Genomic DNA, 68689 nt, shown 5'->3' with positions numbered 1-68689 from the left:
TGCGTACGCTATCGCCGACGGAGCAACATGGTGTTGCTCTGGGGTTCATCATGAAGGAGCAGCGTGACGCTGCTTCCTCAGTGACGGCGTCGTCAGGGACGACACCGCGTGCTCAACCATTAAAGTTGAGCGTAAGCAATTACGTGGGCAGAGAGGGCGAGCCTCTCCTCCGGTGGCTTGTCGAGCTCGACACAGCCATAGCGGCTCGACGCATCGTCGACCCGCTGTCGAAGGTCGCGTTCGCCATGTCCTGCCTTGGCGGACGCGCAAGGAGTTGGGCGTATGGACGCCGACTCTCCGATCCTACGTGCTTCCGCACGTACGAAGTGTTCAAAGAGGAGCTCAAACAAGCGTTTGAGCCCCCGCAAAACGAGTTCCGGTCGAGGGCGGAGTTCCTCGACCTTCAGCAGGGTAAGCATGACGTTCATGCTTACGCGCAGCGCGCACGATATTTGGGCTCAAATATCGTGACCAATCCAATTGGCGAGGCGACTAAGGTCGTCACGTTCATGAAGGGACTTAGAGATGGGCCCGTGAAGACCTATCTCTTCCGAGAGTACCCGAGTACTCTCGAAGCTGCAATCACCCTTGCCATGCAAGAAGAGTTTAGCCTGCGGCAGGCTAAACTGCATGTAAATGTACCGAGGCCGCAACCGCGCCCGGTAGCGAGAACGGGAGGTCCAGAACCAATGGACCTCTCGAACGCAACAACTGCTGGTTACCAGCAGCAGGGAGGTAACGTGCGATGCTTCCGTTGCGGAAGGATCGGTCACTTTGCACGGGAGTGCACAGCTCCCATGCCCCCTGGAGGTGGCCGTCGTGGCGATGCTAGGCATCGCCGCGGACCAGCAAAAAACGCGAACGTCCAGTAGGCGCGGGGCGCCCTACCAGTAATGCAGTCACGCGTGCCGACATCGGGCACGCGACACTGAGGACTGCAACCCCCAGTGAGACCAGCTCCCACTGCAAGAAGCAAGATGACAGGCCGAACCTGGTCACCTTGAAGGTTTACTCGAAAAGAGCGAGTGACTTTCTTCGAGCCTTGGTAGATTCAGGCGCGTCGAGCAACTTGTTCGACTACGGAGCCTGTCGAGACTTGACTTCGAGGAGGTAAATGTACCTCGAAGTCTTCTGGAGGTACGACTGGCAACAGGTGCCATCGTGAAGACCGAGAAGCGCGTCGTGAACGTGCGCTTCTCGTACAAACAACGCGTGTTTGTCGAACACTTTATCGTCCTGGATCTGGACGATAAGTTCGACGTGGTAATGGGCATGCCGTGGCTTGCACGGCATGATCCGGTAATAGACTGGAAGAAGCGCATGCTCGTGCGCTTTGGCCGCGACAGCGGAACAGAGAGCGATGGCCCTGTTACCACAGCGCACGCACCAGCAGGTGCGCGCGGCTCACCAGTCGAGACAGCGCTCAATGCTGCTGTCCCGGAGTGCTCAAGGAGTGCGCGAGGATGCGCACAAGTGAGACCAACGTCGGCAATGCTGCCGACGTCAGAAGAAAAAGATGTACTGGTTCCAGGAACCAATACCCACGTTCAAGCGTGTAAGGGACAGTCCCTGACCCGAAGTGGTCAGGTCGACAACGACGCGTCGGCTCCGGGAGCCGACGAACCCTCGGTCATGAGGGGCTCCGCTAATGAATGGTGTCGAGGTGACGAAGGCGTGTCAACTCCGGGAGTTGACGCTGCAAACAGTGCGGACGGTTGTAAACGTACCGCACTGACGCAATTTGCATGCTGTCGTGCAGCCGGGCTGCACGACGAAGCGCCATGCGGTCTGGTACCGCGCGCCCGCGGACAGGGTCCGCCGGCGAACAACAAGAAGACGGCGCACGCGGAGAACGCTGCGCAAGTCTCGGTCCGGGACCGAGACGCAACAAGAACAGTCTGCTGGGCAGACTGAGGCGGTGACGCCGGACGTCGAGACGCTAAGCGTCTTGACGCGCACCGATACTGGATTCCAGTATCGTGAAATGAAACTCGCTAATCCTCCGACGACGGCGTCGGAGTTGAATTCGCTTCCAGGCATGAGCTGGAAGCGCTTCACGCGCGACTTGCACGATGGACGCATCGAGCAGGTCTGCGTTCTTTCGAACAGCGAAAGAACGGAGAGCGAGAGCGAAGAGCTGAGACAGCTCTTCATGGGAAGTACCACTGAGAGTGGATACATTCTCAGTGCGAAGACGAAGCGAGAGCGCTTCGAGGAACAAGGCTGGTACTCGCTGAAGTCGAGTCCCTATTACGAATTGTTGAGGGAGTACAAAGACGTACTCCCGGAAGATATTCCTGCGGAAGTTCCGCAGGATTAGGGCATCCAACACGAGATTGATCTCGTGCCGGCACGAAGTACTGTGTCACGCAGCAGTAGCCACTGCCGCGAGAGCAAGTAAAAGCGATCGACGACTTCTTTGAAAGTCGTCGCAAAGCAGGACAAGTGCGGGAATCAAAGTCCCCGCACAGTGCTCCGACGTTGTTCTGTGTCAAAAAGCCACAGGGCGGACGGCGCATCGTTCATTAGTATAATAAGCCGAACGATGCGACGGTACCGGCGCAGACGCCGATACCGCGAAAAGATGTTATCATCGATTCGATGGCCGGGAGCACCGTTTACAGTGCTCTCGACTTGCGAGATGGATTCTATCAGATCCTAATGCGTGAGAGCGATATCCCTCTCACGGCAGTGAGCACGCCAAGCGGCATGCTCTGGGAATGGCTAGTAATGCCACAGGGGCTTAAGAACGCCCCTGCGACCTTCAACAAGTGCGTGACGCACTTGTTGCGCTCGGTGCGCGACTTCGCACCGAGCTACTACTTCGATGATGTATTCATCCACAGCCGAGCTGTGGACGGGAAAACCCACATTGAGATTCACCCGGTGCATCTCCGGAAGCTACTTGAGCTTATGCGAAAGCATAAGCTCTACGCGAACCTGAAGAAGTGTATCTTCGGGGCGAGCGAGATACCCGTCCTCGGGTGTCTCGTAGGGAAAAATGGTGTTCGCCCTGACCCGGAACAGGTCAGAGTGATTAACGAATGGCCAACGCCTTCAAGTGTCAAGGAACTGAGGCAGTTCCTTGGCTTGGCCACGTACTTGTGCAAGTACGTGGAGGATTACGCGGGCAAAATCCGCCCGCTGTCGCAACTTCTTAAGAAAGAAGCTGTGTGGAAGTGGACAACCGATTGCCAAAAGGCATTCGATGCAGTCAAGCAGGGCTGCTTGACTGAGGCGCCGATCTTGGCAGTGGCTGACCAAGATCGCACATTTCACGTAGTGTGCGACGCATCCGACTTCGCGATCGGATGCGCGTTGATGCAGCACGATCACGAGGGCCGTGATCGTGTCGTCTACTACCAATCGCGCCAGCTAAAGCCAGCTGAGCGCAACTATCCGGTGCATGACAAGGAACTCCTTGCCATGAAATACGCACTCGCAAAGTTCCGAGTGCATTTGCTTGGAAGTAGACCGTTTGTGGTCTACACCGACCATGCATCACTGCGCACTGCAGTGAAGTCACCACACTTATCACAAAGAATGGCGAGATGGCTCTCATTCTTTGCGGAGTATAACTTCCGGGTCGAATACAAACCCGGAAGATTGAACGTGGTGGCCGACGCGTTATCACGTCGGCCGGACTATGCAGAAGCTGTTGACGCCAATGCCATTGACGCCATGCAATCGAGCAAACCCACATCATCTCTGTTGGATGATGTGAAGGCCGCGTACGCGCACGACGCGGATGCGAAACTCTTGCTGGCCTATGGCACAGCGCCTTCTGACAAGTCCCGTCAGCAGCTGCCCAAGCACCTTCGTGCGCGTGCACACCGCTTTCGAGTGCACGACGGAATACTGCTTTATAATGCAGTTGACGACAACGCGATCCGCGTTGTCGTGCCGAATGACCATGACCTGCGACTCAGGATCATGTACGAGTATCATGATGCCCCGACTGCGGGACATCTCGGACGTGAGAAGACATACGTCCTTCTCACGCGCGACTTCTACTGGCACCACCAGTATAAGTGGGTGCGCAAGTACATCCGTGCTTGCGAGGTATGCCAACGCGTAAAGTCTGCGTCATTCGCGCAGGCTCCTTTACAATCACTACCGACTCCGTCGGAGTGTTGGAAGTTCATGTCTTTGGACTTCATCTTTGGTCTTCCCCCGGACTGCGGAGGGAATACCGGTGTTGTGGTCTTTGTAGACCGTTTCAGCAAGATGGTACATCTTGCTGCGGTGCCGGCAGAGGTGACCGCGAAGCAGACGGCCCGTCTGCTCGTCGACATGGTGTTCAAATACCATGGCATGCCGACCAACATCGTGTCGGACAGAGACCCGCGCTTCACAGCGCACCTGTGGCAAGAAGTGTTTACACTTCTTGGGAGCCAACTTTCAATGTCGACTGCGGATCATCCGCAGACGGACGGTCAAACCGAGCGCGTGAATCGCGTGCTCATCGATATGTTGAAGAGCTACGCTCACTCGTTCCAATACTGGAGCGAGTGCTTATCGATGGCAGAGTTTGCCATCAATAACTCAGTGCATGCCTCGACTGGGCATACACCGTTCTACGTGAATGCCATGCGGCATCCACGTCTACCGAGTTTACTCGGAGTGATGGCTCCCACTTTAAGTGGGGGAGGATCTACGACTGCAACACAGCAGCCACAGAAAACCGCTGACACTTGCACAGTGTCAGCTGCAACATTGGACAAACCACATGAGTCTGCGCAGGGCGCAGACTCCCCCAACAACAAGGCCAACGGCCACGGGTCTGCGCAGGGCGCAGACACCGCGAAGAACCACGCAGAGGCCGGGCCTCTAGCGGAGAGCGAGCTGGATGACTTCAGCTCGGATGCAACCAACTTCATTACCAAAAGACAAGCCGTAATTCGGTTTGTCCAGGATGCAATAGCAGCTTCTGTTGATCAACAGAAGCTGAACGCAGACAATGTGGGCAGAGGCAACACAAATGAATTCAAAGTTAGTTCATTGGTTTTGTTAGCTACTTAAAACCTGCCCAAACATGCAGTTTCAGACTTCGGAGCAAGCAAGCTTGCTCCGCGCTTCATCGGGCCGTTCACTGTGTTGGCACGGCACGGCAACGCTTACACGCTAGACATACCGTCTAGCATGCGCCTCCATCCGACCTTTTACGTCGGACGGCTGAAGCCATACCTGCAGCACGAGCCATCTAGCTCGACTGACCCGAAGCCTCGGCGACGAGCAGTCTCTCCTCCAGCGCGCGGACGCGCTGGAGCAACCCCTTCATCTGGGTCCCCAACTCGACCTGGATATTCGAGGCGGTCTGCGAGACCGCCGCGACTTGGGCCTTCTGGTTCGCCAGCTCCTGCTTCAGGGCAGCGAACTCAGCGCCCTGCAGACGCTCCACGGCGGTCACCCGTCGTGGAGAGGCGCATACTGATCAGCCCGAGGCTGATCATACCCGGGGCGTGTTCCCACCCCCGCCACCGCCGATCTGTGACGCCCGCGGCTCAACCCGCTGGATTGTTGAGCGGATTGTTGACCATAGTATCCCGAAAACGAATCCTCAAGGAGCTCGTTTTCGTATTCGTTGGAGAGGATTTCCTCCCCATCAAGATACATGGGAGCCGCGGAACATCTTGCTGGAGGACGTTCCGGAAATGGTGAGGGCGTACGAGGAGCAGTACGCGCTGGTGCAGCGGAAGTAGTGCGAGCGCTGCGATCATCGCTAGCGCCCGAACCCTCACGTGCTAAGAATTTAGCACGGAGCTCTTTGAGACTCTCGGGCACACGGAATGACGTGAACCCGTTCAAGTCGCGGTCGCTCAAGCGGACCGCGCCTGGGAAGCATTTCGCGCACTGAAAGCCCTCGGGCACAGCGCACGGCACATTAGCCTCCTCCGCAGCAACGTGGAGTTGCTTCAACTTTCCACGCTTCGAGTACGTCTCGAAGCGATCACGCGCTTGCTTTATCCGATCACGGTAAGCACTCGGTTTCTTGTTGAAGTTTTCAACAAAAGCATTCCAACTTTGACTAAGTGCCTGCCACTCGGGCACTTTGCTGCGAGAAGATGTCTTCTTGCTTTGAAACCATCGGAGCTCATGAAAGAGTCCGATGTAGTAATGGCGCCTTTGATGCGTTTCCACATGAAAGTGCAGCTCGGCAGCCACAGCGTCATCTTTGATGGCGCTGAATACGTACAACGGCACCTCATTCGGAGGTACCGAGTTCCCATACCGGTCCGAGATCTCGGACGCGGACGGCATCCACGGATCGCGCGCTGCCGGCGCAGCGCGCGGAGAGCCTTGAGCTTTGGAATCACGCGCTGCAGCTGCAGCGCGCGGAGAACTGAGAGCCCCAGCGGAAGCGAGTGGGGTATCACTCTCAGTTCGCGAACGCTTCGAACTCGAAGCGTCCGATTCGTCCCCTTCACGCGGGCGAATGTTCTTAGCGTGGGGGTCGAGCGATTCGCTTAACACTGAGTCTCTGCGCTTTGAGGACGAGTCCTTCTCGTCCTCCATGTCTTCGTCGTCGTCGTCGAAGTCGACGACGTCACCGTACTTCGCCTTCTGGCGTTCGAAGTAGTCGTCGATGGAGAGATGACTCCCCATCGACTTTGCCGACTTCTTCTGAGGCGCGCTCATCGTTGAATGAGCGCGGATTTCTTCTCCAAACGCGGAGAATTGACGAATGGTCAATTCCAAAGATTGACGTGCGGGGACCCCGCGCGTCTAACCTTAAGGGGGGGATGGTGTAACGGGGTTACACGTACAAGTGGCTGCAAGCCACTTGTGAATTTAACAGATAGGTTATCTGTTAAACGTTTTGGATACTTCCTCACATTGGTGTAAGACACACCGATGGATACATTGAAGTGGACCACCACAGTGAGTGGTCCACACATACCCCAAAGATCCTATTGGTAGAAAGCAGCATCTTTCTACCAATTAGAGACGTGCATATTGGCGGGGCTCTGACAGCCAGCCGCTGTCAACCCCTTCATAGATGATAAACAGTTTTAGCAGATTTAGGAGGAAGATCAATCCACAAACATACAGGTAGGTTTCCACGCGAAGTGAGCGCAGTGTTGAAGCAAGGCGGAATGAGCAAGCGGACGAAGCTGGGGAAAAATGTTTTGAAGCAGAATGAAGACATTACGACCAAAACCTCAAATTGAAGACCCAACATCTAGTTGTGCAGAAAATGGGTAGGTGGGCTGGCCAATACCGATCCTGGACCAGGAATCTTGGCCCCCCTTCCTGTCGTGGTTCATTTGGAGTTACGTCGACGCGGGAATCAAGCCCTCACGACCGCGCCGCCGTACAAGTGCTGTGGGCGTTTCACCAGCGTTGCGTCCAGCACCACGCCTGCCGTATCGGCGTAGTTGTTGAAATCCAACCCACCAACCATCCCTGATAGGGGTTGCCACTCGGCACCTCGCCTCTCAAGCAAGGCAAGGCATCTTCATGCCTTTGACCTTAACCAAATGAACCACATTGACCCCTAATCTGATTGAATGCTGCAAAGTCTCATTTTACCTTAAACTAGCTACTTGGTGTTTTATTTGATTTATATTATACTTGTGGACTCAAGTATAATTAATTCAAATTATTAATAAACTCCTACGCTTCCTCATACACGTAGCGCGACGTGTAAGCTAAAGTAGTGAGCCAAAGTAGGCCCGCTACATTGTCGTTGCCGCCAAACCTTACAGCCTGTATGACAGCACCATCACGGCCGTCGAAATCTAATTCGTTAACACAAGTAGCCTCTGAGTATGTACGCTAGAAACAACATATTCAAGTAGCAGTCCCTAATTCGTAGTAGAAGCCGAGATATCGGTTATAACGTGCCCCGAAATGGGGTCCTTATGATTTGGTGGGCACGGTAGGTGAAGAAAATATCGGACGTTCTCCCTCTCTAGATCCCGTGCAGAAATGGACAATTAGTAGGCGCGCACGAGCTGTACCAGGGTAAACTCAAAGTAGTACCTGATTGATTGTTTATCTACCAATAGTATTGTGGATTTCGGCAACGTTTCCAAAAGTCGGCCTTTGCGACCCTTGGGCGAATCGATCCCTCAATCGACCTGCCACCACAGCGATCGCGATCTTCATTGGCCGCCCGCTTGCTCCTCCAGCTAGGCATCTTTCCGCCGACAATGGACGCTCGTGTATGTCGCGATCGGGTCAACGCGTGATAGAGGCTGTGGTGACAACACAGCATGCACACCCCAATACTGTTCTGCACTTCCTATCATTATCGGCGTTACAATGAGCCACTATAACTGACAATCGGCTGGTGGCCCGCCTTCGCTTGATGGTAAGCTGCCATCGTCACTAACTCGTTGTGGTACCAACTGGCGAATAGGCAGTGCACCGTCGGAAATTGGTGCGATTCGTGACGACGAAGTCGCACCTGGTGTAGCGCTACTACATTGACCTATCCGATGTGATCACCGCCAGTGCGGCGTTCGCTCAGGACTTGGCGAGGAGGACCTGCTTGCAGACGGCCGCGTAGAATAAGGTTGAGATCGTTGCATAATACGTCTTTACGGGCTTGACTTAGTCGAAATGACGAACTTGGAACGTCCTCGCTGCTGGGGTCGCCATCTTCACCCTCCATGGTGTGAAGCAACACTGAGATGCACTCACAAAAACCATCAAATCTATTCTATACGATAGGTGCGGCGATTCGGGGGTCGGTTCGCCAGGTCAATCGCCCATGGGAATTTAGAGTAAAACCCACAATATCTACAGCCTAACGCTTCCCGCACACCGTCATCGATCCTCTCCCCACAGCAAGAGATGACCAACATTATAGCACTAGAACAGCACGCCCTGGAAGATGACTACGGCCCAAGCATTACAAACTTGGATGGATCGAAGCGAATCTCCTCGTAACAGTAGAGACCGCTAAATTTACAGCTTTTTTTTGTTAGGGCGCGTATGACAAGGTTCCCGTCAATTTTAGACCGGAACCGTCAGTGAGATCCCCAAGCCCTAACTCGCACCACGCACATGGATTTGAACTGTGCGTATTTGTTGACCCAAGTCTGATTTCTGTACTGACTTCAAGTTGGACTGGATCGATCTGGAACTTGACTCGGTGGACTCCAGGATGCAGCGATCTCAAACCCGAGTCTGAGATTTGAGTTTAGCCTGGAACCTGATATCTGGGATCCAATCTAGGGTTCACCGATCTGGGACTTTGGGTCCATAATCTGGTTTACGGTTCGGCTCCGAGCTTCGACCTTCCGAGTCTGTGGTTTGGAGTCGATTGGTCGCCTAAGGCTGAGATCTCAAGTCTGGGATCAAAAGTATGCAGTGCCTGTGGTTCTGGAACCTGAGCATGGTGGTCAAAGCCAGAAACTTTGAGATATGGAGCTCAGTCTGGGGTTCGCCTTCGCTTTAGGCTCTGGAATGTTACGTCTGCAGTCTGGGATTTGAGGCTGGCGTCTCGAATTCGACTCTCTTGAGGTATCAGTTGGGATCTGAAACCAGGACCTGAGATTTGACTTAACCCCTCAAACTCGAGGCCTCCGGCTTCCGCCCATTTGACGAAACCCCATAGATGATACCATTTATCTGTAAGATGCGTATCATTATTCAACTCAAGATAATTGTTATCGTGTCCTGCGCAAAGTCGGACCACAGCCGACCCCTAGCTTCTTGTCATCTTGGATTACGTGTATACACCAGATAACGCGTCCCTGATGTACCCGATAATGAACTAAACGAGTCTGAGAAACACATATCAAAACAAAGGGGGAGCATTCCCTTGTTGATATTTAGACATGTGAATCAGATGGAGATCGGCCAGCCCGGCTCTCAATTCGCTTATATTTAATGCAAGTCATTTCCTCCTGCCTCCGAGCCATCAATGGTTTGTGCCTGACGTTTCTGCGACGGACGCGCGCCAGTCGAATCGCCACTTGACTGCTCGCCCAAATAGGCTTCATCACTCCCTTCGCAGCCAGGCAGGCGAACCGGCTTTCGTGCACACATTTTGGACTTCAGACGCGCTTGTGGGATCATGGTTCCATCCTTCCAGTGTTTGTGCCATATCTCCAAGCACGATGTGGCTGCTCCGTTGCTCCCATGTTTGACATTGTTACACAGGAACGCGCGAGAGGCGAGGGCGTGCTTCGACGAAGTCTTCAGCTTGCAAACCGAGCAGTAGAAGGTCGTCTCACCGCCGCACGCCTGGTCAGGACGCTTCAGAACCGGATTGACTTTACAAGTCGTTTGCCCCGCTTCCGGGTCTCGCCACCGTTGTATTTTCTCCACTCATCCGTTTTCACTAGCACATGAGCGAGTGCAGCTCGGCTGGCCTTCATTGGTGTGGGATGAAGATCTTGGTAGCACAGTAGTTGAACTCAGTCACTTGGTTGGAGTTGGCACAGCTCCAGGTGTAGTTGTTTCAAGATGCTGACGTGTGATACCTTATTTTTGCCGTCGACTGTGCGGAGGGCATTGTAAATGATAAATGCATCAATGATCGCAAAGTCCATGATCACCAGAAACAACGACTTGTAGTACGTTTGTAGCGTCTGGCCAGTTGCAGCGAGTACCTGTAGTATTATACACGTTATGCTTAGTATGAAAAATGTATATAGACGATAAGATCACTTCCCGTTGAAGGCGAAGCTGGTCGTGCACGTCGACCCCGCCCATGAACGTCTGATAGTCTTTCACGAATTCCGGGTACATCATTTCTACTTGTTCACCAGTGGTAGGGTCACGGCGAACGATCATGTCCAGCACAGCGCTTCCACCTGCCGCAAGGACGTAGACGCCTCGATTATTCCACCACCGCGTAAACTTGATGGTTGGAAGCTGCGTCAGCCCCACCAGGTGAAACACACATTTTGCAATCCAATTGGGACGTTTGTTCAACTCTTTTCGTCCATGCTTCTTCTTCTTGGGCATTATAGGTTTTCATAAGCCCTTATTATTGGCCATGACGGTGCCCACGCTGTAAAATTTCATAGTCAATAACTGTATGGCGAGCACTACAGAAGTGTAAACTCGATCCTTCAAAACAAGACGGTATTGTGACGGACCGGTTGGTCCAAAAACTTGACGTAGGTTCCGTATGACCGCAGCAGGCCCAGACTTTTCGTCAGGCGGAGTGCTACCATCGTGTTTCTGTCGTTTTCCACAAAAAACTTCCAAGCTGTAACATACACAGTAAACAGATTTTATTAGTATGTTCTGTTCACGAGAAGCAATTTTTGAGCCAAAAAATCAAAGCGAACATGCCATTGGGCACGCTCGCTTTGCTTACCGGAAGCAATATGCTGACTCAGAGCAGCACATCGTGAATAGCTTGATACCCAAGCGACGAGGTTTCCTTCATGAAAATGCGCATTTTGTTGAAGGGAGAAGTCGATGGAAGCATTGCCTCATCAAACGCCATTACTGTGGGCGGCACAAAATTTCTTTGGATATTATCTTGTAGTGCGTCAATCACGAGGCGAACTTTCCATGGATGGTCCTGTACCAGCTTGTACATCAGAGTTGCTTCTGAAATGTTGATTGCAAGAAATATGGTCAAACCAATCTGGCTTCATGAACTGATCGAAACCGCCGGGTGGAAGCGCCCCCTCGTCCGTGGTGGGCAAACTTCTCCTTGTTAGGGACAATTGTCCGTGCAATAAGAAGCCCAATAAGAGTACACAGCGCTCGGCCCGAAACAGCTGGTGCTTTTTTGCAACTTTGACTTGATTTGTTGCGGTTTTTGTTGAGGTTGCACTTCGCTGTCTGATCGACTGGATCCCTACCGCGAGGCAGACGGACTGCGCGTGCTGGCACGTGCCACCGGGGTCTGTGATTGAAGATGGGAAGATCTCGCAACCTGATTGGCTGGACTATCTCTGATACTGGAATGTGATTGGACGACAACTTCAATTTGGGTGCTTATGATTTGCATGTGTTGAGTCAACTATTTTGAGCCGCAGCCGTGACTAGGCGGATCAGTCTTACGACTGGCAACTTCGTTTGGACCGCAGCCGAGATCGTTTGGACCACATCTACAAGCCTCACCTACTAGGGAACATTGCATACAGTAGGGACTGTTAGCTGGCAAACACACTAACCTAAATCGAGCTCACTTTCGGATTTCCTTCCAACTACTCACTCGACTACCAAGCCTCATTTGCACACTCTCAATTGGTTATGAGCCCAAGCTACGCGGACACCGTCAAGCTCGTGGAAGATAACTACTTCCACTGGGAGTTCAACATGCGGATGAAGCTCTCGCGCAAGGGACTGCTGCCCCACATCATCAAGGCAGAGTTCGACCCGGTGAGCAACCGCACCACGGATGCATGGAAGACCGACGATCTGAAAGCCCTTGGAGTGATCGCTGGCGACGTCAGCCTCACATTTCAAGTCTACATCCGTGGTGCGATGACTGCGATGGATGCATGGACCATGCTCCAGGAGCAGTTCAACCGGAGCACGCTCAAGAACCGACTCCTCGTCACCAAGAAGCTGCATAACTTCAAGATGGAGCCCGGTACGCGGTTCACGACGCACGTGGACCGATTCAAGGAAATCGTGCTCCAAATGGAGACGATTGGTGAGCCTCTCGACAAGACCCGCCAACTCGTGCTGCTGCTCGGCAGTTTGACCGATGAGTACCGGATGATCAGTACCGTGCTCGAGAACACGCCGAACATGACGCTCTCGTACGCAATCCAAGCGCTAGCTGGTGTTGAAGCCTCGGATGAATCGTCATCGGCTCAAGAGAAGGCGTTTGCTACGAAGAAGAAGGAGAATTTCAAGCATCGGTTCAACGGCAAGTGCTTCTACTGCAAGAAGACTGGCCACAAGGAATTCGAGTGCCGCGAGAAGAAGGTCGACAACGAATGTGGGCAAGTCGCGCAAGCTGCGTCCGACTTCGCGTTTACGGCAACGGGTGCGATGGACAAGTCGGAGTGGCTCGTGGACTCCGGTGCCAGCTCGCACATGACCAGCGTCCGGGACAAGTTCGTGTCCATGAAGGAGCTGAAGACGCCAGTCCGCATCACGATCGCGGATGGCACGAAAATCGACGCAGTTGCAAAGGGCACCGTCGGAATGAAGCTGATGGACGGAACGTCTGTCACGCTGTCGGATGTGCTATACATCCCTGAAGTTGATGGAAGCCTCATCTCGGTTGCGAAGCTGGCCGAGAAGGACGTCGTCGCGCAGTTCAGCAAGGACAAGTGTGTCTTTCGCTATGGCGATGCTACCGTCATGGAGGCCAAGCGTTTTGGAAACGTCTACAAGTTGAAGACAGTAGGGTCGAGGTGTGTCGTGCGGCGACGGCATCTCGTAAGGAGCCATGGGCCGTTGTGCACGCCCGTCTCGGCCACATCCCGTTCAAACGTTACGAACAGCTGTTGACCATGGCAGACGGAGTGCCTTGCGTTTCGGATGGTGTCACAAGTGGTACCGTCTGCGCAGGCTGCTGCATGGGCAAGATGAGAGCGGACGACTATCCGCGCCACCCGGAGAAGCTCGTCAAGAGTGCAGGCGTACTGGATCTGGTTCACACGGACGTGATGGGTCCGATGCAGACCAAGACACCCGGTGGCTGCACGTATGTGGTAACCTTTATTGATGACTACTCACGTCACGTGACCATCTACTTCATGAAGGCCAAATCGGAAGTGCTGTCGAAGTTCAAGATCTTCAAGGCGGCAATGGAGAATGCAACAGGCAAGGCGATCAAGCGCCTGCGTTCTGACAATGGTGGCGAGTACACGGGCAAGCAGTTCAAGGCCTACCTCGACCGCAGTGGCATCAAGCATGAAAAGACGGTGCCATACACGCCTCAGCAGAATGGACTGGCTGAGCGCATGAACCGAAGTTTGGTGGAGATGGCGCACTGTATGCTCTACCACGAAGCCATCGAGAAAGGTGGTGGGCCGAAGCCGTAAACACGGCTGCGTGGATCATCAACCGGCTCCCCAACTCGGTGAACGTCAAGACACCCTACGAGATTGTACATGGAACCAAGCCGCAGTTCAAGAATACAAAGGTATTTAGTTCAGTCGGCTACGCGCACATTCCCGACGAGAAGCGCCGCAAGTTGGATGCTAAGGCCTTCAAGTGTCGATTCGTGGGCTACGAGGATGGTGTCAAGGGATACCGAGTTCTCAACGTGGTGACAGGAAAGGTGTAAATTGTGCGCACCGTGAAGTTCGTGGAAACAACAAGTCTGGATGACATGGTGGAGGAAATGGAGCTGAATGACGATGAAATTAAGGTGGATCAGCCCAGCCATGGTGGGTATCAACCGGACGAGTCAGGACAAGTCGTGCCAATGGATTCTGAAGTTGGGGACGTTATCCCACTTCAACGTGACATGGGCGTAAACGATGCGATCGTGCCATACGGATCGACACATCATATGATTACCCGATCGCGTGCTCGCCACATTGACGAGACAACGGATCGCGAAGAGGCGGGCGCTCGCAAGAAGCAAGTCGTGGCACCCTCGACTACTGGCACGAAGCGCCAGAAGATGATTCAAGGCAGAGTTCAGGTTAACGAGGACCAATATGCAATTGAAGGTGGCCAAGCAATGGCTGCAACGGAAGAGGTCCCGACGTCATATGAAGAAGCTATGGCGAGTGCGGACCAAGTGGAATGGAAGAGGGCTATGCAGAGCGAGTTGAAGTCGCTCGTAGCAAACAAGACATGGAAGCTGGTGCCGAGACCAGCTCACCAACGACCGATCGGCTGTCGTTGGGTATTCGCATTGAAACGCAACGAGAAGGGACAAGTCATTCGTCACAAGGCCCGTCTCGTAGCCAAGGGTTACTCGCAACGTCACGGCGTGGACTACGAAGAGACGTACGCCCCGGTGGCTTATCTCAACTCGATTCGCGCCAAACTGGCGAAGTGTGTCGCAGATGGATACGACATCGAGCAATGCGACGTCGACACCGCGTTCCTGTACGGCAAGCTGGAAGAAGAGATCTACATGGACTTGCCAGAGGGACTCCGAGATCTCTTGACACTTGCCGAAGAAGATGGTGAAGAGGACGTCGTTTGCATGTTGCTGCAAAGTTTGTACGGACTCAAGCAGGCGTCACGAATATGGAACGAAACGATTGACGCGCACCTCAAGGTGATGGGATTCAAGCCTGCTGACGCCGACCCGTGTGTGTACACAAGAGGGGATGGAGACGGCCACTGCATTGTGTGTCTCTACGTGGACGACATGCTGATCGCATCGCGGGACAATGCGGTGATTACATCGGTGAAGGCTGGAATCGCGGAGAAGCTTCGAATCAAGGACCTCGGGCGCGCACGTTTCATTCTTGGAATTGAGATCGACTACAACATGGATCACAAGACACTGAGGATCTCTCAACAAGCGTACACCGAGTCGATCATCAAGAAGTTTGGGCAAGAGAACGCGAAGCCGTGCACATCGCCTATGGAAGCTGGAGTTCATCTGACCAAGGCCGACGAACCGCAGGCGGAAGAAGAGAAGACCAAGATGAAGTCGAAGCCCTACCGATCGCTGGTGGGCAGCCTGATGTACCTGGCATGTGGAACACGACCTGACATTTCGGTCGTGGTTGCCAAGTTGAGTCGTTTCCTGGAGAACCCTGGCCAGAAGCACTGGGACGCCGGAATCAAGGTAGTGCGCTACCTACTGAAGACCAAGGACGTGGGCATCACGTACGATGGGTTATGTGGAACCGAGCTCGTCGCCTACTCGGATGCGGACTGGGCCGGCAGCCGCGACGACCGTCGTTCCGTAAGCGGGACGATGTTAATGATGTGCGGTGCTCCTGTGGTGTGGCGTTCGACGTATCAGAAGACTATCGCGTTAAGTTCTACAGAGGCCGAGTATATGGCGCTGAGCGAATGCGTGAAGGAGTGCGTCTGGATGCGCCGTCTATTGAAGGACATTGGCACTGAACAAGTGGGGGCTACGGTGATCTATGAAGACAACCAAGGCGCGATGGCATTGGCGAAGAATGTTGGATACCAAGCTCGCACGAAACACATCGACATACGCTACCACTTCATTCGCGAGAAGGTGGTGAGCAACGAAGTCGCGCTGGAGTATGTGGAGACCAAGAACCAGCTCGCTGACTTCATGACAAAGGGTCTATCGTCGAAGACGCTCCGCTACTTGATGATGTGTAGCAACGTTGGACCCAAGCTCGAGACATCGAATTGAGTGGGGGTGTTGAGGTTGCACTTCGCTGTCTGATCGACTGGATCCCTACCGCGAGGCAGACGGACTGCGCGTGCTGGCACGTGCCACCGGGGTCTGTGATTGAAGATGGGAAGATCTCGCAACCTGATTGGCTGGACTATCTCTGATACTGGAATGTGATTGGACGACAACTTCAATTTGGGTGCTTATGATTTGCATGTGTTGAGTCAACTATTTTGAGCCGCAGCCGTGACTAGGCGGATCAGTCTTACGACTGGCAACTTCGTTTGGACCGCAGCCGAGATCGTTTGGACCACATCTACAAGCCTCACCTACTAGGGAACATTGCATACAGTAGGGACTGTTAGCTGGCAAACACACTAACCTAAATCGAGCTCACTTTCGGATTTCCTTCCAACTACTCACTCGACTACCAAGCCTCATTTGCACACTCTCAATTGTTTTTGCTCATGAAATGTTGGTCGTCTTAGTTGGCGGGCTTCTTGCTTCGTATGTTGAGCTTCTACTCGTGCACTCAAGTTCTCGTTGAAGTAGTCGTTGCTCTCCCCAGCTCTCCACTAGACGAGGTGTCGGAAGACACAGGAACGTCCCAAGAGCCGTACTCGCCGCAATTAGGGCGCCCGCAGTAGGTCCGTGGTCACCACCAAAGATACCATGATAGTCTTCCTGTATCCACCCCTCAGGTCGCGGTTCATAAGGTTCGTCCATGTAGGGGAACGATGCCACCAGCTTCGCTACGGTCCACCCGTTCTCGTGCATATCGTCCAGCACTGAAGCACGAATCACACCGCGAGCCACTCCATCCACACCGCCCACTGCACCGAGCAATGCAGAATCAAAGAGAAGATCCGGCGCAGCCGTCACTTCGTCTTCGGAGCCTGGGTCGGGTTCAACCCAGTCCACATTGTCGTCGTCATCGTCGTAGACAGAATCCCCTTTGCACTCGCCGTCTGAATCCAGGGTTACGTAGGGGTTCATGTCACTGGTCTGGCAATATTAGGATCTTCGTCGAAAACTTCTGACACAGCGTCAAATTACACAATAAACTCTTATAATGTGTCCTTAACATGTACTTATACATGATATACAGACTTGAAGCTGGGAGAAATGTAGAATCGTCGCTTTCTTTCGTTTCTTCGTCGGCTTCAGGCGTACAAGAGGAAACACTCTAATTTGCTTCCTCAGCGTCGCCGCTGCATCAGCAACAGCGCCAATGAACGCATTGTTCAGGTTGCGTTGGGGCGGTGACGTAAGATATAGGATGTCAGAAGCACAAGCTTAGGTTCATCATAAAACATAGCATAACTACCGGAAAATTCGTATAGGTTGCGGAATGACTCTCTCTCGGGGTGGCAGCGTGCGTGCTTAAGCCAGATGCGTCATCCCTCATAACGTGTGGAGACGTACCAATCAGGTCATGGCTTGATTCAGGAGCTGCCACATCGTTCCGAAGTTTGCCAACCTCAATTTGGAAAACATCATCGTCTACACGATCAAACCTGTAGGTGGTGTCTTGTTACGTTCGCCAGAAGCTTTCATCCCCACTGATGACTCAGCAGTCGCTGTATGATACACGATAACATTAGCAGTGTAATGCGTATAATACAAGCCATGAATTCATATCTCCCGGCGTCTGCGTGTTAACGTCTGGATTGTATTGTGCTTCAATGGCTTGCGAGTACGCTTCGCTTTCCTTCTGCTTTTGCCGCTTTAGCTTCTCTATCACCATAAAACACACGGTAGACCAAGATGTAATGAACGCACGTTCATGGTAGACCGCACCAATGTCCAGCCGATCCAGATAATTCATCGACTCCAGTTCGCCGATGAAGAAATCATCACCACGCACGCCTTTCTTCGACTTGCCGGGTCTGATGTAAAATAAGTCATTTGATAGACCAGCAGGGGGTTTGGAGGTCCATCCATCGCGTTTCAGCTCTCCCCAACGATCCTGGAAGGCCATACTTGTTGTCGGGTCTAGTACTTGGTAGTAGCGGGGGGGGGATTCACGAATGAGCCACGAATTAGTGGCCCAGAGTAACACCTGCAAGTTTCGATAGGAAAATGTGTCCCACACAAAATCATATAATATTTTATATGCCGAGAAAAGCTAAAGTCGAGATGATGCACACCTTTGCACTGCCGTGCCGGCAGGATGGGATGGAACCTAACCACATTTGACGTGAAAACTGTATGGAACAATACAAACACGAAGTATAAAATTCTTTAACATGTCTGATACAACATTACGGATTTCGGTAATGTGTCTGATACAGCGTCTCGGTTTGGGGAGCTCATCTAAGACTCCGATACTCGGAATTTGGGAAGCTGAGCTAAAGCTGAGCGGAGACGGTCTGTGACCCCAGTCTGGGATGTGAACTCGGAGTCTGGAGTCTGGGAAGCTGGGTTGAAGCTGAGCGGAAGATATCTGTGACTCCGAGTCTGGGATGTGATATACGAAGATCAAGATAAAAGATATCCAAAGTTCAAGATAATGTTCAAGGCGTATTCTATGCAAAATGAAAAGTATAGGGTACAAAGGAAGTTCAAGATGGTGTATATTTGGTGTGGCGCGGTTATTCCACTACCACTAATTGTTCTGTTCCAACTACATGCGGCTAAGTACCAAGCGTCACACGAACTGAACACCGGGGGGCCAGGAATGCAGAAGTCGACGAGCGGCTGACGGTACACCTCCTCGTCGGACGCAAACCCACCCGTCTGCGTCACCTCTATAATGAACGGGTGCGACCGACACAGAAGAGGCGGGTAATACCCAGTTCACAGGTACTCCCTAGGTACCTGCAGCAGGTGACTCAGTCCAAAACCCGCCTTCGAACCCGTCACATTGACCTGACGTTGATTCACGTTAACATGTCCACGCACAGCTCAACACCCCCGACCACATGTGCAGCCCGATTTCGTTGGCGAATGAATTTCATCAATGTGGTCCACACGAAACCGTCGGTAAGTATCGACCGACCACCAGCAACACGTTCCTAATTGAACGTATTGACAGCGGTCCAAGAAAACCTATCTTCAATGTGCAATGAAATCACAGCGTGTAGATGTGTATGGAAGGTGCACTGGCCGTCGCCAGAGTCGCCGGTAGCGAGGGCGAACGGATCACATCGCCCTGCAACAAATGACTGCGGACCACCATTGCCTTTGTAGTCATTTACGAGAGCGACATACGCTTCGAACCCGTCTTGGAGTAGGGTCCTGCGCGGCGTGAATCCAACTTTAACTTGCCCTAAGCCGACAATGTCCCCCACGCGGCATCTCATCACGTCGGTACCGCGAGTCGCAGCGGTACCGACCCTGTCGGTAACAAGCCAAACGCGCCAGCGCTCAGTCTTATTGCTGGCTTTGAGGGTAACACTAACTCGTCGCGTGCGTCGTCCCGTCGACATGCTGGCTGTTTGCTTGGTTCACATGACCGTAAGGCCCTAGGTTACCGAGTATCGGTTCAAACGAGCACGAGGAGTGGTAGCCGTAGGACGAGAGCAGGGACAGGACAGCAACGAACTTCAGTGACCGCACAGCGAGGCACTTGGCAGCAGGAGCAGGAGCTGAGCGGGCTTGGGCGATAAAGCGAAAATGCATAGCGCGCAGGACGAAGTGCAGCACAGACCGCAACCAACAGAAGCTTCAAAGTACCCAAATAAGACCTGAGGACGTTGAATACACGGGGTGGTGCAATTTTTTCAGACGGAAAAGGCAACTGTCTCATATGAGGGGGTGAATGTGTCAAATTATGTAGCGGTTCCAGATTAGTAGTGTAATCGGATTATCAAGGATGTAACCCAACACCGGTGTCCCCAAGCCACGTGAATGGTTGAGCGCAGTTGGCCAGGGAGAGACCACGTCGCAATCTCCCAACCCGCCCTGAATATCTCTACATCCTCCTTCGCCCACTGCAGGGACAGTTTGGATTTTTAGCAGCATCGGCGGCAATAGCGCTAACGTTCGAAAGCCAAGCTATAAGTCCTGCTGGAGTTAAAACAGTAATTAACGCTATAGGGCTTGCTCGAGTCGCTACTTTTAAGATACTGGAGAGTTGGGCTAATAACGCGTGTTAATCACACAAAGGCCACAGTGCCTAAATGGGCAATAACCCGCGCTTGTCCCCACTATTGATGCCCAAGTCGCCACCGTGGTCGATTGCGACGTTGGGACTAACCTAATCCAGTCTGCCTCCACGCCCCCCCCCCAGTAGGAGAATAGCAAATCGACAACTGGCAACACGAGGCGCAGTTTCACTGGTCGGAGGGCTAGGGACAGGCGTGATGGTAGCAACAGCTGGTCATCTCATTGGTGGAGAACAACACCCGATGACGCTACACAAGTCCAAATGGAAATCACCAGAGCTCGCGATGGCGCTCACGGTGGTCGTCGAACTCGACGACGCGCAGCCGGTAGGAGGACGAGAGGTTGATCACCATGCCGCTGCAATGACGCCAACCACAAAAGCACTATTGCTACGTGGCCTAAAATGCAGACAGCGTCGGTTAATTACCAAACATATTGCCTCATCTCATGCGCCTGCTTCTAAGTCGTAGTATCTGCGGCCAGCACATACCTAGATCAAAATGGAAAAGAACAACGATGGAAATATTACCAGCCTCCGATTATGATCGCGGATTTGCTCTTTCAGCTTTTAGGGCTTAAAGCTACCGCTCTCTCCGGACTATAATTTCCAAAACTTGCGTGTCTAAAACATATTTCACAAAAAAATGGATACAACGGCGTATTTACGTATGGGCGCATTTGCTATCTTGCTCTTTGAAAGGACGTCACGTACGTAAGCTTGCAAGGGACGTGCGTCGTGTTGGTGAATGTGGTCAAATCTTGTTCCCGATTTACACAGTTAATTCCCAACCTGAACAAACTAACCTTTTCAGCAAACCACGGCATTCCTCTCGGCTAAGTTTATAGTAGATCTGCCTTGGTACCGTAATCGTTTTAGAAATGTAGTTACGCTCGAAAAAAACGGTGCCACGTTGTCAGCAATGTGCGCCACGTTTTTCGCGAAGGGCCGCGAAGTATCCACCGTGGGTCTGCGTAAGTTGCCAAATGATCCACGTTTGGACACATGCGAACAGACGTCTAAATACGGGTTCTTGCACCTTGAGCTTGCTGAGAGGTCACGTTAGCCTATCACTCCGGTTTAGTATGAGTGATGTTTCAACTTCAAGTTGATCCCCAAGTTCAACCGAAACGTTTCTAAGCCATTTCTGTAGAATTTAATGTTTTTATGGACTGAAACACATTTTATGTAGTTTACATGAGCATAGCGATGTATTCTATTGGCTATGAATACAAATCGTGTGTTGGTAAAGATCTGCGATCATCTTTCAGCTGCCGTGAAGCTGTTACTATAAGTATCTCGCTTTGCGCCCGCTGACGATGCGTGACCCTCGAGTATTCACGTATATTTGCTTCGCAGCTACGTCCACTATGCGCAAGATGCTCAGGTGTTCGAGGCCACTTTCGATTACAACTAGACAGTCGGCTTGCCGCCCAAGTCATGGGCCCCTGGGCAGTGTATACTAGGCAACATAAAAGAGAGCAATGTGTGGTTGAATCCGGATGTCGAACTTGATGTTGGCATGCCTAGAATGTGAAGAGTAATGGGCAGGCTCCGACCCCCTCTTCGCGAACACATCTTCACGTGTAAGTACGTTTAAACGCCCCGATGCATTCATCGCTGAATAAAACCCACGTGTAAGTATGTTAATACACCCCAATGTATTCGTTGATTAATAGAAATATCCCTAACTGATCAACTCGAGTATTCTTACACCGACAGAGTTGCTAAGCGATTAAACCAGTTCATCGATCGATCAAGAATTGCACCTACAACACAAAACTTTGTGATCAACAGAATGCACCACCTTTGAGCGCATAATTTGCGCAATACCTAGAAGATGATGGAATGAGGTATTTTCGACAGTCCGCTGGGTGGTATGTTCCTTCTCATCCCTAAACAAGTTTTGACCTATAGAGGACGCTTGCCATTCTATCTAGCGAGTGACTGGGATATCCGCATTCACTGAAGGACAGTACACAGCGTAGGTGATGTGGCTACACTATTTACGAATCGTACATAAGAAACCGCAGCTTTTAATGATCGACATATTCCAGGGTGGGGCTCAGTGAGCGTAGCTCCACTCACGACAGCGACAATGCGTGATGTCTGTTACTGCAGATCAATTTTCTATAGTTCCCGCTTTTGCGTGCGCCACGAAAACAACCCTCCCAGGGCAAACTTGCCAAGACGGCGTCGTGGTCACGCCACTGAACCGCCGTGATGGGGTTCCAAAACAAGCGTTCTACGTCGCCTTGTCCATGGCTAAGAGCTTAGCCGGGCTGAAACAAAAGCAATACGAGAAATTATCTAGAGAATTTCAGCCAAACGAAGCAACGGTGAACGAAATGTTGCGTCTTATTGGAATGGTACGCTTGGCGCCATATGTATCCTCGGCAGATGTCGTGGAACTTAGAGGCTGGAAGGCTAGACAGCATGTTTAATTGCGCCATTTCGTATCATTCACTTTATCCCCACATATTGCACGGTGTTTGATCTAGTTAAGCTTTTCGCTCACACGTATCTGACATTCTCTATTTGATATTAACATAGACAATCCGCCCAGGTTGGGTTAGCAGCAGGATATTATTATCCATGAATATGTGAAGTCATAATGGCTTTGCAAAATCGTTGCTAGGGATGATTGACGGCGAGAGCACCCCGAAGTTAACAAGTGATTAACTACAATAGTCCGTAGTTACTGATCAAGTGTTCCAAATTAATCTTAACAAAAACGTAATCACCATGTATAACGATTTTGTCGACCTTTCTTAATATAATGCACATCCTTGCTGTCGCCGATACCACCTTCAACCGGTCGGCCTAAATGGTTGGATCAATGGTGAAGCAATTCGGAATATTCTTCACATGGATTTCCAACTCTACAAAGGAATCGTAAAGCTGGTGTATCGCTTGATCTGACAGCGAGGGCCATGTCCGGCGATTTAACGCCACCGCGTGATCCTCGTCGGGGCAAGTGAGATTCACTATGTATACCTTGCCGTGAATACTCTTCTCGCACCAAAATTCATTGGCAACTTTGCTGGTCATTCCCACTCTTCCATGACGATTCTCGTTTCATCCACTATGACCACATTAACCACAGGTAACGAAGATTTTTGACGGAAGCTTGAGCCGACGTATCCTCTCGCCCTTAATACACTTGATACATTGCCTTGGCACAAATGCGCACAGCTCAACGGTTCCCGTCAGGGTTCGGCCCAAGCGCAAACTCCTCTCGCACTTCCGCAGCGAGGATGTCAGCAAACGTGCTCTTACTGGATTCTGGTAAGCCGCGTAATACAACGGGGCTTGCATCGAGGTCCCACGATCCACCAATGAAGTCATCAACGATGCTCAACGCCACTTGGCGCCACTGCATAGCGCGCTCGTAGCTCATCCGCTTGAATTCCATCAACACCAGCCCTACAAAAGATACGAATACGCAGTAAAACAAATCTGAGTGCCGCCGTTTTTTACATTTCTACAAAATTCTTTCAGATTTGGTGAAGCCATTTCTTATCTATTTTGCCTTTTACGTGGTCTGCATATTCTTACGGATACGATCATCCCATATCCTATCGTTTTTGCTATTTTGACCATCCGTCTTTTCAGTCACCTTTTGATTGAAGAAAAGCCTGTAAGTCACAGAGGTGACCTCGAAGCTCTATCATGGCGGGACGAAAGCACTAAGTGCATTCAGCCGCAACAGACACGCGCGCAAGCTCAACCACCTCCACGGCGATGCGGCGCAAGATATTGGAACCTTGCGGAGCCAGCGCGCGTACCCACTTGGTGGCCACGGAATGCACATGCGCTTCTGTGCCAGCACCAGCTCCAGCACCGCGATGACGACACCGGAGGTGAGGGAAGCAGACGATGCGCTGGAAAAGATGTTTAGCTCGGGACAGAAAAGGACGGTGACAGAACGTAAGACGCTTCCAGTCAGAGAAGTTCTGCGTAGCAGACATTCATAAAGTTTTATTTCGCTAAATCTTTCAAAGGTGCTCACAATTCAGTGAAGACGGTCGACTACGTTACCCTACCCAACAGCTGCCACTACGTTACGGTCAGAGGGCATCCGCGTGTGCTGGCTACCACGGAAACCTCTACCATTGCAGAAATGAAGGCGGTGCTTGATGGATGCCGCGCACTTGATGCCAAGGCCCGATCTTATCGAAGTCCCGTGTGGAAGGAGGAGTCGGTTCGGGTCCATGTCGCACATCAGCACCAATATGAAGAGATGGATCAGAGCGTGGAGACGCTGCTGGTGTGAGTAGCGAGCTCTGAGACGCTTGCGGAGCTTTCATGCGCAACTGACGCGCGCATAGCAAGAATATCATCGCATCGCCCCAGGGGATGGCGATCCCGTGATGTCTCCAAATGCAACTCCGTAACTGTTGACTTACATAGCACAGCTCGCAGTGAACAGGGCGTAGCTGCTCTCATGGATCGCTTACGAGAACAAAATATGATGCTTCGGCGCAAGGAGACCGATCTCAGGGCATTTGCTGCCTCGCTGAACGGAAAGCAAGTTGCGCTGCAAGATCAAGGTCGTCTTCACGAGGAAGAACGGCACCGGATCAATGGTCGGTTAGCTCTTAATGAGAGATTGGAGCAGCGTTACCGTACGTCACTCGCTACAGGCCAAGAAGACAAGAAAGCTTGGAAGCGAGATCGAGCCGCAATTCAGAAGAAAACGTTCCGGCTGATTTCCATGCTCAAAAGCAGAAAGCGTTCCACGAGTACACCCCCCGCAATTGAGGAATGAAAGCGTAAATGTGATATCGAGCAAGAAGTGAACCGTGCTGCGCAGGTAGCTCAAGCGAATGGGCTACACGACGCCAAAGAGCTGCAAAGCGTTATCGATGATATGGTTGCGACTAGCTTCCTACACTGCGTGTAGAGCGACCGAATATCACATCGAGCAGTTTGCGAAGCAGTTTGCTGAGCCCTCACTAGGTAAGTTTAGCATCCTTTCCTCTTTAATTTACTCCCTATTACTAAACTACGTTTTGTCTTCTGTACCTTTAGATGCTATCTCGACAAGAAAAAAGAGCGCACGTTCGCCGTCAAAATGATGAAGATATTACACCAGGCCAAAGGCGTCGAGCTCGGCGAAAACTAGTTCAACTTCTCGGAGACTCGGAACAATCTATGACACGACAGCAATGGCGCGACAGTGTGACAGCTGTCCCACACGGTCATTTCCAATCGCTCTACCGAAAGATTTAGGCTGCCATGCGTGACTTAAACTCGGCGTATTCGCTGTTACGTTTATGGCTTCATTTTCTTTCACTCTTAAGCAGATCATTATGCGAGACCGAAGTCAGATAACCCGTAAAAAATCGTTTACCAATACGCTATTTAACCGAAATGCATTCTTCTCTTGTCGGCAGACTGAAAGAGCTCACGTGCGATGCGTACTCGACAGAGGACTCGAGACGCGGTACTGTTTAGGAGCCATGCGCATATGAATTCCAACCGCGTTACAGTTGAAGTAAATTGAATTGTAACGTAGTGGTAGCTTGGGCTCGTACAGGGCAAAATGAAAAGTGATATTGTAACATAAAGTCCGCAATCTCTTGTATTCTAGACCAGCTACTCACTTCACTCGTTGTTCAATGCAATTGTTAATTGACGGTTCTCCCCGTTAATTTCACCTTGAAGCCGTCCCGTAAGTCGTCCCATAATACGTACCACGAAAATATAAATTACGTGCTCCGTAATAGATTACAAAAACAGTATTATATAACGCAGTGCGTTACATAAATAGTGCTATCGGATTGGTCGATGGGTACATCGTGTAATTTGATTCGGAATTATCCATAGGGCTGAGCAAAATCCTTTCACCTAGCACTAGCAATCAATCGGAAAAGCAATACACCAGGAAAACACCTCTGCTGGATATGCTCTACCAAGTTAATTCAATACTGTGGATGCTATCAGATCTGGATGCGTAGAACTAATACGAACAATGAATAACCGAACGGGTACGTATATGAAATGGTGGCGAAAAGCTTCAAACTGACAGCTCTCGATCGTCCCAAGCCCCAACCGAGACATTCAACGGCGACGGCGTACATTGCAGGACGGCTCGACGGCCTCTCCTTCAACGCTACCCGAAGTAGTTGTGAGCGTGGTATCAGTGGCATCTGTAGTCGCTGTTTGGATACTTTCACCAGACCCAGACGAAGGAATCGCAGCGCTTCCCTCAGACCCGCCAACAGACCCGCCAAAGCCGCCCATGCCCGAGCCTCCACCAAAGCCGCCCATACCCGAGCCACCGCCCATGCCCGAGCCGCCGCCCATACCACCAGCACCGCCGGTCGTCGTGCTCGTGGAGTCGGCCATGACGCCGCCGTCCGCCGTGAGCGTGCCCGCGGCCGTGATGGTCTGCGCGCGCGTCATGTCCACGCCGACGGAGATCCAGGCCAGAACGCCGTCCGACACCGAGCCACCCAGCAACACGTACTCGAACACGGGGTCGAAGTCCTCGGCCGCCTCCTCCGACAGGATCGAGTCGTCGGCGTTCGTGGTGAGCTCCTGCGTGTTGGTGCTGTAGGGCGCCGTGAGCTCCACCTCGCTGATGAGGTCCTGGTCGAAGAAGAGCTGGCCCACGTGCGACGCGTAGCCGCCCGAGTACGTGTTGTTCTCCAGCAGCGTGCCGTTGTACGTGCCGATGATGTGGATGTGCGTGGCGCGCGACGTGTAGTGGCCCGGGAAGATGGACGTGTAGGACGCGACGCCGTCCTCGTCGGTGGGCGTGAGTCCGCGCAGGAAGGTCTTGTCGAGGTTGGTGGTGTCGGAGCTGTCGCCGTTGCCGCTGGCCACGATGCCCGAGTACACACCCGTGGCGTTGCAGTGCCAGAAGTCGAGGTACAGGCCCTCCACGGGCTCACACGTGTTCACGTCCACGATCTGGATCTCCGCGTACAGGTCGACGCCCTCCTGGTCCTCGCGGATGTCGGAGCGCACGAGCTCGCCGTTGACGTAGTACGGGCCCTGCGTGACCTCCGGCTCGAGGATGCACTTGACGTCGTCACCGAAGAGCTCGCTGGAGTTCGTGTCGGCGGTGAGACCCGTGAGGTTGGACTTGTGACTCGTGGCCAGCACGGTGTCGAGGTCGAGGCGGCGTTGGCGTTGGCGGCGCTCAGCACGGATGCTGTCGGCCTTGGCTGCGCGGCGAGCCACGGCGCGCTCCTGCAATCGGCGCGAGGCGTCCGAGTTGGCGCAGTCCTTGAGCGAGCGCTTGCCCTCGGCCATGAAGAGTCGGCGCTGCTGTAGGCGCTCGGGTGTGCGAGCGTGCGCAGGCTGGCCGCCGTGGGCGGAGGCAGCGTCGGGTAGTGTGATGGCTGCGAGGGCAGCAGTGGCGGCGACGAGTGCAGCGGAGATGCGGACCATGGTAGAAGGGCTGGACAGGAAGGCCGGTTGGGTCGGTGGTTGGTGTTGCCGTGGGCTTGCAGGTGGTGGTGAAGTTGCTGCGCTGGTCGCGAAATTGGAAGTGGGGATGAGGTTAATGATCAAGCAGTGCAGTCGATGGTATCGGTTGCCCAGGTTTGAGCAATTTGCGTCGCTGGATGAATGTGGCTCACGTCATGTCCAGTACTTGTAGCCAAATCTCGAGGTTGCGGGCATTTCTCTGGTCGTGGCAGCGCAAGTGCACGACACATCGCGCCAGTCGAGGCGAGCCCACTCTTTGTGTGTTTGTATTGGAGAAATTAATGACGTGGTGCCTGGTTGAGTGCATTCAACGATATGTCAGGAAGCCCAAACTTGGTCAATTCGGCCCGGTGGTCTGCAGCACGAGGGCAAATCCTGAGAAACATCCAGTCACGCGAGCTCGTTTATAGAGGCCGGACTGGGGAGGGCCGTCCACACGCTGGTTTAACATGACCTGCACTAGGATTTATGCAACAAGGCAACGGCTGGATCTCACTGCAAGTCGGAGCGGTCCAGACCAGACAACCCTGTGTCCAACCCGCATAGTAAAGTCCCGGTGATCCAGCCACTCCCGTCGAATGCTCAACGTACGTAGGCTAAGGAGACCGAGTCAGGGCGGTAACTAGTACATGTAAGATCAGACGGCCACCGCCACCGTCACGTGCGCGCGAGTCATGAGTTGGTGCATGAGTTGAGACTGGATCAAGCGAGCAAGTCCCGGGCGTCCAGCGCGCAGTCGTCGTAGCTGAAGGTGCCTGCCTCCCCTTGACTATTTGCGACACAATCTAGCAACACACAACGAAATACTGTTCGATGATACCCAGTTGGCTAAGATTTGAAAAGAGTCATCGGAGTCGCGTCATGGTCAGCTGGGTCGGTTTTCGGGAGCTCAACTTTGCGCGTAGGACTCACCAATTCACGACTACGGTCCATGTTGACTCAAAGGAGCCCAGACGTATGAGAATTTTCAAGCTCTGACTTGGCTACTTGCACCCTGTTGATAAGTTGCGCAGTGTGCACACGGCTCGGGTATCAAACTCAATTTCGCCAGCATTGGGAATTTGACATTATAGTTGTTGAGCAACATAGACTCGACCTGAGTTGGAGGCTCCCGTGCATCACCAAGGAGATTGGTCGAAATTCCCTCCATTGCCAACGCGACGGTCTCCACATCGTCGGAGTCTCATCTCAACAAATCAACCACCGAACCGAGATCGCGAGCAAATCGCGACACCCACCATCTGATCGTTATCAATTACCTGGTAAATGCGTCAATGGCGAGCGTCTGCGATTGGCGAGATGTGTCGAGCATATCGGACAATAGCGTAGACAGACCTTAGCCGTTTTTGTAGCCTTCACAACTACGCTATGCCAGAATGGGATCACACCAATCTGCGTCATTCATCTGCACCAGCTTGAATCTCAGTGAATCCTTGCGTTGGAAAGCCACATCGAGCTCAACCCGCAATACGACCGTAGCGCACAAGGGATCCTGGTACTTCCTCGGTCGTGCTCGTGCTGGTGGTCCAGCGAAACGCGGCAACGAACACGACCATTATATTCATTTCCGATTTTGCGACCAGTGTAACAACTCCAGCAGCACCTCCCGACAACACCAAACACCAACCACCGACCCAACCGGCCTTCCTGTCCAGCCCTTCTACCATGGTCCGCATCTCCGCTGCACTCGTCGCCGCCACTGCTGCCCTCGCAGCCATCACACTACCCGACGCTGCCTCCGCCCACGGCGGCCAGCCTGCGCACGCTCGCACACCCGAGCGCCTACAGCAGCGCCGACTCTTCATGGCCGAGGGCAAGCGCTCGCTCAAGGACTGCGCCAACTCGGACGCCTCGCGCCGATTGCAGGAGCGCGCCGTGGCTCGCCGCGCAGCCAAGGCCGACAGCATCCGTGCTGAGCGCCGCCAACGCCAACGCCGCCTCGACCTCGACACCGTGCTGGCCACGAGTCACAAGTCCAACCTCACGGGTCTCACCGCCGACACGAACTCCAGCGAGCTCTTCGGTGACGACGTCAAGTGCATCCTCGAGCCGGAGGTCACGCAGGGCCCGTACTACGTCAACGGCGAGCTCGTGCGCTCCGACATCCGCGAGGACCAGGAGGGCGTCGACCTGTACGCGGAGATCCAGATCGTGGACGTGAACACGTGTGAGCCCGTGGAGGGCCTGTACCTCGACTTCTGGCACTGCAACGCCACGGGTGTGTACTCGGGCATCGTGGCCAGCGGCAACGGCGACAGCTCCGACACCACCAACCTCGACAAGACCTTCCTGCGCGGACTCACGCCCACCGACGAGGACGGCGTCGCGTCCTACACGTCCATCTTCCCGGGCCACTACACGTCGCGCGCCACGCACATCCACATCATCGGCACGTACAACGGCACGCTGCTGGAGAACAACACGTACTCGGGCGGCTACGCGTCGCACGTGGGCCAGCTCTTCTTCGACCAGGACCTCATCAGCGAGGTGGAGCTCACGGCGCCCTACAGCACCAACACGCAGGAGCTCACCACGAACGCCGACGACTCGATCCTGTCGGAGGAGGCGGCCGAGGACTTCGACCCCGTGTTCGAGTACGTGTTGCTGGGTGACTCGGTGTCGGACGGTGTGCTGGCCTGGATCTCCGTCGGCGTGGACATGACGCGCGCGCAGACCATCACGGCCGCGGGCACGCTCACGGCGGACGGCGGCGTCATGGCCGACTCCACGAGCACGACGACCGGCGGTGCTGGTGGTATGGGCGGCGGCTCCGGCGTGGGTGGCTTTGGCGGGTCGGTTGGCGGACCTGGGAGCGGTCCCGCCAATGGTTTTGCGGGATCTGCGGCTACCTTGAGCGGCTCCAGTGCATGAAGCACGCAAGCAGAGCGCCTGGCTGTCGGGCGCTGTTGAGTTATACATGTATCCTGGCACCGGGTAGGCCCCCACATTGCACAATGAATGGAAACGCAGCGCAATAAACAAATGAGTTGGCTTATGTTCTCATGTTGCTGTGCCAGTGAGATTGTGGGTCATTGTTATCGGCTAAGCTTGTCAATTGGATGCTCCAAGTTGAAGTTGCTCTTATTTTGTCGGTCATGTCGCCAATCACCTTGACACCTTTACGTTTGTATGCCGCAAGTTGAAGCTGCTCTTATTAACGACAATAGACTCAACAGTAGCAGAGCAACAGTTTGCTCAGCAAGCATCGACTGTTGCAACACGCATTAGCTTTCGGCTGCCATACGCGTGAGGAAAACAACTGCGGCTGTTGACCCGCTACAGATACCTACTAAGGAACCGTGACGACGACAGGAGCATGGACAATGACCATGATGTGACGGAAGGACGGTCACTCACGCGACACTTCGTGAAGATGAGTGTATTTATTCCATACATCTCGTACACAGCTTCAGAAAGCCAGCTATGCACTACTATACTACAACTAACATTACTACCACCGCCACTCCTACATAACCCATTAAACTTGCTTACACATCGGACGTCTGGGCCGGCGACGCCTCCGACTCCGCCTTTGCGTCTATCTTCGAGGTCGGCACCGTACTCGGCGAGGACTTGTGGCCTTCCGCACTGCCATCTGCAGCCTCAGACGAGTAGGCGGGGTTGGTGTTGTCGGTGCCGGTGGAGGCGGACTTGGGTGCGGATGGCAGACCCAGACCGCCCGTGATCCCCGAGAGGCTGTGTGTGATTTCCGACAGACCCTTGGTTGCGTCCACGCCACTGCTGCCCCCGATCGGAAGACCTGGTAGCGACGGTAATTTTCCGCCGTCGGCGAGGCCGCTTGTGATGGAGTCCAGGCCACCGCCGCCGTTGGTAAGGTGGTTGGTAATAGCACCTAGGCCCCCGTTGCTTAGTGATGACAGGGCGCCGCCACCAGAGAGTGCGCTCAGGTCCGTGGGGACGACGCTCTTGCCTCCTGTGGCGCCGTTGGTGAGCGCCGACAACGCACCCGGGCTAGACAAGCTTGACGGCAGCAACTTCGACAGACCTGCAACGCCGCCGGCGTTGCCCGACAGACTTTTGGCGAGCGGGTCAACGCCGGTTAGACCAGGAAGCGCCGCACCGGTGCTCATGTCTGCGCTGTGTCCTTGCAGCTGCTGGGGCGTCGTGGTGCTGGCGCCACCCGTCAGAGTGGAAAAGCCGATGGGCGAATCGTAGCCGGCTCGCAGCAATTTTCGCTCGGACGAGGCGAGCACTGCGAGAGAGAGGAACACAAGCGTGGACAGTAGCTGCATTATTGACGCGTGGGTGGGAGATACTGCTGCGGGAGCTGGTAGTGGTGGAGTTGGTTGTTTGATGCGAGAGTGATTTGGAAATGAGATGATAGCCGAGGTTCTCCTGCCTTTTCACCACCAGCGTGGAGATTCGGGGCGCCAGTGAATAGGACTAAGGAATGTCGTGTGGTGCGCACAGCGAGTGATTGAGGAACAATGACTTTGCGTTGATAAGATTTGGTTCGTGTCTCCCTCCACAAGTGGACAGGACCCCTCCGGTACGAATCGTTCTACAGTCTCAGTGGTTGGGTAGCTGTCGTCTCAGTGCGACCGTGCACATGCTGGGTATGTGTCCCCGCCCATGGGTGCCAAATGGACTCGCCGCATGGTTCTAGGCGCCGCGCAAAAACCATGAGGAAACAAACTCCTGAGTTGAGTCGATTGCCCTGGCGGTTGTGTCCTCAAACGAAGTCAGTCATACAAGCTAAAAACACGAATCTTGTGCCAAAAGGTATTACATGTAGCGACGGGTGGCACGATCTGTAAACTCAGATGCGGCATCGGAGACACCTACGATGCCTTCCTCTTTACTTCATTTTGTGTGCTCCAGTAAACCTAGTTTCTTACCTATGCTCGACTACGGAGAAGCAAGAGATTGTGAACGTTCTTGTGCATGTATTTCCGCGATACTGGCGCGAAACCAACAACGGCCGATCTAATTAGGAGCCACACGAGAAGGACTCCATCGGCACAGCTGCAACACTTCTTATCCACGATCGATACAACCCGCATCTGGGGTCAAACCGCATGGGGATCAACTGCCCACACTGCCGGCAACGGTGTTAATGCCCATGGTGTGCGTTGGCGCTCCTTTCGATACTACCGCCTGCAAAAGTCGACAGAATGCTTACTCAACCACCATACCCAAAGTTACGAACTCGTGCCAGACGGGGGAGTTGGGGACTAGCATCACCTCCGCATTCATTTCCAAATCACTCTCGCATCAAACAACCAACTCCACCACTACCAGCTCCCGCAGCAGTATCTCCCACCCACGCGTCAATAATGCAGCTACTGTCCACGCTTGTGTTCCTCTCTCTCGCAGTGCTCGCCTCGTCCGAGCGAAAATTGCTGCGAGCCGGCTACGATTCGCCCATCGGCTTTTCCACTCTGACGGGTGGCGCCAGCACCACGACGCCCCAGCAGCTGCAAGGACACAGCGCAGACATGAGCACCGGTGCGGCGCTTCCTGGTCTAACCGGCGTTGACCCGCTCGCCAAAAGTCTGTCGGGCAACGCCGGCGGCGTTGCAGGTCTGTCGAAGTTGCTGCCGTCAAGCTTGTCTAGCCCGGGTGCGTTGTCGGCGCTCACCAACGGCGCCACAGGAGGCAAGAGCGTCGTCCCCACGGACCTGAGCGCACTCTCTGGTGGCGGCGCCCTGTCATCACTAAGCAACGGGGGCCTAGGTGCTATTACCAACCACCTTACCAACGGCGGCGGTGGCCTGGACTCCATCACAAGCGGCCTCGCCGACGGCGGAAAATTACCGTCGCTACCAGGTCTTCCGATCGGGGCAGCAGTGGCGTGGACGCAACCAAGGGTCTGTCGGAAATCACACACAGCCTCTCGGGGATCACGGGCGGTCTGGGTCTGCCATCCGCACCCAAGTCCGCCTCCACCGGCACCGACAACACCAACCCCGCCTACTCGTCTGAGGCTGCAGATGGCAGTGCGGAAGGCCACAAGTCCTCGCCGAGTACGGTGCCGACCTCGAAGATAGACGCAAAGGCGGAGTCGGAGGCGTCGCCGGCCCAGACGTCCGATGTGTAAGCAAGTTTAATGGGTTATGTAGGAGTGGCGGTGGTAGTAATGTTAGTTGTAGTATAGTAGTGCATAGCTGGCTTTCTGAAGCTGTGTACGAGATGTATGGAATAAATACACTCATCTTCACGAAGTGTCGCGTGAGTGACCGTCCTTCCGTCACATCATGGTCATTGTCCATGCTCCTGTCGTCGTCACGGTTCCTTAGTAGGTATCTGTAGCGGGTCAACAGCCGCAGTTGTTTTCCTCACGCGTATGGCAGCCGAAAGCTAATGCGTGTTGCAACAGTCGATGCTTGCTGAGCAAACTGTTGCTCTGCTACTGTTGAGTCTATTGTCGTTAATAAGAGCAGCTTCAACTTGCGGCATACAAACGTAAAGGTGTCAAGGTGATTGGCGACATGACCGACAAAATAAGAGCAACTTCAACTTGGAGCATCCAATTGACAAGCTTAGCCGATAACAATGACCCACAATCTCACTGGCACAGCAACATGAGAACATAAGCCAACTCATTTGTTTATTGCGCTGCGTTTCCATTCATTGTGCAATGTGGGGGCCTACCCGGTGCCAGGATACATGTATAACTCAACAGCGCCCGACAGCCAGGCGCTCTGCTTGCGTGCTTCATGCACTGGAGCCGCTCAAGGTAGCCGCAGATCCCGCAAAACCATTGGCGGGACCGCTCCCAGGTCCGCCAACCGACCCGCCAAAGCCACCCACGCCGGAGCCGCCGCCCATACCACCAGCACCGCCGGTCGTCGTGCTCGTGGAGTCGGCCATGACGCCGCCGTCCGCCGTGAGCGTGCCCGCGGCCGTGATGGTCTGCGCGCGCGTCATGTCCACGCCGACGGAGATCCAGGCCAGCACACCGTCCGACACCGAGTCACCCAGCAACACGTACTCGAACACGGGGTCGAAGTCCTCGGCCGCCTCCTCCGACAGGATCGAGTCGTCGGCGTTCGTGGTGAGCTCCTGCGTGTTGGTGCTGTAGGGCGCCGTGAGCTCCACCTCGCTGATGAGGTCCTGGTCGAAGAAGAGCTGGCCCACGTGCGACGCGTAGCCGCCCGAGTACGTGTTGTTCTCCAGCAGCGTGCCGTTGTACGTGCCGATGATGTGGATGTGCGTGGCGCGCGACGTGTAGTGGCCCGGGAAGATGGACGTGTAGGACGCGACGCCGTCCTCGTCGGTGGGCGTGAGTCCGCGCAGGAAGGTCTTGTCGAGGTTGGTGGTGTCGGAGCTGTCGCCGTTGCCGCTGGCCACGATGCCCGAGTACACACCCGTGGCGTTGCAGTGCCAGAAGTCGAGGTACAGGCCCTCCACGGGCTCACACGTGTTCACGTCCACGATCTGGATCTCCGCGTACAGGTCGACGCCCTCCTGGTCCTCGCGGATGTCGGAGCGCACGGGCTCGCCGTTGACGTAGTACGGGCCCTGCGTGACCTCCGGCTCGAGGATGCACTTGACGTCGTCACCGAAGAGCTCGCTGGAGTTCGTGTCGGCGGTGAGACCCGTGAGGTTGGACTTGTGACTCGTGGCCAGCACGGTGTCGAGGTCGAGGCGGCGTTGGCGTTGGCGGCGCTCAGCACGGATGCTGTCGGCCTTGGCTGCGCGGCGAGCCACGGCGCGCTCCTGCAATCGGCGCGAGGCGTCCGAGTTGGCGCAGTCCTTGAGCGAGCGCTTGCCCTCGGCCATGAAGAGTCGGCGCTGCTGTAGGCGCTCGGGTGTGCGAGCGTGCGCAGGCTGGCCGCCGTGGGCGGAGGCAGCATCGGGTAGTGTGATGGCTGCGAGGGCAGCAGTGGCGGCGACGAGTGCAGCGGAGATGCGGACCATGGTAGAAGGGCTGGACAGGAAGGCCGGTTGGGTCGGTGGTTGGTGTTGCCGTGGGCTTGCAGGTGGTGGTGAAGTTGCTGCGCTGGTCGCGAAATTGGAAGTGGGGATGAGGTTAATGATCAAGCAGTGCAGTCGATGGTATCGGTTGCCCAGGTTTGAGCAATTTGCGTCGCTGGATGAATGTGGCTCACGTCATGTCCAGTACTTGTAGCCAAATCTCGAGGTTGCGGCATTTCTCTGGTCGTGGCAGCGCAAGTGCACGACACATCGCGCCAGTCGAGGCGAGCCCACTCTTTGTGTGTTTGTATTGGAGAAATTAATGACGTGGTGCCTGGTTGAGTGCATTCAACGATATGTCAGGAAGCCCAAACTTGGTCAATTCGGCCCGGTGGTCTGCAGCACGAGGGCAAATCCTGAGAAACATCCAGTCACGCGAGCTCGTTTATAGAGGCCGGACTGGGGAGGGCCGTCCACACGCTGGTTTAACATGACCTGCACTAGGATTTATGCAACAAGGCAACGGCTGGATCTCACTGCAAGTCGGAGCGGTCCAGACCAGACAACCCTGTGTCCAACCCGCATAGTAAAGTCCCGGTGATCCAGCCACTCCCGTCGAATGCTCAACGTACGTAGGCTAAGGAGACCGAGTCAGGGCGGTAACTAGTACATGTAAGATCAGACGGCCACCACCACCGTCACGTGCGCGCGAGTCATGAGTTGGTGCATGAGTTGAGACTGGATCAAGCGAGCAAGTCCCGGGCGTCCAGCGCGCAGTCGTCGTAGCTGAAGGTGCCTGCCTCCCCTTGACTATTTGCGACACAATCTAGCAACACACAACGAAATACTGTTCGATGATACCCAGTTGGCTAAGATTTGAAAAGAGTCATCGGAGTCGCGTCATGGTCAGCTGGGTCGGTTTTCGGGAGCTCAACTTTGCGCGTAGGACTCACCAATTCACGACTACGGTCCATGTTGACTCAAAGGAGCCCAGACGTATGAGAATTTTCAAGCTCTGACTTGGCTACTTGCACCCTGTTGATAAGTTGCGCAGTGTGCACACGGCTCGGGTATCAAACTCAATTTCGCCAGCATTGGGAATTTGACATTATAGTTGTTGAGCAACATAGACTCGACCTGAGTTGGAGGCTCCCGTGCATCACCAAGGAGATTGGTCGAAATTCCCTCCATTGCCAACGCGACGGTCTCCACATCGTCGGAGTCTCATCTCAACAAATCAACCACCGAACCGAGATCGCGAGCAAATCGCGACACCCACCATCTGATCGTTATCAATTACCTGGTAAATGCGTCAATGGCGAGCGTCTGCGATTGGCGAGATGTGTCGAGCATATCGGACAATAGCGTAGACAGACCTTAGCCGTTTTTGTAGCCTTCACAACTACGCTATGCCAGAATGGGATCACACCAATCTGCGTCATTCATCTGCACCAGCTTGAATCTCAGTGAATCCTTGCGTTGGAAAGCCACATCGAGCTCAACCCGCAATACGACCGTAGCGCACAAGGGATCCTGGTACTTCCTCGGTCGTGCTCGTGCTGGTGGTCCAGCGAAACGCGGCAACGAACACGACCATTATATTCATTTCCGATTTTGCGACCAGTGTAACAACTCCAGCAGCACCTCCCGACAACACCAAACACCAACCACCGACCCAACCGGCCTTCCTGTCCAGCCCTTCTACCATGGTCCGCATCTCCGCTGCACTCGTCGCCGCCACTGCTGCCCTCGCAGCCATCACACTACCCGACGCTGCCTCCGCCCACGGCGGCCAGCCTGCGCACGCTCGCACACCCGAGCGCCTACAGCAGCGCCGACTCTTCATGGCCGAGGGCAAGCGCTCGCTCAAGGACTGCGCCAACTCGGACGCCTCGCGCCGATTGCAGGAGCGCGCCGTGGCTCGCCGCGCAGCCAAGGCCGACAGCATCCGTGCTGAGCGCCGCCAACGCCAACGCCGCCTCGACCTCGACACCGTGCTGGCCACGAGTCACAAGTCCAACCTCACGGGTCTCACCGCCGACACGAACTCCAGCGAGCTCTTCGGCGACGACGTCAAGTGCATCCTCGAGCCGGAGGTCACGCAGGGCCCGTACTACGTCAACGGCGAGCTCGTGCGCTCCGACATCCGCGAGGACCAGGAGGGCGTCGACCTGTACGCGGAGATCCAGATCGTGGACGTGAACACGTGTGAGCCCGTGGAGGGCCTGTACCTCGACTTCTGGCACTGCAACGCCACGGGTGTGTACTCGGGCATCGTGGCCAGCGGCAACGGCGACAGCTCCGACACCACCAACCTCGACAAGACCTTCCTGCGCGGACTCACGCCCACCGACGAGGACGGCGTCGCGTCCTACACGTCCATCTTCCCGGGCCACTACACGTCGCGCGCCACGCACATCCACATCATCGGCACGTACAACGGCACGCTGCTGGAGAACAACACGTACTCGGGCGGCTACGCGTCGCACGTGGGCCAGCTCTTCTTCGACCAGGACCTCATCAGCGAGGTGGAGCTCACGGCGCCCTACAGCACCAACACGCAGGAGCTCACCACGAACGCCGACGACTCGATCCTGTCGGAGGAGGCGGCCGAGGACTTCGACCCCGTGTTCGAGTACGTGTTGCTGGGTGACTCGGTGTCGGACGGTGTGCTGGCCTGGATCTCCGTCGGCGTGGACATGACGCGCGCGCAGACCATCACGGCCGCGGGCACGCTCACGGCGGACGGCGGCGTCATGGCCGACTCCACGAGCACGACGACCGGCGGTGCTGGTGGTATGGGCGGCGGCTCCGGCGTGGGTGGCTTTGGCGGGTCGGTTGGCGGACCTGGGAGCGGTCCCGCCAATGGTTTTGCGGGATCTGCGGCTACCTTGAGCGGCTCCAGTGCATGAAGCACGCAAGCAGAGCGCCTGGCTGTCGGGCGCTGTTGAGTTATACATGTATCCTGGTACCGGGTAGGCCCCCACATTGCACAATGAATGGAAACGCAGCGCAATAAACAAATGAGTTGGCTTATGTTCTCATGTTGCTGTGCCAGTGAGATTGTGGGTCATTGTTATCGGCTAAGCTTGTCAATTGGATGCTCCAAGTTGAAGTTGCTCTTATTTTGTCGGTCATGTCGCCAATCACCTTGACACCTTTACGTTTGTATGCCGCAAGTTGAAGCTGCTCTTATTTACGACAATAGACTCAACAGTAGCAGAGCAACAGTTTGCTCAGCAAGCATCGACTGTTGCAACACGCATTAGCTTTCGGCTGCCATACGCGTGAGGAAAACAACTGCGGCTGTTGACCCGCTACAGATACCTACTAAGGAACCGTGACGACGACAGGAGCATGGACAATGACCATGATGTGACGGAAGGACGGTCACTCACGCGACACTTCGTGAAGATGAGTGTATTTATTCCATACATCTCGTACACAGCTTCAGAAAGCCAGCTATGCACTACTATACTACAACTAACATTACTACCACCGCCACTCCTACATAACCCATTAAACTTGCTTACACATCGGACGTCTGGGCCGGCGACGCCTCCGACTCCGCCTTTGCGTCTATCTTCGAGGTCGGCACCGTACTCGGCGAGGACTTGTGGCCTTCCGCACTGCCATCTGCAGCCTCAGACGAGTAGGCGGGGTTGGTGTTGTCGGTGCCGGTGGAGGCGGACTTGGGTGCGGATGGCAGACCCAGACCGCCCGTGATCCCCGAGAGGCTGTGTGTGATTTCCGACAGACCCTTGGTTGCGTCCACGCCACTGCTGCCCCCGATCGGAAGACCTGGTAGCGACGGTAATTTTCCGCCGTCGGCGAGGCCGCTTGTGATGGAGTCCAGGCCACCGCCGCCGTTGGTAAGGTGGTTGGTAATAGCACCTAGGCCCCCGTTGCTTAGTGATGACAGGGCGCCGCCACCAGAGAGTGCGCTCAGGTCCGTGGGGACGACGCTCTTGCCTCCTGTGGCGCCGTTGGTGAGCGCCGACAACGCACCCGGGCTAGACAAGCTTGACGGCAGCAACTTCGACAGACCTGCAACGCCGCCGGCGTTGCCCGACAGACTTTTGGCGAGCGGGTCAACGCCGGTTAGACCAGGAAGCGCCGCACCGGTGCTCATGTCTGCGCTGTGTCCTTGCAGCTGCTGGGGCGTCGTGGTGCTGGCGCCACCCGTCAGAGAGGAAAAGCCGATGGGCGAATCGTAGCCGGCTCGCAACAATTTTCGCTCGGACGAGGCGAGCACTGCGAGAGAGAGGAACACAAGCGTGGACAGTAGCTGCATTATTGACGCGTGGGTGGGAGATACTGCTGCGGGAGCTGGTAGTGGTGGAGTTGGTTGTTTGATGCGAGAGTGATTTGGAAATGAGATGATAGCCGAGGTTCTCCTGCCTTTTCACCACCAGCGTGGAGATTCGGGGCGCCAGTGAATAGGACTAAGGAATGTCGTGTGGTGCGCACAGCGAGTGATTGAGGAACAATGACTTTGCGCTGATAAGATTTGGTTCGTGTCTCCCTCCACAAGTGGACAGGACCCCTCCGGTACGAATCGTTCTACAGTCTCAGTGGTTGGGTAGCTGTCGTCTCAGTGCGACCGTGCACATGCTGGGTATGTGTCCCCGCCCATGGGTGCCAAATGGACTCGCCGTATGGTTCTAGGCGCCGCGCAAAAACCATGAGGAAACAAACTCCTGAGTTGAGTCGATTGCCCTGGCGGTTGTGTCCTCAAACGAAGTCAGTCATACAAGCTAAAAACACGAATCTTGTGCCAAAAGGTATTACATGTAGCGACGGGTGGCACGATCTGTAAACTCAGATGCGGCATCGGAGACACCTACGATGCCTTCCTCTTTACTTCATTTTGTGTGCTCCAGTAAACCTAGTTTCTTACCTATGCTCGACTACGGAGAAGCAAGAGATTGTGAACGTTCTTGTGCATGTATTTCCGCGATGCTGGCGCGAAACCAACAACGGCCGATCTAATTAGGAGCCACACGAGAAGGACTCCATCGGCACAGCTGCAACACTCCTTATCCACGATCGATACAACCCGCATCTGGGGTCAAACCGCATGGGGATCAACTGCCCACACTGCCGGCAACGGTGTTAATGCCCATGGTGTGCGTTGGCGCTCCTTTCGATACTACCGCCTGCAAAACTCGACAGAATGCTTACTCAACCACCATACCCAAAGTTACGAACTCGTGCCAGACGGGGGAGTTGGGGACTAGTATCACCTCCGCATTCATTTCCAAACCGCCCTTGCATCAAACAACCAACTCCACCACTACCAGCTCCCGCAGCAGTATCTCCCACCCACGCGTCAATAATGCAGCTACTGTCCACGCTTGTGTTCCTCTCTCTCGCAGTGCTCGCCTCGTCCGAGCGAAAATTGTTGCGAGCCGGCTACGATTCGCCCATCGGCTTTTCCACTCTGACGGGTGGCGCCAGCACCACGACGCCCCAGCAGCTGCAAGGACACAGCGCAGACATGAGCACCGGTGCGGCGCTTCCTGGTCTAACCGGCGTTGACCCGCTCGCCAAAAGTCTGTCGGGCAACGCCGGCGGCGTTGCAGGTCTGTCGAAGTTGCTGCCGTCAAGCTTGTCTAGCCCGGGTGCGTTGTCGGCGCTCACCAACGGCGCCACAGGAGGCAAGAGCGTCGTCCCCACGGACCTGAGCGCACTCTCTGGTGGCGGCGCCCTGTCATCACTAAGCAACGGGGGCCTAGGTGCTATTACCAACCACCTTACCAACGGCGGCGGTGGCCTGGACTCCATCACAAGCGGCCTCGCCGACGGCGGAAAATTACCGTCGCTACCAGGTCTTCCGATCGGGGGCAGCAGTGGCGTGGACGCAACCAAGGGTCTGTCGGAAATCACACACAGCCTCTCGGGGATCACGGGCGGTCTGGGTCTGCCATCCGCACCCAAGTCCGCCTCCACCGGCACCGACAACACCAACCCCGCCTACTCGTCTGAGGCTGCAGATGGCAGTGCGGAAGGCCACAAGTCCTCGCCGAGTACGGTGCCGACCTCGAAGATAGACGCAAAGGCGGAGTCGGAGGCGTCGCCGGCCCAGACGTCCGATGTGTAAGCAAGTTTAATGGGTTATGTAGGAGTGGCGGTGGTAGTAATGTTAGTTGTAGTATAGTAGTGCATAGCTGGCTTTCTGAAGCTGTGTACGAGATGTATGGAATAAATACACTCATCTTCACGAAGTGTCGCGTGAGTGACCGTCCTTCCGTCACATCATGGTCATTGTCCATGCTCCTGTCGTCGTCACGGTTCCTTAGTAGGTATCTGTAGCGGGTCAACAGCCGCAGTTGTTTTCCTCACGCGTATGGCAGCCGAAAGCTAATGCGTGTTGCAACAGTCGATGCTTGCTGAGCAAACTGTTGCTCTGCTACTGTTGAGTCTATTGTCGTAAATAAGAGCAGCTTCAACTTGCGGCATACAAACGTAAAGGTGTCAAGGTGATTGGCGACATGACCGACAAAATAAGAGCAACTTCAACTTGGAGCATCCAATTGACAAGCTTAGCCGATAACAATGACCCACAATCTCACTGGCACAGCAACATGAGAACATAAGCCAACTCATTTGTTTATTGCGCTGCGTTTCCATTCATTGTGCAATGTGGGGGCCTACCCGGTACCAGGATACATGTATAACTCAACAGCGCCCGACAGCCAGGCGCTCTGCTTGCGTGCTTCATGCACTGGAGCCGCTCAAGGTAGCCGCAGATCCCGCAAAACCATTGGCGGGACCGCTCCCAGGTCCGCCAACCGACCCGCCAAAGCCACCCACGCCGGAGCCGCCGCCCATACCACCAGCACCGCCGGTCGTCGTGCTCGTGGAGTCGGCCATGACGCCGCCGTCCGCCGTGAGCGTGCCCGCGGCCGTGATGGTCTGCGCGCGCGTCATGTCCACGCCGACGGAGATCCAGGCCAGCACACCGTCCGACACCGAGTCACCCAGCAACACGTACTCGAACACGGGGTCGAAGTCCTCGGCCGCCTCCTCCGACAGGATCGAGTCGTCGGCGTTCGTGGTGAGCTCCTGCGTGTTGGTGCTGTAGGGCGCCGTGAGCTCCACCTCGCTGATGAGGTCCTGGTCGAAGAAGAGCTGGCCCACGTGCGACGCGTAGCCGCCCGAGTACGTGTTGTTCTCCAGCAGCGTGCCGTTGTACGTGCCGATGATGTGGATGTGCGTGGCGCGCGACGTGTAGTGGCCCGGGAAGATGGACGTGTAGGACGCGACGCCGTCCTCGTCGGTGGGCGTGAGTCCGCGCAGGAAGGTCTTGTCGAGGTTGGTGGTGTCGGAGCTGTCGCCGTTGCCGCTGGCCACGATGCCCGAGTACACACCCGTGGCGTTGCAGTGCCAGAAGTCGAGGTACAGGCCCTCCACGGGCTCACACGTGTTCACGTCCACGATCTGGATCTCCGCGTACAGGTCGACGCCCTCCTGGTCCTCGCGGATGTCGGAGCGCACGAGCTCGCCGTTGACGTAGTACGGGCCCTGCGTGACCTCCGGCTCGAGGATGCACTTGACGTCGTCGCCGAAGAGCTCGCTGGAGTTCGTGTCGGCGGTGAGACCCGTGAGGTTGGACTTGTGACTCGTGGCCAGCACGGTGTCGAGGTCGAGGCGGCGTTGGCGTTGGCGGCGCTCAGCACGGATGCTGTCGGCCTTGGCTGCGCGGCGAGCCACGGCGCGCTCCTGCAATCGGCGCGAGGCGTCCGAGTTGGCGCAGTCCTTGAGCGAGCGCTTGCCCTCGGCCATGAAGAGTCGGCGCTGCTGTAGGCGCTCGGGTGTGCGAGCGTGCGCAGGCTGGCCGCCGTGGGCGGAGGCAGCGTCGGGTAGTGTGATGGCTGCGAGGGCAGCAGTGGCGGCGACGAGTGCAGCGGAGATGCGGACCATGGTAGAAGGGCTGGACAGGAAGGCCGGTTGGGTCGGTGGTTGGTGTTTGGTGTTGTCGGGAGGTGCTGCTGGAGTTGTTACACTGGTCGCAAAATCGGAAATGAATATAATGGTCGTGTTCGTTGCCGCGTTTCGCTGGACCACCAGCACGAGCACGACCGAGGAAGTACCAGGATCCCTTGTGCGCTACGGTCGTATTGCGGGTTGAGCTCGATGTGGCTTTCCAACGCAAGGATTCACTGAGATTCAAGCTGGTGCAGATGAATGACGCAGATTGGTGTGATCCCATTCTGGCATAGCGTAGTTGTGAAGGCTACAAAAACGGCTAAGGTCTGTCTACGCTATTGTCCGATATGCTCGACACATCTCGCCAATCGCAGACGCTCGCCATTGACGCATTTACCAGGTAATTGATAACGATCAGATGGTGGGTGTCGCGATTTGCTCGCGATCTCGGTTCGGTGGTTGATTTGTTGAGATGAGACTCCGACGATGTGGAGACCGTCGCGTTGGCAATGGAGGGAATTTCGACCAATCTCCTTGGTGATGCACGGGAGCCTCCAACTCAGGTCGAGTCTATGTTGCTCAACAACTATAATGTCAAATTCCCAATGCTGGCGAAATTGAGTTTGATACCCGAGCCGTGTGCACACTGCGCAACTTATCAACAGGGTGCAAGTAGCCAAGTCAGAGCTTGAAAATTCTCATACGTCTGGGCTCCTTTGAGTCAACATGGACCGTAGTCGTGAATTGGTGAGTCCTACGCGCAAAGTTGAGCTCCCGAAAACCGACCCAGCTGACCATGACGCGACTCCGATGACTCTTTTCAAATCTTAGCCAACTGGGTATCATCGAACAGTATTTCGTTGTGTGTTGCTAGATTGTGTCGCAAATAGTCAAGGGGAGGCAGGCACCTTCAGCTACGACGACTGCGCGCTGGACGCCCGGGACTTGCTCGCTTGATCCAGTCTCAACTCATGCACCAACTCATGACTCGCGCGCACGTGACGGTGGTGGTGGCCGTCTGATCTTACATGTACTAGTTACCGCCCTGACTCGGTCTCCTTAGCCTACGTACGTTGAGCATTCGACGGGAGTGGCTGGATCACCGGGACTTTACTATGCGGGTTGGACACAGGGTTGTCTGGTCTGGACCGCTCCGACTTGCAGTGAGATCCAGCCGTTGCCTTGTTGCATAAATCCTAGTGCAGGTCATGTTAAACCAGCGTGTGGACGGCCCTCCCCAGTCCGGCCTCTATAAACGAGCTCGCGTGACTGGATGTTTCTCAGGATTTGCCCTCGTGCTGCAGACCACCGGGCCGAATTGACCAAGTTTGGGCTTCCTGACATATCGTTGAATGCACTCAACCAGGCACCACGTCATTAATTTCTCCAATACAAACACACAAAGAGTGGGCTCGCCTCGACTGGCGCGATGTGTCGTGCACTTGCGCTGCCACGACCAGAGAAATGCCGCAACCTCGAGATTTGGCTACAAGTACTGGACATGACGTGAGCCACATTCATCCAGCGACGCAAATTGCTCAAACCTGGGCAACCGATACCATCGACTGCACTGCTTGATCATTAACCTCATCCCCACTTCCAATTTCGCGACCAGCGCAGCAACTTCACCACCACCTGCAAGCCCACGGCAACACCAACCACCGACCCAACTGGCCTTCCTGTCCAGCCCTTCTACCATGGTCCGCATCTCCGCTGCACTCGTCGCCGCCACTGCTGCCCTCGCAGCCATCACACTACCCGACGCTGCCTCCGCCCACGGCGGCCAGCCTGCGCACGCTCGCACACCCGAGCGCCTACAGCAGCGCCGACTCTTCATGGCCGAGGGCAAGCGCTCGCTCAAGGACTGCGCCAACTCGGACGCCTCGCGCCGATTGCAGGAGCGCGCCGTGGCTCGCCGCGCAGCCAAGGCCGACAGCATCCGTGCTGAGCGCCGCCAACGCCAACGCCGCCTCGACCTCGACACCGTGCTGGCCACGAGTCACAAGTCCAACCTCACGGGTCTCACCGCCGACACGAACTCCAGCGAGCTCTTCGGCGACGACGTCAAGTGCATCCTCGAGCCGGAGGTCACGCAGGGCCCGTACTACGTCAACGGCGAGCTCGTGCGCTCCGACATCCGCGAGGACCAGGAGGGCGTCGACCTGTACGCGGAGATCCAGATCGTGGACGTGAACACGTGTGAGCCCGTGGAGGGCCTGTACCTCGACTTCTGGCACTGCAACGCCACGGGTGTGTACTCGGGCATCGTGGCCAGCGGCAACGGCGACAGCTCCGACACCACCAACCTCGACAAGACCTTCCTGCGCGGACTCACGCCCACCGACGAGGACGGCGTCGCGTCCTACACGTCCATCTTCCCGGGCCACTACACGTCGCGCGCCACGCACATCCACATCATCGGCACGTACAACGGCACGCTGCTGGAGAACAACACGTACTCGGGCGGCTACGCGTCGCACGTGGGCCAGCTCTTCTTCGACCAGGACCTCATCAGCGAGGTGGAGCTCACGGCGCCCTACAGCACCAACACGCAGGAGCTCACCACGAACGCCGACGACTCGATCCTGTCGGAGGAGGCGGCCGAGGACTTCGACCCCGTGTTCGAGTACGTGTTGCTGGGTGACTCGGTGTCGGACGGTGTGCTGGCCTGGATCTCCGTCGGCGTGGACATGACGCGCGCGCAGACCATCACGGCCGCGGGCACGCTCACGGCGGACGGCGGCGTCATGGCCGACTCCACGAGCACGACGACCGGCGGTGCTGGTGGTATGGGCGGCGGCTCCGGCGTGGGTGGCTTTGGCGGGTCGGTTGGCGGACCTGGGAGCGGTCCCGCCAATGGTTTTGCGGGATCTGCGGCTACCTTGAGCGGCTCCAGTGCATGAAGCACGCAAGCAGAGCGCCTGGCTGTCGGGCGCTGTTGAGTTATACATGTATCCTGGTACCGGGTAGGCCCCCACATTGCACAATGAATGGAAACGCAGCGCAATAAACAAATGAGTTGGCTTATGTTCTCATGTTGCTGTGCCAGTGAGATTGTGGGTCATTGTTATCGGCTAAGCTTGTCAATTGGATGCTCCAAGTTGAAGTTGCTCTTATTTTGTCGGTCATGTCGCCAATCACCTTGACACCTTTACGTTTGTATGCCGCAAGTTGAAGCTGCTCTTATTTACGACAATAGACTCAACAGTAGCAGAGCAACAGTTTGCTCAGCAAGCATCGACTGTTGCAACACGCATTAGCTTTCGGCTGCCATACGCGTGAGGAAAACAACTGCGGCTGTTGACCCGCTACAGATACCTACTAAGGAACCGTGACGACGACAGGAGCATGGACAATGACCATGATGTGACGGAAGGACGGTCACTCACGCGACACTTCGTGAAGATGAGTGTATTTATTCCATACATCTCGTACACAGCTTCAGAAAGCCAGCTATGCACTACTATACTACAACTAACATTACTACCACCGCCACTCCTACATAACCCATTAAACTTGCTTACACATCGGACGTCTGGGCCGGCGACGCCTCCGACTCCGCCTTTGCGTCTATCTTCGAGGTCGGCACCGTACTCGGCGAGGACTTGTGGCCTTCCGCACTGCCATCTGCAGCCTCAGACGAGTAGGCGGGGTTGGTGTTGTCGGTGCCGGTGGAGGCGGACTTGGGTGCGGATGGCAGACCCAGACCGCCCGTGATCCCCGAGAGGCTGTGTGTGATTTCCGACAGACCCTTGGTTGCGTCCACGCCACTGCTGCCCCCGATCGGAAGACCTGGTAGCGACGGTAATTTTCCGCCGTCGGCGAGGCCGCTTGTGATGGAGTCCAGGCCACCGCCGCCGTTGGTAAGGTGGTTGGTAATAGCACCTAGGCCCCCGTTGCTTAGTGATGACAGGGCGCCGCCACCAGAGAGTGCGCTCAGGTCCGTGGGGACGACGCTCTTGCCTCCTGTGGCGCCGTTGGTGAGCGCTGACAACGCACCCGGGCTAGACAAGCTTGACGGCAGCAACTTCGACAGACCTGCAACGCCGCCGGCGTTGCCCGACAGACTTTTGGCGAGCGAGTCAACGCCGGTTAGACCAGGAAGCGCCGCACCGGTGCTCATGTCTGCGCTGTGTCCTTGCAGCTGCTGGGGCGTCGTGGTGCTGGCGCCACCCGTCAGAGTGGAAAAGCCGATGGGCGAATCGTAGCCGGCTCGCAGCAATTTTCGCTCGGACGAGGCGAGCACTGCGAGAGAGAGGAACACAAGCGTGGACAGTAGCTGCATTATTGACGCGTGGGTGGGAGATACTGCTGCGGGAGCTGGTAGTGGTGGAGTTGGTTGTTTGATGCGAGGGTGATTTGGAAATGAGATGATAGCCGAGGTTCTCCTGCCTTTTCACCACCAGCGTGGAGATTCGGGGCGCCAGTGAATAGGACTAAGGAATGTCGTGTGGTGCGCACAGCGAGTGATTGAGGAACAATGACTTTGCGCTGATAAGATTTGGTTCGTGTCTCCCTCCACAAGTGGACAGGACCCCTCCGGTACGAATCGTTCTACAGTCTCAGTGGTTGGGTAGCTGTCGTCTCAGTGCGACCGTGCACATGCTGGGTATGTGTCCCCGCCCATGGGTGCTAAATGGACTCGCCGCATGGTTCTAGGCGCCGCGCAAAAACCATGAGGAAACAAACTCCTGAGTTGAGTCGATTGCCCTGGCGGTTGTGTCCTCAAACGAAGTCAGTCATACAAGCTAAAAACACGAATCTTGTGCCAAAAGGTATTACATGTAGCGACGGGTGGCACGATCTGTAAACTCAGATGCGGCATCGGAGACACCTACGATGCCTTCCTCTTTACTTCATTTTGTGTGCTCCAGTAAACCTAGTTTCTTACCTATGCTCGACTACGGAGAAGCAAGAGGTTGGGAACGTTCTTGTGCATGTATTTCCGCGATGCTGGCGCGAAACCAACAACGGCCGATCTAATTAGGAGCCACACGAGAAGGACTCCATCGGCACAGCTGCAACACTCCTTATCCACGATCGATACAACCCGCATCTGGGGTCAAACCGCATGGGGATCAACTGCCCACACTACCGGCAACGGTGTTAATGCTCATTGTGAGCGTTGGCGCTCCTTTCGATACTACCGCCTGCCAAACTCGACAGAATGCTTACTCAACCTCCATACCCAAAGTTACGAACTCGTGCCAGACGGGGAGTTGGGGACTAGTATCACCTCCGCATTCATTTCCAAACCGCCCTTGCATCAAACAACCAACTCCACCACTACCAGCTCCCGCAGCAGTATCTCCCACCCACGCGTCAATAATGCAGCTACTGTCCACGCTTGTGTTCCTCTCTCTCGCAGTGCTCGCCTCGTCCGAGCGAAAATTGCTGCGAGCCGGCTACGATTCGCCCATCGGCTTTTCCACTCTGACGGGTGGCACCAGCACCACGACGCCCCAGCAGCTGCAAGGACACAGCGCAGACACGAGCACCGGTGCGGCGCTTCCTGGTCTAACCGGCGTTGACTCGCTCGCCAAAAGTCTGTCGGGCAACGCCGGCGGCGTTGCAGGTCTGTCGAAGTTGCTGCCGTCAAGCTTGTCTAGCCCGGGTGCGTTGTCAGCGCTCACCAACGGCGCCACAGGAGGCAAGAGCGTCGTCCCCACGGACCTGAGCGCACTCTCTGGTGGCGGCGCCCTGTCATCACTAAGCAACGGGGGCCTAGGTGCTATTACCAACCACCTTACCAACGGCGGCGGTGGCCTGGACTCCATCACAAGCGGCCTCGCCGACGGCGGAAAATTACCGTCGCTACCAGGTCTTCCGATCGGGGGCAGCAGTGGCGTGGACGCAACCAAGGGTCTGTCGGAAATCACACACAGCCTCTCGGGGATCACGGGCGGTCTGGGTCTGCCATCCGCACCCAAGTCCGCCTCCACCGGCACCGACAACACCAACCCCGCCTACTCGTCTGAGGCTGCAGATGGCAGTGCGGAAGGCCACAAGTCCTCGCCGAGTACGGTGCCGACCTCGAAGATAGACGCAAAGGCGGAGTCGGAGGCGTCGCCGGCCCAGACGTCCGATGTGTAAGCAAGTTTAATGGGTTATGTAGGAGTGGCGGTGGTAGTAATGTTAGTTGTAGTATAGTAGTGCATAGCTGGCTTTCTGAAGCTGTGTACGAGATGTATGGAATAAATACACTCATCTTCACGAAGTGTCGCGTGAGTGACCGTCCTTCCGTCACATCATGGTCATTGTCCATGCTCCTGTCGTCGTCACGGTTCCTTAGTAGGTATCTGTAGCGGGTCAACAGCCGCAGTTGTTTTCCTCACGCGTATGGCAGCCGAAAGCTAATGCGTGTTGCAACAGTCGATGCTTGCTGAGCAAACTGTTGCTCTGCTACTGTTGAGTCTATTGTCGTTAATAAGAGCAGCTTCAACTTGCGGCATACAAACGTAAAGGTGTCAAGGTGATTGGCGACATGACCGACAAAATAAGAGCAACTTCAACTTGGAGCATCCAATTGACAAGCTTAGCCGATAACAATGACCCACAATCTCACTGGCACAGCAACATGAGAACATAAGCCAACTCATTTGTTTATTGCGCTGCGTTTCCATTCATTGTGCAATGTGGGGGCCTACCCGGTACCAGGATACATGTATAACTCAACAGCGCCCGACAGCCAGGCGCTCTGCTTGCGTGCTTCATGCACTGGAGCCGCTCAAGGTAGCCGCAGATCCCGCAAAACCATTGGCGGGACCGCTCCCAGGTCCGCCAACCGACCCGCCAAAGCCACCCACGCCGGAGCCGCCGCCCATACCACCAGCACCGCCGGTCGTCGTGCTCGTGGAGTCGGCCATGACGCCGCCGTCCGCCGTGAGCGTGCCCGCGGCCGTGATGGTCTGCGCGCGCGTCATGTCCACACCGACGGAGCGCACGTGAAGACATGATTATGGCGTCACTGTTGCTCGACTGCCATGTATACTAAAATGCTAGACCAAGATGGTGCGAAACACACGTAGACAGCAAAGGATGGCACCCGCTTCGGTAGGAGACCCACTACATACACGTTCAACCACCGGGATTACAGCAACATTCATCAGTTCTTCTTTGACGTCAACTGCTAGCTGCGAACTAAGGCATTTTCATTCGCATCTCGCAAGGAAGTGATGGGGTTTCCTGGAAAACCGACGATGTTTGTGAGTCAGAGTCTATTGGCCGCGAGCAGCACGACACCTACGGCGTTGAAGTGTGATGGGGTGCCTACCGTATCGCTCTGCGGATGTGAAATCCGCGCATAGTCGAGTCGTATTGACATATTTGGCTGATCATGTGGGCAGGACGATTTGTTTAGGGGACACGTCGTCGCTCGAGCCTGAGATCTATCGCATCGATTCCTGAGCTATCTCGGCTGTTCGAAGCCTTCACTGCTACGTAGCTCGAGTCGCGTGATCCTATGGCAACTATCAAAGCACCGCCAATCTCTCTCGTGCTCTTCAACGGCGACCAAAGCTGAAGGCCCTGCACTATGACGTTCCTGAGCACAGGCCACACCCCTTTGACGAACCGAATCCTCACAACTACTGCGGTCATGACGCGCTTCCAGCTGGTTTAGCAGCACGCGCTGGACACCAAGCTACGGGCACGTCGATGGTTTTCCGTTCGCAACACGCTCCATCTCTCTCTCCTGGAGCTCTGCGATCCTAAACTAAGCTCACTTCCAATTTTACTTCCTCTCGTTCACAACTCGAACCACCACCAACCAAAAAATGAAGTTCTTTTTGACGCTTGCGCTCCTCGCTATCATTGCCCAGTGTACCGAAGGCCACCAAATGCTCCGCTCCGCTTCCATGAAGTCGGTCGACTTTTCCTCGCTGAGTGGGACGGGCTCCAACTCGGCTGGAGCCATGAAGCACAAACCGCGCGACGGATCGTGGGACGGCAAGAAGCCTGACGGTAGCTGGGGAGGTCACCACCCGCACCACCCTAAGGGATCCTTCGACGGCAAGATGCCCGACGGCAGCTGGGGCGGCCACTTTGGCGGACGTCACGGACCGCACCCCCCGAAGGGATCCTTTGACGGCAGCTTCGGCGGCCACCACAAGTGGGCTGGCTCGTTCGACGGCAGCTTCCCGGGTCCTGGCAAGTGGCACGGCTCGTTCGACGGCAGCTTCCCTGGACACGGCAAGCACGCGCCGTTCCCTGGGAAGGGCGGCAAAGGCAAGGGAAAGAAGCAGGCGGACGGCTCGGACGAGACGACTGAGCAGCAGACCACGGCGGGATCGGAGTAAGTGCCCCATGCTGGGGGCTCTTCGTTCCTGGAGCTGTACAATTGTGTTTAGTGATGCGTAGCTGTGCATGAACTCGATTCATTGCGGACAAACAAATACATTCCTGGCTTTACAGTGCGACCCCCCGTTTTCGCGGCTGCTGACCTCTAATAAACTGTTAGAAATAATACTCCGCACATTCGGAGGCACTCGGATGATAGCTTTTGGGATAGGACTGGATTGCGCAAGTGGCGTGCACATCTCCGTTTTCAAAGGTTTTCCCTGAATCAAGGGAGGGATGACACGTTCTCTGAGATTGACTTAAACTCGGGTGCATAGACCTTTTCATACCCCTGCTCTCATTAAACATTTCTGTGTCGTACAAATGTTGCGTCGCCCCTCCTGGTACACTACGCGACACTAACTCAGAAACACGAACTTTGTCTTAGCGCCAACATGGTATAAGACTGTGGATCTCTTCTCCGCAATGAAGTGCTGCTCTGAGGGCTTTAAAAGATCTCCGATGAACTATTCGCAACTGCTGGTGCCGCACAGGCTTCATTTATAAGGCCCGGATTAAGTATCAAATAGCAAATCATTTTAATGTCCATGGCATAGTTTATTACCCTCTCGTTTCTTTTATGGTCCACCCTCCGCGAAAACGGGGGGTCGCACTGTACATAGACTCTTCGCGTTTGTTCCGACCTCGAAGTGGAAAGGCTCGAAGGGAGGGCCACATAGGTTCACGATACGACAATGAATGTGAAATCCGCCGCAGTATCAACCAATCATTTTGGTGTTTCTGTGAAGCTTGTGTTTAAACGCGCACTTACTATGTAATCTGTGCGCGTTTCGTGTACATTGTTTAGTTTTACCCATACTAAGAACTTATGTCGAGCAATCACAAAACACTCGAAATCAGCGTTAACTGTGGCGTCGTTGTCCATAACGACTGGCGCCATCTTCGCGAGATTCTTCTCATTTTATGGCGCATCCACATAGCCATTGTGTTCCACGCGCTATGGCGTCTCCGGAACGATATCTATTTCCACGGTGCGTGCGATCAGCCCAAGCATTCCCCGTTTGAGCTGCTCGGTTCGGCAACACTATTATACCAGCACCTCTATCGCCGATCAACCGAGTTCAACCTTGATAGTGACGAGATCAGGACAGTTTTGGGTCGCTTGGGGTTTCCTGAACCTGTTGATGACGACGTTCAACTCGCAGTTACGCGTGTATGGATACCTCAGCCTTAGTTTGATTTAGTTTCGCTTAGTCAGCACTACAACAAGTATGCCTCCCAGTTAATCAACTTCATTATTCTGTGGTGTCGTTGTCTGTATTCTTGTCACAAGAACACAGACAACAAGAATCTTCTGCAGGTAGAACACTTGCTCTTCTACTGCATGCAGTTGGCTTTCGCGAGAGGGGAACATACCAGGAGTGGGCTGAGGAAAGAGCACGAGCAAGTCCGTTGAATAGAGCGGCAACCGGGGCGTTAAAGCATCGCCAACCGGATGGATATTAGAGTCCAGTTCCTCGCAGGTTCCAGTAACACAATACACCACACCTATAATACTAAGATAGACGCCAAGCCGTAGTCGGAGGCGTCGCCAGCCCAGACGATATGTAAGCAAGTTTAATGGATTATGTAGGAGTGGCGGTGATAGTAATGTTAGTTGTATCTACTACTGTTGAGTCTATAGTCGTAAATAAGAGCAGCTTCAACTTGCGGCATACAAAAGTGAAGGTGTCCAGGTGATTGGCGACATTACCGACAAAATAAGAGCAACTTCAACTTGAAGCATCCAATCGACAAGCTTAGCCCGACAACAATGTTGGAACTGGCAAAGCAGAAGCCAGCCGGTCTCGCAGAAACAGCCGCCAGATGGCTGCCGAGTTGATGAGACGCGCGGTGAGAAGATGATTAGACGCCACTCGACGACGGAATTGCGTGGCGTCGACACTGGATCGATGCCAAGGTAAGTGATGACTGGCAGTAGGAGAAAACGGTGACGTAGAACAACTCGTGTGTGTGTCCGTGATTGCCAGCTGAGCAAGCGAACGAAGCGAGCAAGATCAAGGAGCTGGGCGGCATCCGCGGAACGAAACTCGACTGCATGAAGCTACATGGAACGGTTACGACCTGGGGGAGCGCTGGTCGTGTCGGCACTGGATGTGCGGTGACGCCGTTGAGAAGGCTAACAAGTAAGTGAAGTGTGAGAACGAGAGCTGTAGGACTAGTGAACGAATTCGACAGAGCTTACTTTTTCAATTTCACTTTCGGATTTATCATCTGACCAACAATCGGGTCTTCAACAAGGCGGCGAACTCCCCTGCGGCTCCCGGAAGTGCAACAGGTTATGAGCCCAAGTCGCAGTGTGCCAGCAGAAGGCCGCGCCGATGTCGGTCACCGGGCGCCTCGACTTCACGGACTTGTACAATCCTCAAGCCATGGCGCCTGTCGCAAGGGCAGAGCGGGCCCACCGCGCGACTCTACGTAGTGTCCACAGCGAACTACGGAGCCACCTCTACGTCTTCATGACCCCCGAGCGACGGCCACGACGTGCGACTTTCGAGAGCGACCTCGGGCCGATTTCCCCTGATGCGGATACGAGATCGAGCCCATCAACCCACAGCACACGCTTGCCGGATGAGGACATAATCGCGGTGCTGAAGACCCGGCTGGATGACGCCATGGATCTGATCGAGATCCAGCAGAAGTTGATCCGTGAGGGCAAGGTCTTCGCCGCGATCGAGGAAGCTCGGGGACGTCGTCGCGACGAGATACGTCGCTCCCTAGTCGAGGAAGAAGAAAACAAACACGAATACGATGGCGCTGAACCGCAGCGGGGCGCTGCCGACGGCGTCGAGCAGGCGGACCGCGCCCTCAGCGAGCCCGTGACGCGCAGTGAGCCGCAAGTCGCTGCAGTTACACACGGACAACTCGCGGACTCGGGGCAGGCAGATCCGACTCCAACTCCTGCAGGCACGGAAAAGTTGGTCGCGGAGCCAGCCGCCGCTGGACAACACACTTTCCCTCCAGTCCTGTAAAACCGGCTAAGCCACTCCAGCCATCTGGTGATGAGGGGAAGCCGCATGCCTCTGTGCAAGAGGCGGTGGCGCCCGGAGTAAAGAAATCGCCCAAGCTTAAGGACATCCACTGCCGCCGGTGCGATGGGAAGGAAGTGTACCCGCGTCTAGGCGGCGGTGTTGAAGGCTTCTTGAACGAGTGCGAGAGCTCCGTCCGCATGGAGAGACTCCTGAACAACTCGACCTGGTCGACGGAGCTTAAGGCTTCCGTGCTATGTACCTTCTTGGAAGGGCAAGTAAGCCGAGCGTACCACGACTTCACTGGCAATCGAGACATCAGCTATGAAGAGCTGACTGCCCACCTGAAGAAGGAGTTTGGCTGTAACTTGAGCCAGTATGAGCTTGGCAAGCGACTCGACACGCACAAGCGCGCTGGTGACACCTGGAAGCTGTACGTGACGTATCTGAAGTTTATAGACCGTCTAATGGCTGGGGACCGCTCACAGCTACAGCTAGAAACTGTCTGCAACAACGCATGCCCGGAGCTCAAGTCAACCCACCTCAGCATGGTCGGTGACGCGAGCACAAACTACATGAAGGAGCTGGACAAGGTAATCGACTTCCTGATTCGCTCCCAAGGTGATGGTCGACGAGTTGGCCAAGGGAAGCAGGCTGGCCGAGGACACCCCGGTCAAGCTGCCCAGCAGCGAGGTCAGCAGCCAAACAGCAGCAACAGCAACAAGAAGCAGGGAAGTCATTCACTAATCAGCGGTCAGCACAAGCCGAAGCAGAACCAACAGAACACTAACGGTCTCCGTCTGAATCAGCAGCGGAGAAGCAACGCCCAAGCCCACGCAACCGAGACGACGATAACTTGCTGGAACTGCGGTGGTGCGGGGCACAGGCAAGCGCAGTGCGGTAAGCCCAAAAAGGTCCCGCATCAAGCCTCTGTAAACCAAGCGCAACAGCAGAATCAAACCGCTGTATCAGAATCCGAGGACGAAACCTCGGAGTTGTGGATGGTCACGAGCCAATCCAATGGACAGCCACCAAAGACATCAGCCTGGCTCGACTTAGGAGCCTCGTACCACTAGTCCTCCGACGGCACCATACTCTTCGGTACTTCCCCCTCCGGTCTGGTTGTCATGGTGGCGAATGGAGGACCGCTCCAAGCGAGCATCACGGGTAGTTGCATGCTTCTGGTGGAGAACGGCACTACGACCAAGGCGGTTTTTCTACACGAAGTGCACCACGTTCCGGGTCTGAACAGAAACCTGTTATCTGTGGCGGAGCTGAGTGAACACGGTATCAGCACGACATTTGGTGCGAGGGAGTGGAGATTGAAGAACAAACGTGGGGACGTAGTCGCTGTCGCGGAGCGGCAATGCAAGATGTGGGTCTTCCGTGGGGAAACCGCGGACGCTAATGCCGATGCTGCGGCCATGTTCGTGCAGATGCCCAAGGCCACACTACAGCACAGGCATGAGCGCCTAGGGCATGTCAATTTCCAGGACTTGTTAAGGATGTACTCTAAGGGACTGGTGGACGACATGGAAGTCGTGGTGAAGCGGCTCCGCTTCTGTCTGCCGTGCGGTGAAGCCAAACAGACCAAGTCCAAGCAGCCAACGGTAGATACGTCAGTCTCGGCACCGACAGACGAAATTGGCGCTGTGCTAGGAGTCGACCTGAAGACCGACTTAAAGCCTCCAGACAGGGATGGACACAAGCACTTGCTTATCATCGTAGATCATGGCTCGTGCTTCAGCAGAGTGTATCTGTTGCAGAAGAAGGACGAAGCTGCAAGACGAATTTTGGAGTTCCTGCCCGAGTTCAAGCGCCAGTACAGCGTGGCCGTGAAAGTGATCCGGTCAGACGGCGGGGGCGAGTTTCTGGGCCGCGACTTCGAGGCCTGTTGCAAGCGTCACGGCATCCACCATCAGTCGTCCCTACCCGACAATTCTGCCTCGAACGGCAAGGCAGAGCGCATGCATCGCACGCTGATGAACTCGTGTCGTGCTGTGCTCTGGGCGTCAGGTCTACCCGATCGGTACTGAGGCGACTCTGTCAAGTACGCATCGTACATCCGAAACCGGTTGCCTACGCGAGCGAATGCAGACAACAAGTCCCCGCTAGAAGTACTAACTGGCAAGGTACCTAAGGTGAGTTATATCCTGAGGTTCGGATCTACGTGCACTACGCACATCGCTCACAAGAAAGCTGCGTCGGTGAAGCGTCGGGCAGAGAAAGCTGTTATCATCGGAATCATCGAGGCCCAGAAGGGTTACCGCTTGTTCCTGCCCCGGGCGAGGAAGATCGTGACAAATGCGAACGTGCAGAACGTTGACAAGCTCGACGTTCACGAGAAGGAGACGCAGGACGCGTTGAACGAGCTGCTTGGTGAGAACAAGCTGCGGCACACTGGACCAGAACAGGGGCAACAAGCCTCGAATGTCGGGCAGCCGGGTGATGAACCCGGCAGTGTAGATGACTTCCAACATCAGCCTGCATATGGAGCCCAGCGGCGCTCAATAGTAGGCGGAACCAAAAAGCGCACCCGAGTGGTCGGTAGCCCTGATAGTTCAAGTGAGAGCGGCAAAGACGAGTACGCAGGGAACCCTATCAGTGCTGGTACACTCCGCCGTGTGTTTGGATCACGCAAGAAGGCCAAGCGACAGAGCGACTTCTCGTTGTCACAAGCTTTAATGGAGGAGGTTGCCGGCTCTGCATATCTCATCATATCCGAGGCGATGGCTGCCATCGTAACCCCGCGCAACATCGACGAAGCCCAGCAAACTCCCGAGTGGCCCCAGTGGAGAGCTGCTATCGAGAAAGAAATGCGGGATCTGAAAGCTAACGGAACGTGGGAGGTGGTAACAGCGCCGACTGGAGCGAACATGGTATCGTCCAAGTGGGTGTTCAAGATAAAGTTTAATTAACGTGGAGAACTCGAGCGATTCAAGGCTCGGTTGGTGGCTCGCGGCTTCTCACAGCGTTTCGATATTGACTACGGGGAGACGTACTCGCCCGTGCTGAAAACAACAAGCGTACGTTTCCTGGTAGCATTGGCCGCACAGTGGAGACGTCGGCTCCGCCAAGGCGACGTGCCCAACGCCTAAGTGAAGGCATGTCTCGATCGCCCTATCCTGATGAAGCCGCCGAAGGGAACCCCGTGCTTGGACGAGACAGCGTGGCTACTGAAAAAGGGTCTATATGGACTGAAGCAAAGCGGTCTGCTCTGGAGCAAGGAAATAAGTGCTTTCCTGCTGTCCCTGGGGTTCAGCAGAAGCAAGTTGAATCCATGCCTGTATACTCGCCGCCGCGACGGCCGCGTCGCCATGTTCGGTCTGTATGTCGACGATGTGATTATCGTCAGCGAGGACGACGCTGTTAGCGACTGGGTCATGCATCAGCTGCAACAAAGGTTCGACATCAAGGACATGGGCGATGCAGCCAAGGTGCTGGGGATTTGCATCGAGCACACGGACGATGGCTACATCCTCCACCAGCGTGACACCATCGAAGAGCTATTGATCGACATGGACATGGCAACATACCGACCCGTCAGCACGCCAATGGATTCCAGGACTTTCGATGACGACGTGATCATGGCGCAAACTGGTCTCATCCGAAAAGCAATCGGCTCGCTACTGTGGCTTTCGAACTGTACCCGTGCCGATATTACAGCAGCTGTGAATTACCTGGCGCGATTTGTAGCGCGTCCACGCGAAAGTCACTGGCGTGGTGTCAAGCGTATCCTGCGCTACCTCCGCGGCACCTCGTTGTGCGGGCTCCTGTTTAAGCACGGCCAAGGTGTTGATTGCAAGTGGTACGCTACGATCTACACGGATGCGGATTGGGCTGGAGACACTACCGACGCCAAGTCCGTATCTGGTGCTGTACGGATGTTGAACAACATTGTCATAGCCTGGACCTCCAAGAAGCAGGCGTCGGTCGCATTGTCTACCATGGAAGCCGAGTATGTGGCCGCAGCGATGGCCGTCAAGGATGCAGTTTGGATAAAGCAGCTACTGGTCGAAATGGGTCTGTGGTCTAAGGACCAGACGATCAAGCTGCAGGTCGACAACCAATCTGCAATCAAGTCTATGCAGAACGACATGACGAGCACACGCTGCAAACACATCAATGTGCGCTATCATTTCATCCGTGACGTGATTCAGCGCGGGGACGTGACAGTTCACTACTGTCCAACCCAGCATCAGCTAGCAGACATCTTCACCAAGCCGCTTCGGTGTGTGATGTTCTAACGGCTACGTGAGCGACTGCGCGTTACCCGGCTACGTGAGCGACTGCGCGTTGCCCGGCTAAACTAAGCTTTGGGGGAGGCTGTTGGAACTGGTAAAGCAGAAGCCAGCCGGTCACGCAGAAACAGCCGCCAGACGTGTAGTGGGTCTCATTCAACGATGAGCGCGCCTCAAGGAAAGAAGACTCAGAAGTCGGTGGAAAGTCATCGCTCCATCGATGACTACTTCGAACGCCAAAAGGCGAAGTATAGCGACGTCGTCGACTTTGACGACGACGATGAAGACATGGAGACTCGTCCTCAAGGCGCAGAGACTCAGTGTCGAGCGAATCGCTCGACCCCCACGCTAAGAACATTCGCCCGCGTGAAGGGGACGAATCGGACGCTTCGAGCTCGAAGCGTTCGCGGACTGAGAGCGATACCCCACTCGCTTCCGCTGGGGCTCTCAGTACTCCGCGCGCTGCTGCTGCAGCGCGTGATTTCAAAGCTCAAGGCTCTCTGCGCGCTGCGCCTGCAGCGCGCGATCCGTGGATGCCGTCCGCGTCCGAGATCACGGACCGGTATGGGAACTCGGTACCTCCGAATGAGGTGCCGCTGTACGTATGCAGCGCCATCAAAGATGACGCCGTGGCTGCCGAGCTGCACTTTGATGCGGAGACGCATCAAAGGCGCGATTATTACATCGGACTCTTCCACGAGCTCCGATGGTTTCAAAGCATGAAGACATCTTCTCGCAGCAAAGTGCCCGAATGGCAGGCACTTTGTCAAAGTTGGAACGCTTTTGTTGAGAACTTTAACAAGAAGCCGAATGCTTACCGTGATCGGATTAAGCAAGCGCGTGATCGCTTCGAGACGTACTCGAAGCGTGGAAAGTTGGAGCAACTCCACGTTGCTGCGGAGGAGGCTAATGTGCCGTGCGCTGTGCCCGAGGGCTTTCAGTGTGCGAAGTGCTTCCCAGGCGCGGTCCGCTTGAGCGACCGCGACCTGAACGGGTACACGTCATTTCGTGTGCCCGAGAGTCTCAAAGAGCTCCGTGCTAAGTTCTTAGCACGTGAGGGTTCGGGCGCTAGCGATGGTCGCAGCGCTCGTACTACTTCCGCTGCGCCAGCGCGTACTGCTCCTCGTACTCCCTCACCATTTTCGGAACATCCTCCAGCAAGACGTTCCGCGGCTCCCATGCATCTTGATGGGGAGGACATCCTCTCCAACGAATACGAAAGCGAGCCCCTTGAGGGTTCGTTTTCGGGATACTATGGCCAACAATCCGCTCAACAATCCAGCGGGTCGAGCCGCGGGCGTCACAGATCGGCGGTGGCGGGGGTGGGAACACGCCCCGGGTATGATCAGCCTCGGGCTGATCAGTATGCGCCTCTCCACGACCGGGTGACCACCGTGGAGCGTTTGCAGGGCGCTGAGTTCGGCGCCCTGAAGCAGGAGCCGGTGAATCAGAAGGCTCAAGTCGCGGCGGTCTAGCAGACCGCCTCGAATATCCAGGTCGAGTTGGAGACCCGGATGAAGGAGTTGCTCCAGCGCGTCCGCGCGCTAGAGGAGAGGCTGCTCGTCGCCGAGGCCAAGGCTTCCGCTTCTGCCTCGGCTCCTGCCGAGGCTTCGGGCCAGCCGAGCTAGAGGGCTCGTGTTGCAGGTACGGCTTCAGCCGCCCGACCTAAAAGGTCGGATGGAGGCGCATGCTAGACGGTATGTCTAGCGTGTAAGCGTTGCCGTGCCGTGCCAACACAGTGAGCGGCCCGATGAAGCGCGGAGCAAGCTTGCTTGCTCCGAAGTCTGAAACTGCATGTTTGGGCAGGTTTTGAGTAGCTAACAAAACCAATGAACTAACTTTGAATTCATTTGTGTTGCCTTTGCCCACATTGTCTGCGTTCAGCTTCTGTTGATCAACAGAAGCTGCTATTGCATCCTGGACAAACCGAATTACGGCTTGTCTTTTGTTAACGAAGTTGATCGCATCCGAGCTGAAGTCATTCAGCTCGCTCTCTGCTAGAGGTCCGGCCTCTACGTGGTTCTTGATGGTGTCTACGTCCTGCGCAGACCCGTGTTGTTGTTGGAGGAGTCTGCGCCCTGCGCGGACTCATGTGGTTTGTTCGTTGTTGCAGCTGACACTGTACAAGTGTCGGCGGTTTTCAGCGGCTGCTGTATTGCAGTCGTAGATCCTCCCCCACTTAAAGTGGGAGCCATCACTCCGAGTAAACTCGGTAGACGTGGATGCCGCATGGCATTCACGTAGAACGGTGTATGCCCTGTCGAGGCATGCACTGAGTTATTGATGGCAAACTCTGCCATCGGTAAGCACTCGCTCCAGTATTGGAACGAGTGAGCGTAGCTCTTCAAAATGTCGACAAGCACGCAATTCACGCGCTCGATTTGACCGTCCGTCTGCGGATGATCCACAGTCGACATTGAAAGTTGGCTCCCAAGAAGTGTAAATACTTATTGCCACAGGTGCGCTCTGAAGCGCGGGTCTCTGTCCGACACGATGTCGGTCGGCATGCCATGGTGTTTGAACACCATGTCGACGAACAGACGGGCCGTCTGCATCGCGGTCACTTCTGCCGGCACCGCAGCAAGATGTACCATCTTGCTGAAGCGGTCGACGAAGACCACAACACCGGTATTCCCTCCGCAGTCCGGGGGAAGACCGAAGATGAAGTCCAAAGACATGGACTTCCAACACTCCGACGGAGTCGGTAGTGATTGTGAAGGAGCCTGCGCGAATGGCGCAGGCTTTACGCGTTGGTACACCTCGCAAGCACGGATGTACTTGCGCACCCACTTATACTGGTGGTGCCAGTAGAAGTCGCGCGTGAGAAGGACGTATGTCTTCTCACGTCCGAGATGTCCCGCAGTCGGGGCATCGTGATACTCGTACATGATCCTGAGTCGCAGGTCATGGTCATTCGGCACGACAACGCGGATCGCGTTGTCGTCGACTGCATTGTAAAGCAGTAGTCCGTCGTGCACACGAAAGCGATGTGCACGCGCTCGAATGTGCTTGGGCAGATTCTGACGGGACTTGTCAGAAGGCGCTGTGCCATAGGCCAGCAAGAGCTTCGCGTCCGCGTCGTGCGCGTACGCGGCCTTCACATCATCCAACAGAGATTATGTGGGTTTGCTCGATCGCATGGCGTCGATGGCATTGACGTCAGCTTCTGCGTAGTCCGGCCGACGTGACAACGCGTCGGCCACCACATTCAATCTTCCGGGTTTGTATTCGAGCCGGAAGTTATACTCCGCAAAGAATGAGAGCCATCTCGCCATTCTTTGTGATAAGTGTGGTGACTTCACTGCAGTGCGCAGTGATGCATGGTCGGTGTAGACCACAAACGGTCTACTTCCAAGCAAATACACTCGGAACTTTACGAGTGCGTATTTCATGGCAAGGAGTTCCTTGTCATGCACCGGATAGTTGCGCTCAGCTGGCTTCAGCTGACGCGATTGGTAGTAGACGACACGATCACGGCCCTCGTGATCGTGCTGCATTAACGCGCATCCGATCGCGAAATCGGATGCGTCACACACTACGTGAAATGGGCGATCTTGGTCAGCCACTGCCAAGATCGGCGCCTCAGTCAAGCCCCGCTTGACTGTATCGAATGCCTTTTGGCAATCGGGTGTCCAATTCCACACAGCTTCTTTCTTAAGAAGCTGTGACAGCGGGCGGATCTTGCCCGCATAGTCCTCCACGTACTTGCACAAGTACGTGGCCAAGCCAAGGAACTGCCTCAGTTCCTTGACACTTGAAGGCGTTGGCCATTCGTTAATCACTCTGACCTTTTCTGGGTCAGGGCGGACACCATTCTTCCCTACGAGACACCCGAGGACGGGTATCTCGCTCGCCCCGAAGATAGACTTCTTCAGGTTCGCGTAGAGCTTATGCTTTCGCATAAGCTCAAGTAGCTGCCGGAGATGCACCCTGTGCATCTCTACGTCGGTCTTCCCGTCCACAGCCCGGCTGTGGATGAATACATCATCGAAGTAGCTCGGTGCGAAGTCGCGCACCGAGCGCAACAAGTGCGTCACGCACCTGTTGAAGGTCGCAGGGGCGTTTGGGAGTCCCTGCGGCATCACTTGCCACTCCCAGAGCATGCCGCTTGGCGTGCTCTGCCGTGAGAGGGATATCGCTCTCGCGCATTAGGATCTGATAGAATCCATCTCGCAAGTCGAGAGCACTGTAAACGGTGCTCCCGGCCATCGAATCGATGATAACATCTTTTCGCGGTATCGGCGTCTGCGCCGGTACCGTCGCATCATTCAGCTTGTAGGTATGAACGATGCGCCATCCGCCCTGTGCCTTTTTGACACAGAACGTCGGAGCACTGTGCGGGGACTTCGATTCCCGCACTTGTCCAGCTTTGCGACGACTTTCAAAGAAGTCGTCGATTGCTTCTACCTGCTCTCGCGGCAGTGGCCACTGCCGCGTGACACAGTACTGCGTGCCGGCACGAGATCAATCTCGTGCTGAATGCCCTTATCCTGCGGAAGCTTCGCAGGAATCTCTTCCGGGAGTACGTCTTTGTACTCCCTCAACAATTCGTAATAGGAACTCGACTGTACCGAGTCCCAACTTTGTTCCTCGAAGCGCTCTCGCTTCGTCTTCGCACTGAGCGTGTCTTCACTCTCAGTGGTACTTCCGATGAAGAGCTGTCTCAGCTCTTCGCTCTCGCTTTCCGTTCTTTCGCTGTTCGAAAGAACGCAGACCTGCTCGATGCGTCCATCGTGCAAGTCGCGCGTGAAGCGCTTCCAGCTCATGACTGGAAGCGAAGTCAACTCCGACGCCGTCGTCGGAGGACTAGCGAGTTCCATGTCACGATACTGGAATCCAGTATCGGTGCGCGTCAAGACGCTTAGCGTCTCGACATCCGCCGTCACCGCCTCTGTATGCCTAGCAGACAGCTCTTGATGCGTCTCGGTCCCGGACCGAGACTTGCGCAGCGTTCTCCGCTTGCGCCGTCTTCTTGTTGTGCGGAGCCCGGCTCCGCACAGTTGTTCTTCTGGTCCAGGTCCGGCCGTGGACAGTTATTCGCCGGCGGACTCTGTCCGCGGGCGCGCGGTATCAAGCCCGGCTTGACCGCATGTTCCTTCGTGCAGCCCGGCTGCACGGTAATGTGTCCCTTCGCCGGCAGACCCTGTCTGCGGGCGCGCGATATCAAGCCCGGCTTGATCGCATGGCGCTTCGTCGTGCAGCCCGGCTGCACGATAGCATGCAAATTGCGTCAGCGCGGTACGTTTGCAACCGTCCGCACTGTTTGCAGCGTCAACTCCCGGAGTTGACACGCCTTCGTCACCTCGACGCCATTCATTGGCGGAGCCCCTCATGACTGAGGGTGCGTCGGCTCCCGGAGCCGACGAGTCGTTGTCGACGTGACCTCTTCGGGTCAGGGACTGTCCCTTACACGCTTGAACGTGGGTATTGGTTCCCGGAACCAGTACAACTTTTTCTTCTGACGTCGGCAGCATTGCCGACGTTGGTCTCACTTGTGCGCGCCATCGCGCACTTCCTGGGCACTCCGGGACAGCAGCATTAAGCGCTGTCGACTGGTGAGCCGCGCGCACCGGCTGGTGCGTGCGCTGCGGTAACAGGGCCATCGCTCTCTGTTCCGCTGTCGCGTCCGAAGCGCACGAGCGTGCGCTACTTCCAGTCTATTACCGGATCATGCCGTGCAAGCCACGGCATGCCCATTACCACGTCGAACTTATCGTCCAGGTCCAGGACGATAAAGTGTTCGACAAACCCTCGTTGTTTGTGCGAGAAGCGCACGTTCACGACGCGCTTCTCGGTCTTTACGATGGCACCTGTTGCCAGTCGCACCTCCAGAAGACTTCGAGGTGTATCTACCTCCTCGAAGTCAAGACTCGGCAGGCTTCGTAGTCGAACAAAGTTGTTCGACGCGCCTGAATCTATCAATGCTCGAAGAGAGTCACTCGCTCTCTTCGAGTAAACCTTCAAGATGACTAGGTTCGGCCTGTCATCTTGTTTCTTGCAGCGAGAGCGAGTCTCACTGGGGGCTGCAGTCCTCAGTCTCGCGTGCCCGATGTCGGCACGCGTGACTGCATTACCAGTAGGGCGCCCCGCGCCTACTGGATGTTCGCGTTTTTTGTTGGTCCGCGGCGATGCCTAGCATCGCCACGACGGCCACCTCCAGGGGGCATGGGAGCTGTGCACTCCCGTGCAAAGTGACCAATCCTTTCGCAACGGAAGCATCGCACGTTACCTCCCTGCTGCTGGTAACCAGCAGTTGTTGCATTCGAGAGGTCCATTGGTTCCGGACCTCCCGTCCTCGCTACCGGGAGCGGTTGCGGCCTCGGTACATTTGCATGGAGTTTAGCCTGCCGCAGGCTAAACTCTTCTTGCATGGCAAGAGTGATTGCAGCTTCGAGAGTACTCGGGTACTCTCGGAAGAGATAGGTCTTCACAGGCCCATCTCTAAGTCCCTTCATGAACGTGACGACCTTGGTCGCCTCGTCAATCGGGTTAGTCACGATATTTGATACCAAATATCGTGCGCGCTGCGCGTCAGCATGGACGTCATGCTTACCCTGCTGAAGATCGAGAAACTCCGCCCTCGACCGGAACTCGCTTTGCGGGGACTCAAACGCTTGTTTGAGCTCCTCTTTGAACACTTCGTACGTGCTGAAGCACGTAGGATCGGAGAGTCGGCGTCCATCCGCCCGACTCCTTGCGCGTCCACCAAGGCAGGACATGGCGAACGCGACCTTCGACAGTGGGTCGACGATGCGTCGAGTCGCTATGGCTGTGTCGAGTTCGACAAGCCACCGGAGGAGAGACTCGCCCTTTCTTCCCACGTAATTGCTTACGCTCAATTTCAAAGCTTGAGCACGCGGTGTCGTCCCTGACGACGCCGTTACTGAGGAAGCAGCATCCCGCTGCTCCTTCATGATGAATCCTAGAGCAACACCATGTTGCTCCGTCGGCGATAGCGTACGCAGCATCGTAGCTATCGCCGCTTCTCCAATGACTGTTGACAGTCGTTGGAGGGCTTCCCACTCTGGGTCAGACAGGTGGGGGCAGTCAGCGCGTCCAACCTGCGGTACAGGCGTATTGGAGCTCTCCATGGGCACCTCTGTGCTCATGAGGTTCTCGGCTCCGCGTTCGTACACCCTGTACGAACGTCAAGCAGTCGGTCGTTGGACGGACTACAAAGTGCTACCAGGTGTAGCGGGTCTAACTTGACTCACTACTTTGGCTTACACGTTGCGCTACGTGTATGAGGAAGCGTAAGTACTTAGTAATTACTTAGGTTAATTATATTTGAATACACAACTATAAGTTAAGTAAGAAAGGATTCCAAGTGACTTAGATTAGGTAAAATGAGAACTGTATTGTTTGTAAATTGATCTTCCTCTAAAAGCTGCTAAAACTGTTTATCATCTATGAAAGGGTTGGCAGCGGCTGGCTGTCAGAGCCCCGCTAATATGCATGTCTCTGATTGGTAGAAAGATGCTGCTTTCTACCAATAGGATCTTTTGGGTATGTATGGACCACTCACTATGGTGGTCCACTTCAATGTATCCATTGGTGTGACTTACACCAAGGTGAGGAAGTATCTAAAACTATTAACAGATATCTTATCTGTTAAAATCACAAGTGGCTTTTAGCCACTTGTGCGTGTAACCCCGTTACAAGATGGCTGCCGAGTTGATGAGACGCGCGGTGAGGAGATGATTAGACGCCACTCGACGACGGAATTGCGTGGCGTCGACACTGGATCGATGCCAAGGTAAGTGATGACTGGCAGTGGGAGAAAACGGTGACGTAGAGCAACTCGCGTTTGTGTCGGTGATCGCCAACTGAGCAAGCGAACGAAGCGAGCAAGATCAAGGAGCTGGGCGGCATCCGCGGAAAGAAACTCGACTGCATGAAGCTACATGGAACGGTTACGACCTGGGGGAGCGCTGGTCGTGTCGGCACTGGATGTGCGGTGACGTCGTTGAGAAGGCTAACTAGTAAGTGAAGTGTGAGGACGAGAGCTGTAGGACTAGTGAGCGAATTTGACGGAGCTAACTTTTCCAATTTCAATGTCGGATTTACCATCCAACAATGCCCACGGAACTCCGCACGCAGCCCGGTCGACCATGCCAGCGCAAGCCGCGCACGTGCTGGAAGTGTGCGAAAGTATTCGCACGACCTGCCAACTTGCGCCGTCACCTTCAAAAGAAAAACAGATGCGACAAGAAGTCGAAAAAGGCGCAGCAGAAGGCGCGGAAGTTAGCAAGTCACCTCAGCAATCGAGTCCACTTCCTAAAGAAAAAGCTCGAGCGTGCCGGTGGGCTCGCTATTGATGATGCAGCCAAAGCGGCTGGGGAAGATCCTGCCGCAGCCCTGGCGTCTGCCAAAGAGCTCGCCAAGGTTAATTTTGCGGACCTCGTAGATCTTGGTTAATCGGTGATTAGTAAATTGGTGCTCCCACTCTTACCACTGTTATGCTACCATTCCGTTTTGTACCCATACGTGTACCGAGAGTGTTCATGCAATTATGTCCAATTCCCGTCAGACTTTTCGATTCCCAACTGCAATGGGGTGTCCGAAAGGTGTCAGAATCACTGCTAATTCACTTCAAATTCACCACAACCAGTGCGTAAACGTACAGTTTTAAAAATTAATGCCCTCAAATTGATCAGATAGCATTTCTAACTAACAAACGAATTTCTAAATGAAGTGACGCAAATTTCTACCGACTAAAATAAATGGTATACACTCAGACTCTCCATTTTAGACGCCTTTCAGAAATTGTTAACTAAAAAATAAATTTCTACATGAAGTGATCCGAATTTCTACCGACTAAACTAAATTGTATACACTCAGACTTTGCCTTTTAGACGCCGTTCTTCGCTCTTTTGCGCTTGTGAGTCTTATTGGGGCCAGGCGTTTTGCCACGAGATCCCATTTCCTCTGGTTCAACCAAGACAGTGGGCACTCGCACGGTCTCGTCTCGGGAAAGAGGAACATCAGTTGGCCATGGCTTGAACGGAAACTTGTATCTATCGTTGTAGTGACGCAGAGAAAGTAGTTCCTTGTAGTATAGAGTGCCCAGTGCTGAACCTTCAACGATTGCAGCTTTTACAGCGTGCGCACACGGAAATTCGAGTCTACCCAGTCTCCACAAGTACACACTCTGTCGGGTAGGTCGACTTGGCGCCAGGGATGAATGTACCCGGCCTGGTTGATTGGTCCTATGAATTGGATTGAGTAAGAACCAGCCATGCATGGCGTAAACTGGCACTTGTCTGTTGCCTTGGTTAGATCGCTGAGTTTGGTTTGTAACCTTGGTATGCGATTGGTATCCGCTGAATTACCGATCCATTTAGCGGCAATTTGGCGTCGAGCTGACAGCAACTCACTCAGCTTTCGAAACTAAATGCTAAAAGTATCTAGGGGCTTGGGACTCCAACACTCGTTTCCGATCCGATTGTTGGCTTGCTCCGATAAATTTGACGTGATCTCCCCATACGTTGGTAGTTTGTAGTATTCTGTGAACTTGTATTTTATCCAGTCCTGCGGAGCCAAATTTTTGCTGTCTTCTAAGTAAGCCATGGCCTCGGGATTGACA

General features: G+C 55.0%; 14 protein-coding genes across 19 annotated transcripts; 7 read left to right on the top strand and 7 right to left on the bottom strand.

The window, feature by feature from the left end:
• Positions 1–16636: 16636 nt before the first annotated feature.
• On the bottom strand, positions 16637–17167 carry IUM83_04101 (uncharacterized protein; the record flags this gene model as incomplete). The annotated part of the gene is made up of 1 exon (XM_067928148.1): positions 16637–17167. One exon carries the CDS (start codon positions 17165–17167, stop codon positions 16637–16639), a length of 531 nt encoding a protein of 176 aa, XP_067793975.1.
• A 6308-nt stretch (positions 17168–23475) lies between these two features.
• Positions 23476–27545, bottom strand: IUM83_04100 (LYR motif containing protein 1; the record flags this gene model as incomplete). Its single annotated transcript, XM_067928147.1, has 2 exons — positions 23476–23705; positions 26558–27545. 2 exons carry the CDS (start codon positions 27543–27545, stop codon positions 23476–23478), a joined length of 1218 nt encoding a protein of 405 aa, XP_067794018.1.
• Positions 27546–29387: 1842 nt separating this feature from the next.
• Positions 29388–30593, top strand: IUM83_04099 (LYR motif containing protein 1; the record flags this gene model as incomplete). 2 transcript variants are annotated; one of them, XM_067928146.1, is made up of 1 exon in its annotated part: positions 29388–30593. In XM_067928146.1, the coding sequence occupies one exon, from the start codon at positions 29388–29390 to the stop codon at positions 30591–30593; it is 1206 nt and encodes a 401-aa protein (XP_067793954.1). The 2 variants fall into 2 exon arrangements, with proteins under 2 accessions (XP_067793954.1, XP_067793953.1); XM_067928145.1 differs by having other exon boundaries at positions 29526–30593.
• A 617-nt stretch (positions 30594–31210) lies between these two features.
• Positions 31211–31975, bottom strand: IUM83_04098 (Glutathionyl-hydroquinone reductase YqjG; the record flags this gene model as incomplete). Its single annotated transcript, XM_067928144.1, has 1 exon — positions 31211–31975. One exon carries the CDS (start codon positions 31973–31975, stop codon positions 31211–31213), a length of 765 nt encoding a protein of 254 aa, XP_067793955.1.
• A 1044-nt stretch (positions 31976–33019) lies between these two features.
• Positions 33020–33783, top strand: IUM83_04097 (Glutathionyl-hydroquinone reductase YqjG; the record flags this gene model as incomplete). Its single annotated transcript, XM_067928143.1, has 2 exons — positions 33020–33553; positions 33622–33783. 2 exons carry the CDS (start codon positions 33020–33022, stop codon positions 33781–33783), a joined length of 696 nt encoding a protein of 231 aa, XP_067793952.1.
• Positions 33784–34400: 617 nt separating this feature from the next.
• Positions 34401–35606, bottom strand: IUM83_04096 (LYR motif containing protein 1; the record flags this gene model as incomplete). Of its 2 annotated transcripts, none has more annotated exons than XM_067928141.1 (1): positions 34401–35606. In XM_067928141.1, the coding sequence occupies one exon, from the start codon at positions 35604–35606 to the stop codon at positions 34401–34403; it is 1206 nt and encodes a 401-aa protein (XP_067793956.1). The 2 variants fall into 2 exon arrangements, with proteins under 2 accessions (XP_067793956.1, XP_067793957.1); XM_067928142.1 differs by having other exon boundaries at positions 34401–35468.
• Positions 35607–37309: 1703 nt separating this feature from the next.
• Positions 37310–38515, top strand: IUM83_04095 (LYR motif containing protein 1; the record flags this gene model as incomplete). Of its 2 annotated transcripts, none has more annotated exons than XM_067928140.1 (1): positions 37310–38515. In XM_067928140.1, one exon carries the CDS (start codon positions 37310–37312, stop codon positions 38513–38515), a length of 1206 nt encoding a protein of 401 aa, XP_067793950.1. The 2 variants fall into 2 exon arrangements, with proteins under 2 accessions (XP_067793950.1, XP_067793949.1); XM_067928139.1 differs by having other exon boundaries at positions 37448–38515.
• Positions 38516–39132: 617 nt separating this feature from the next.
• Positions 39133–39897, bottom strand: IUM83_04094 (Glutathionyl-hydroquinone reductase YqjG; the record flags this gene model as incomplete). Its single annotated transcript, XM_067928138.1, has 1 exon — positions 39133–39897. One exon carries the CDS (start codon positions 39895–39897, stop codon positions 39133–39135), a length of 765 nt encoding a protein of 254 aa, XP_067793951.1.
• Positions 39898–40941: 1044 nt separating this feature from the next.
• Positions 40942–41706, top strand: IUM83_04093 (Glutathionyl-hydroquinone reductase YqjG; the record flags this gene model as incomplete). Its single annotated transcript, XM_067928137.1, has 1 exon — positions 40942–41706. The coding sequence occupies one exon, from the start codon at positions 40942–40944 to the stop codon at positions 41704–41706; it is 765 nt and encodes a 254-aa protein (XP_067793946.1).
• A 617-nt stretch (positions 41707–42323) lies between these two features.
• On the bottom strand, positions 42324–43529 carry IUM83_04092 (LYR motif containing protein 1; the record flags this gene model as incomplete). 2 transcript variants are annotated; one of them, XM_067928135.1, is made up of 1 exon in its annotated part: positions 42324–43529. In XM_067928135.1, one exon carries the CDS (start codon positions 43527–43529, stop codon positions 42324–42326), a length of 1206 nt encoding a protein of 401 aa, XP_067793947.1. The 2 variants fall into 2 exon arrangements, with proteins under 2 accessions (XP_067793947.1, XP_067793948.1); XM_067928136.1 differs by having other exon boundaries at positions 42324–43391.
• A 1703-nt stretch (positions 43530–45232) lies between these two features.
• Positions 45233–46438, top strand: IUM83_04091 (LYR motif containing protein 1; the record flags this gene model as incomplete). 2 transcript variants are annotated; one of them, XM_067928134.1, is made up of 1 exon in its annotated part: positions 45233–46438. In XM_067928134.1, the coding sequence occupies one exon, from the start codon at positions 45233–45235 to the stop codon at positions 46436–46438; it is 1206 nt and encodes a 401-aa protein (XP_067793945.1). The 2 variants fall into 2 exon arrangements, with proteins under 2 accessions (XP_067793945.1, XP_067793944.1); XM_067928133.1 differs by having other exon boundaries at positions 45371–46438.
• A 617-nt stretch (positions 46439–47055) lies between these two features.
• IUM83_04090 (Glutathionyl-hydroquinone reductase YqjG) lies at positions 47056–47820 on the bottom strand (the record flags this gene model as incomplete). The annotated part of the gene is made up of 1 exon (XM_067928132.1): positions 47056–47820. One exon carries the CDS (start codon positions 47818–47820, stop codon positions 47056–47058), a length of 765 nt encoding a protein of 254 aa, XP_067793796.1.
• A 1043-nt stretch (positions 47821–48863) lies between these two features.
• IUM83_04089 (Glutathionyl-hydroquinone reductase YqjG) lies at positions 48864–49628 on the top strand (the record flags this gene model as incomplete). The annotated part of the gene is made up of 1 exon (XM_067928131.1): positions 48864–49628. One exon carries the CDS (start codon positions 48864–48866, stop codon positions 49626–49628), a length of 765 nt encoding a protein of 254 aa, XP_067793761.1.
• Positions 49629–51391: 1763 nt separating this feature from the next.
• Positions 51392–51832, top strand: IUM83_04088 (uncharacterized protein; the record flags this gene model as incomplete). The annotated part of the gene is made up of 1 exon (XM_067928130.1): positions 51392–51832. The coding sequence occupies one exon, from the start codon at positions 51392–51394 to the stop codon at positions 51830–51832; it is 441 nt and encodes a 146-aa protein (XP_067793760.1).
• Between the last annotated feature and the right edge of the window lie 16857 nt (positions 51833–68689).

Source organism: Phytophthora cinnamomi (genome assembly GCF_018691715.1).
Source record: "Phytophthora cinnamomi strain GKB4 chromosome Unknown Contig27, whole genome shotgun sequence".
Taxonomy (NCBI): Eukaryota; Oomycota; class Peronosporomycetes; order Peronosporales; family Peronosporaceae; genus Phytophthora; species Phytophthora cinnamomi.
The sequence above is the reverse complement of the archived record's forward strand: the minus strand, read 5'-3'. Positions and strand labels throughout refer to the sequence as shown.